The sequence below is a fragment of the Scatophagus argus genome, chromosome 14 (genome assembly GCF_020382885.2).
Source record: "Scatophagus argus isolate fScaArg1 chromosome 14, fScaArg1.pri, whole genome shotgun sequence".
NCBI classification, from domain to species: domain Eukaryota; kingdom Metazoa; phylum Chordata; class Actinopteri; family Scatophagidae; genus Scatophagus; species Scatophagus argus.
The window spans coordinates 18,346,474-18,418,562 of record NC_058506.1 but is presented as its reverse complement, the minus strand read 5'-3'; the positions used below and the strand labels follow the sequence as shown (position 1 = coordinate 18,418,562).

General features: G+C 42.0%; 2 protein-coding genes across 2 annotated transcripts; both read left to right on the top strand.

The window, feature by feature from the left end:
* The first annotated feature begins 14,288 nt into the window (after window positions 1-14,288).
* Window positions 14,289-32,568, top strand: galnt10 (UDP-N-acetyl-alpha-D-galactosamine:polypeptide N-acetylgalactosaminyltransferase 10 (GalNAc-T10)). The gene is made up of 4 exons (XM_046411513.1): window positions 14,289-14,545; window positions 27,966-28,068; window positions 30,579-30,717; window positions 32,340-32,568. The coding sequence occupies exons 1-4, from the start codon at window positions 14,387-14,389 to the stop codon at window positions 32,566-32,568; spliced, it is 630 nt and encodes a 209-aa protein (XP_046267469.1). The 5' UTR covers window positions 14,289-14,386.
* A 13,304-nt stretch (window positions 32,569-45,872) lies between these two features.
* On the top strand, window positions 45,873-61,515 carry LOC124071152 (polypeptide N-acetylgalactosaminyltransferase 10-like). The gene is made up of 11 exons (XM_046411621.1): window positions 45,873-45,966; window positions 46,586-46,771; window positions 48,752-48,935; window positions 51,696-51,813; window positions 55,059-55,166; window positions 57,084-57,305; window positions 58,509-58,625; window positions 58,889-59,038; window positions 60,266-60,500; window positions 60,678-60,840; window positions 60,932-61,515. The coding sequence occupies exons 2-9, from the start codon at window positions 46,615-46,617 to the stop codon at window positions 60,428-60,430; spliced, it is 1,221 nt and encodes a 406-aa protein (XP_046267577.1). The 5' UTR covers window positions 45,873-45,966; window positions 46,586-46,614; the 3' UTR covers window positions 60,431-60,500; window positions 60,678-60,840; window positions 60,932-61,515.
* Window positions 61,516-72,089: the final 10,574 nt, after the last annotated feature.

The following is a 72,089-nucleotide window of genomic DNA, read 5'->3' as shown; positions in this document are numbered from 1 at the left end:
TATTGATCAGTCCAGTCCATAGACTTATATAAAGATGGACAATGTGTCTCTCCTTCCTAAATGTATGGGTTATGAGCGCTGCCAAAAATTAATTATCTTGAAATATTTGATCATTGTGAGTTTCACGGTGTGACATTTTGAGTCTGGGATCATGTGATTAGCTGAAGAGCTGTCTTCACATCCTCTTGTAAATACCAGCAGGCCGACGTGAATGTTTCCTCCAAGGAGTCGCCTCGTATTTACAATCAATCTACTCGTGAATCTGTGTGATGGATGGGAGAGAAGCAGAATTTCCTGCAGTCTAATGCATTACCAATTACTTGACTTCTGTCTGTTCTCAGTCACATGCACTGATACAGTGTGGGCTGACAGTGAAGGCTGCATTGTCCAGACAATAGAGCTCAGCCAGAGGCCAAGCTGGCATCAGTAGTCTGTGTAATGCATGTGGTGGGTTAGGACAGAAGATACACTGCATGAGGGCAGCTCATTAATCAGATGCAATAATCTATTGCATCATCAATAAGTTGATTAGCGACTGGCCTGAGTCGACACAGCAGAGAGTGTGTTCTCTATTGAACGGGTTCTGTGTGTGTGTAGCATATTCACTGCTCTGAATTCACGTTGAAGGCAATCAGAAGACATTTTCCTTCTTTCCGTTCCCGTTTCTTATTTCTAAAAAAGCACACTGGTGTCAGCGCATTTAATGTTGCATTAATTGACTTTGGCTACTTGGGGACCTTATAAAGTTGCTCAAGCAAGTGAACTGTGGACACCACGGATGATTAGGAGTTCTGTTTATACGCCATCTTGCCGTCTTAAGACTGAGAGAAAGGCTTTAAAAGATGATGTAGCCTCACAGTTGGAACAACCTGCAAACACTGACCCCATTTAGTGAATTCAAATCTTTTTTTTTAAACAGACGTGAAGTGGTGGGAGAAGTTTTATTCGTTACCTCTACTACTTTTAATTTATTGTAATTTTGTTTTATTGCTTCATAAGCATTATAATTTGTTTTCATCATGGCATCTTTGCAAACGAGAGCGTCCTCTCAATGGCCTTCCCTGTTTAAGTAAAGGTAATGATGATGATTTTATATTTAGACTAACTGCATTCATTATGCAGGCTGTAATGTTTTGTCACTTGAGACATTTGAACAGAGATCTTCATTGTTCAAAGCACTGGTTTCCACCTTACATGCCAGTAACTCACTTTAATATGCACATGCAAATGTATGCACAAGGAGATTCACATCTTTTGCTGTTACACAAACATATGCATTCACATTTACATCAGAGGTAAATACTGGATATTACAAATGCAAGAGGCATTGTGGAAATGCTTTCGCTGATGGTATCACTGAGGATTCTCATATCTGCAGAATGAAATGCATAAACTATCATTTCAACCGATTCTCCGCTTGCAGCATGAAAGCTGCTGGAATAAGCAGTCAAAGCAGTGATCTGCGTATGAAAATGATCACTTTGCTCAGCTTTCATGAAGAAGAATCACACGGGAAAGAAAGGCAAAAAATGGCTGAAAAAAAATCTCTTGTTCATGAATTCATGACCATATCTCCCTGAGTGGTTCATGTCCCTGTTTAACGTGGTTACATGCAGACGAGGATCTGAAGCTGCGAAATTCAGAAGAACTCCCAGTATTGATCAGGACTATGAGGAGGAAATAAAAAGACAAAGGAGAAATGGTGTAAAATTTTACTTAAGTGAACTAATTTATGTCTGAGGAATTTAATGGATGCCCGTCTAAAATCACCACCCTTTAGTTCAGCTGCTAATTATTCAGAAAATCTATTTGTTAAGCAAATAAAGGTGCAGTCCGGACATTTTATTAGGTTATTGTAAAGTTTTTATCGAGTTTTATTACATTTTCAATCAACTCAAAGTGGACAATTCATTTTATTTTCAGGAAGTTATTACATTGTTGGATGATACATACCTTTACTGTAGCTGCAGAAATCTCAAATGTTATTTCGCTATCTAAAAATGTCATCTCATCTGTTTTCTCTCTGAGCCCGAGAGCTGGGGCTGTGAGCTGTCATTTTCATCCGTCCGGCGAGGGTTCACATCATATATACAACCGCCTGTCGTTTAAAAGCACTGTTGCCCAACGTCCCAGTTGTTTTGTCAAAAATGTTGACAGTGGGAGAACAAACATGGCCACGCACCAAACACAGCGCAAATCAAATTCACTTCGGGTTTTAAAAATGGAAACTTGGAAAAGTGTGACAACGTGAAAAACTTCCTGAAGAGCAGAAGAAGGATCGACCGATCTGCTATAGAATAAAACATGAGATATTCCAGACTCGCTGAGGGACAAAAAGGTCTGTTTGACAGTTTCAAAACCACGTTGGGCTCCAGCTCTGCACCATCACCATCTGTTACCGAAGCAAATGTGCATGTTGTAACAATGTGTTGATTATAAAAAATTACTTTGCATTAATAAGAATTAATTGATTAAGACTTAACTAGCCTGAAAAAGTCTCCAGTTTTCCAACTTCATTTACTTCCTAAGTCAACAATGAGACAGTGAAGTGTTTTTTCTCCAGAAAAGCAGTTACTTTAATTCAGAGCCAATCACAAATACACATTTCATTAGCATCTCTTCAGTTTTATGCTTGACACCTTTTCTAAAGTTGTTGTTATCTGGATGAAAATGTAGCTGCTGTCCCAGCATTCAACCCCACAGGCATCCTTAGTTTTGGACGAGGTCCTGCATGATTTGACTTGAATGAATTATAGATAGAAGCTCAAGCTGAATACACACGTTCTCTTTGACTTTAAATATCTAGTATGATTACAAAGGCGCTAGTAGAGCTTGAGCAAAAAGGCGCCGAAGTGTGTCAGGACAGTATGATCTTATTTCTCATCTTTTTATTCCCTTCTTCTGTTCTGTCTCTTACATTCAGACTTAATAAGTCAGCACACTCTTGTTTCTTCTCTTTGACTCCTGGCCAGGAGCCTCCAGACTGATGTTCACATATTCTCAGGTTAAAAGTCATATTTGCTGCCTCACTACAGGAAAATAACAGGGTTTTGAAATTATTTCTTTTATTTGAAAAGCTACCAAGTAGCATTTCAGCATTTAGCTGATGTTTGATGAGGTTACAGGTTAGGTAAAATAAATAAAGTTAATGACAGCATTTCCACTGTGGGAAGATGGAGCCACACTAATTAAAAGAGAGTGCCTCACAAGGTGTCCATTTTCAAGAATTAATAAACGACATGGAGGCCAGAGCCATCTGACAAGCATCAGAGTCTAATAATTCCTGATAATGAACACCTCATTCTGCACTATCCCACAACAGTCATTTACCAAAGAAATAAATATTAAAACCATTAATTTATATTTTTATGTGTTTTTCAATCAAAATTTTAATTCTGTTTTCCTGGTAACACCTAAGGTTTTGACTAATACCCAGAACAATCATTCCCATGCCATAAAGTTCCTGACCACCAGATGTAACTTGGCGATATTTGGGAGATCTTTCCAGTATGCCCATGGGAAAGTTCATGCTACTTACTGCTCCTGTTTGTCCACAGCATTACAGGAAGCTCATCGACCAGAAAGGAGGGGCTAACATGTGGACAACTATAAATGGGTGCTTTGGAAAATGGCTGGCAAAACAAAATGCACTATATCCAGTTAGGAATGGTCCTTTAAACACAGCATTCATCATCTTTCATCTTTGAATGTCAGTTTGCTAAAATATAATATTCCTACTTTCATCTCTCCGTCTCAGAGAAACACTACCTGCCTGACTCACGGCGGCTGCTGTATGTTTCGAGGCTGATAAAGTTAGAAAGAGAGCAGTTTGCAGAAAATAAGTCAGAAAATGAGGGGGAAAATGAATGGGCTGGCTATGTTTATGGAAGAGCGGGAGGATTTATGAAGGTATTTGGATTGCAGGGAAATGAATATATGTGGCTGGCTCCGTCTGATCACCACTCAGAGTGGCTGATGAAGCAGCAGGAAGCGGCAAACAGTGGAAACAGAGATGGCCAAACAGTGGCAGAGAGAGAGAGAGAGCCCAAAAGACGGGGAAAGATCAAAGTATTATGGTTGCAGGGTAGAAAATACTGTATTTCTTTTTTTAATGGTTGTAATTTTGAAAATGGAGCTGGAAGGCTGGAGGCCGATCAGCATTTAGAGAATAAACAGCAGAGAAAAACAGAGACTCAAAGTGACTGAAGAGCCATGTCGCTGGATGTGGACGCTCTCACTTTTGCTCCTAATGGAGGCAAATGAAGCCATTCACATCAAACTCAACATGTGCTATTGTCAGCGGTGACAGTCAGGGCCTCATAATGACAAGAATACTTACACAGCAGGGCCTTATATTAGGGAGTTAAAAGCAGGAAAAGCTCTCAGTAACAGAAGCTCTCAGTGAAAAGCTCTAAGACGCCTCTGCAAGAGAAGCACTGACTTGATGGCTGATACAGGAAGACTCTGATTCCCCCTCACATTTACTACTGTGAGGTATGGAGCACATCCAACTAAAGTGGAAGGAATGCCTGTCTACCCGTGTGTTTGTCTGTCGTCTGATTTTTTTCCACAGACTTTTTTTTTCCCTCCCATTGACTTCGCACCTTGCGGATGTTTTACTGAGGATCCCAGGAAGTGTCTTTCTCGAAGAAAGCTGCAAGTTAAAAACATTGCCTTGCAGTAGGAAAGCCCCTGCAGATTCAGAAGAATTTGACGTTAACCCAGAGCCATGTAGAGCCAGAGGATTAACCTTTTCTCTCAGCAGCCTTGGTTATGCCTAACAAGCCATTGGCTTATTTGAGTTTTGATAACACTACATGTATTCTGACATTTATAAGGCATGAAATGTGTGCAGTGTGTCCTTGGCTGACATTCAGTCATAAATGTAACAAGGAAGCCAAAATAAAAATAACTACTGTTATTATCAATAATTCATGTCACCGTAACTATGAAATTGTGTTGTTTGGTCTGAAATTAAATAGGTTAAAAAGTTATAGGCAACAGTGGTTTCCACAATCAAGCAAGTTAGACAGTGAAACACTTATTGCATGTATGTTCAATATGTTCATAAAGTACACAGTACATACAGTACATAAATATCTACTACATTATAAGGGTGTGTAAAATTCAGAGAGTAGAATCCAGCACACATCATTAACTCAGACAGAGCAGAGGCGATCAATCATAACATCAGGAAACAGGTTGGATATGAAACCACCTGCACAAACACATGCTGACATCCCTGAACAAGTGCAACGTGCTCGCCCAGAGGGGGAGGCTGTGCAATTACTGTTGCCTTGTTTAAGGTTGTTGTTCCCACTTTCCATTTCTGTCTTTCGCTCATCACTTTCCTCACAGTCCCCATTAGCAACCAGGATGGGCTGGGAGGAAGTAAACGAGGAAAATCTCTTGCTTCCATTTAAAAAAATAAAGAGAGTTTTAGAAAAAAATGAAAGAATGATCTCTAAGATAGACAAACTTTAAGTGAATGCAGGCTCCTCTATTGGTTGGTTTCTTCTGTTTTAGATCTCTTGTACAAAAGAAAACAATTTTCTACAGTATGCAGAAAACGCTCCAGTTTTACTTTTTCCACTTTTCTGAGCTTATTGGCTAAAAACGAAAATTGACAGGAACCTGCACAGTCTCTCTTGGATGAAGGAAGCTAGAAAATATTGAGTGTCATGAAAAAAACACCAAAGCCCAATGAAATGTGACATCAAACTTGTATATCCTTGGGACAAAACTCATTTTATGCCAATCTTGTGCAATAGAACGTGCATCAGAGAGACAGGCTGAGCCTTTGGTGCAAAGAAAAGAGACATAAAATAGAGCAAACTTTTGAAACACACACTCACGGAGGCAAACATCAGGTCTGCCAAAAACCTGAGGTCGGCAATTTCACATCACACCAAGGGAGAGAGAAGCGCAAACTACTGACACATCGGAGAGCAACAAAAACCTACGACGGGCAGGAGAAGTCAGACGACTGACACAGTGCAGTGACAGTAAACTGGGACGATGGGGCCTTTCTGTTGTCCCACTGCTGAGACTTGGTCTGAGACAATCTCCTAGGCAGCAATAGAAGTTACTCTGGGAGGTTTGCAACCACCTAGCAGCACCTGCGATGTTTCTCAGAAAGCTAAAACTATGCAGCCAAAGCTGTCAGGATGAAGAAACATGTACACAGAGAGTTAATACAAGGGACAGTGTGGGACCAGAGAGACAGATTCACCAAAGGCACGAGTCCAGGAACAGCTCTGGGAATGTAACAGCCTAATCTTTCTTTCTGTGCCAGTTACACCACGAGTCTGACGGAATACTGATGGAGCATAATTAATTCATACACAAAGAGAGCAGACTCCATTATTGTCAACACAGAAGGATCCTTGTGTGCAAAATGTTTGATTTGGCTGGTGCACGCCACAAAACAGTGCCATGATGTTTTCATAATAAAGCCAAGCTGCAAGACTTTCAGTTCGTGAAATGAATGAATTCAAGTGATAAGTGTGGGTTTTAAACATTCAGTGCCTGCCAGGAGTTATTACATGATATATTGCTGTCTTGTCTACTGATCTCCTGCAGACAACCTTCAGAGAAGAGGAGTGAAATTTCTATTAGTTCAACCAGTAACATTCATTCCAAACCCCCAGTCCATCAGCTGGTAAATAACTCATTACTGAAAAACATTCAGGAGACTCTGGAAACCTTTAATTTGAAGCTCAGTGGAGGAGAAATGGGTACAAGCAAGTGAGAACACGGTGTTCTGAAGGACACTCCCTGAACTGAAAGTATTTCACCCCTAAGAGACCCACAAACTTATCTAAATTCGTCTAAGTCAGGTTGTGTGATCCTCGGGTCACATTAGAACAGCAGACGGTCTGTCTGTCTCAAAGAGTCTCAAGCCGAGTACATCAAGCTGTTGGCCTTGGTTGCCCTGGGAGACGACCCGATCAGATGCCTTATCCATTCATCCTTAGCAGACATAAAGCTGACGCACTGCTCTGCAGGTGACAGATGATGATGGGCTCGTTGTAGGTTTGATCAGGGAGTGACTGTCATACCATGCACAGAAGGAAAATTCAGATTTATAAATGTTCATAATTAGATTATTAATCAGGTTTATAAATCATCAGTTGTACCAGGAGTTATAACACAATTCTCATACATCAGTGCAGGCTATTCGGCAAGTTACTGTTTACTACTCGTTAATCAGACTAATGAGTTACCTTTAGAACTGCTCAAAGGGTGCCTCACCGTGAAGTGCAACACACATGAAGTAAAATATATCACCAGACCAGATTCAGTGCTTGAATCTGATCAGTGAAGTTGATGTTAGTATTGTAAATGTTAAATTAAAATGTTTGACTATTGTAGAAACGTAGATGGCAGCGGTGGAATGTAACTCCCAGTCTATTTACTCAAGTGCTATACTTGAGTACACATTTGAGGTATTTGTACTTTACTCGCTACATTCACAGAGGAAAATATTGTACTTCTGAAGAAAATATTCAACAGATGAATCAAGAATAAAAACTCAAAAATCATTCAACTGCAGTCCTGTTCAAAATAGTTAAAAATGAGCTGCAGCTTAGCCAACTCAAGGGTAAAATCCTGCTGTTACCTGCATGCAGGAGTCAAAGTCAGCTGATCAGAGGTCAGATATAACAGGATGATAGTCAGAGGGGGCATTTTTTGCATTGTGTACTTTTAATTCTTTTAGTACATTTTTCCTAAGTATAATCACATTCTTGTACTGGAGTTACATTATTAATGCAGGACTTTTACATGTTACAAAGTATTCCTACAGTGTGGTATTATTACTTTAATTTAAGTAAAGGATCTGTGTACTTCCTCCACCACTGGCTGATGGTGGTCAAATGCCACTAGCTTGTTAACAGATATCTGATGAAGATGTCAGGCATAAATATTGACAATTCCTGCAAAGTAGAGTTCATGTGAACTATACTTTGGTTCCTTGTCAAGTAAATTCCAAATACAACACCGAAAGCTGCTCATGAAAATGTCATTTTTTTGGCTGACTTTCAGCTTTTGCCGGTGCGGAAAACGAACGAACGGAGAGCCGATTTCCCTAAGCGGTCTCTGTAGAGGTTTTATGGCTTCCTCTTTGGGGGTGATTCAACTTCCTAAAGTCCTGTGCTTGCCTACATGAAAAATTGCTCTGCCACAGATTTAGCCAGAAAAGCTGAGCAATTACACAGAAAGCATCAGACAAGAAGTGGAACCATAAAACAATTCTGCTTCAGCTCTCCTCTTCCACTCAGCACACCAGTCACGCCTGATATTGTTCGGCTCAGCGTTGCCACGTGCAATGGTAATTTCTCTGGTGAATTACCACTTCTTGACCTTTCAAGACATTAAGAAAGGGCACTTTCACACATAAATTGTGCATGGAGTAGTTCCTCCAGCTTCTTTATCACCAGCAGAAAGAAAAGCAAAGGCTGCGAGGGAGTCTCATTATGGGAGGGTTTGTTTCAGCCATATGGGCTATATTCATGATTAAATGCCTTGAATGTGCTTATCACCAACAATAATGCAGTATTTGAATAGCATCACTGGCATTCCACAAACACACCAGTGTGTGACGGAAGACATGCACAAAGCCCAGGCTTCAAGCCAGTATTAACCTGTAATACATCCACCTGACTCTGATGATGTTGTTGCCCATGAAGTTCTGCCCATGTGAAGAAAAACAGTAAACAACAGTAAAAAATTTAACATGCGGTTCTTAACTTAAGTGCCTACAGATTTGTTGACTTTACTGCCATTGCATGCGGGATTTGGAAAGTTCAACAGGCCAGAAATGTTGTAAAGTGTAGACATACATCAGTTATCTTACACACATCGTAAAAGCAACACATTTCAGAGACATATGTGGCTTGTTCGCCAGCCAAAATGTCTGTGAATATTATTACTGCTTTCAGGGCTGTCAGGACTGTCATGTCAAGGACAAGAGGGAGGGGGCAGATGGAGGAAATTTCAGCGAATAATTAACAGTTTTTCTTCCTCCTCCTCTTCGTCTTCTTCTCATCATGATAATTATTATTATTAATTTCTTGGTCTTTGAAATAATGAAAATAACAATTTCCTAAAGTCCAAAGTAAGGTATGGGGCTTTAGAAAGCGTGATGTGCATTTTTCATTATTTGGTTGACATTTTATAAAATGAATATTTAATACTTAACAAATACAATCATTTGATGCAGCCCTTCCTCAAACAGCTGACAACAGGACACAATTTCCAGGTTGAGCAGTGAGAACGGAGAGCAGGTGACTCATCACCTGGAGCAGTTTTTTTAGTCATTCGTTCGATCAACACCCTTATCAAGTCCCCACAGATAGTGCACATTGTGGTCATTTTATGCTGCAAGGCAGGCAGAATTATCCCTAATTCTCCACAGGGAAAATTTCAGTTTCTTATTTACAGAAAGGTGAGATGGTAGCTTGGCTAAAGCTGCTGGAGCAAAAATAATTGCACACATTCATCTGTTTTGTCTCCAGGAAAACAATGCCAGCAGTCATGTTCAACTAATCACAGTTCAGCTCAATTAAAAAACCAGCATCGTCACCGTTAAGCACAAACAGGAATAGTATGGCACAGGTTTATGGGCGATATTTAGACTTTGACACTGTACCTTTAATTACAATGACCTCACAAACATAGCTGTCACACAAAAATGTGTTTATGGGCCTGTTCTGATGATATAAACAGGATATAAATCTATTTTTGCTCTTTTAAAAAGGAGCTTCTAATCTACACAATCTCATTACAAATCAGCTTTCAATCTCAGACAGGCCAAACAGAGAGAAAGAACAATAAGGTGTACATATATAGTCTCTCTAGTAATTAGCCTGGCTGCAGAACATCTGTATCTCCCCAGCATTACATCGTACACTCACGTCAATCTGTAATCCTTTGATGCCACAATCACATTGTAATCTAATGAGGTGTGTGAACTGCAAAAAATGCTCAAGACAAATGCAGCAGATTTCAACACATTTCTAAATTTAGTGACAATTGCATTTTATTTCCATTCAGATAGATTTCCTTCCATGCTGATTTGCCAATTAGAGCTGTCTATCTAATGTGGGGAGGGCTTGATTGAGGGTTAGTCTGCTCTGATTGGTTGTGGGTCAATCCAGTCGCGTCCAGGCTCATGAAACTCCAATCAAATTGTCATATCAGCATAAAAGTAAGCAGTGCTGATCAAACATGAATAAAGATTCTGTTGCTGCATTGCCTGTTGCTTCCAGTGTTTCCAGGAACAAATTTTAGTGTACTAGTTAGGTATAACTTGAATAAGGTTGTAACCATTTTCATCCTGCTTGAAAACAGACCAAGCACCACCACAACTTGCATGTGTCCCTCACATATTGCTAATGCTCCTTGAAAATTGAAAATGAACTGACAGGGGCCATGTTGGCCTAAATTCGCAGAAATGAAACTAATATAGCTAATATTTCAGTTTGAAATATGTGTACCTCCTGTTGTTTTTCAAAGCTCAAGAGTCGGGTTATGACAGCTTTAATGTATTAAGCTTTCCTTTTCAGTCGACACAAATAAAATTCTGTAAAAGCAATTTCCACTTGTGTGGCTGCATAATCTGTCTGTCATTTTTAGCAAAGAAGATGCTGACCTTCTGCTCTTGACACCAAACTGACCCATGACTCATTATTGTTTCAAGTGTCAGCTCATTTGTCGCTTCCCTACAACCTCTGACCCTAGAAGAACAAATCCAACTCTTCTAAACCAGCCAAGCATCTCCCTAATCTCATCTAACCCTCTGACAGGCATACATATACAGAGAAAGAACGAGTGTGGGTTAACTGAAGATTAACCATACTGTTCAGGAGTGGACTTTAACCCAGGATGCATTGGAGTCACTAATCCTGCTCTTTCTATTCCTGCTCTGGACGCTCACGGAGAGGGAGAACAGCTCATTCCTCTCTCGTTCTCTCCATTTGTCCCAGCCTGGGTTGTGACAATTCAATCTGTTCAGCGTCGTCCCGCATGAATTATGGATGAACCCTGCAACCTCTGAATGTGGTGGGGATTTAAGCTTTATAACTGCTCCTGCTCATGTCACAGGCTCAGTGTGGATTTGAAAGAGGTTGGAAAAGAAATCAAGGTAATTCACAGAGCATCAAAATGGAAGAAATGCCAGTATTAATATCCTCTGATGGCAGACCACTGATTCACTCCTCTGCACTGAAGGCCATTAGCAGAGCTCATTCAGAACAGCCCCGGTCATGACTTCTCCGAAAAGCAATTACTGAAGCATCATTTTGTCCCAGTGAACTACTCCTATAGGTCAAATAAACAGAAGGCTTCCAGCAGGACTCTTCACATATTCATGTACATATAAAGAAACAAAGAGAACAAGTTTTGTAAAGATACATGTTATAAACTAATGCTGACAAATGGGTGGCAACAGTTCAAATTTATTGAAAAATTGCAAAGATAGAGAATGGAAGAGCTGGTCCAGGACAATGGTGGAGAGATGACTGAGAAGTTGACTGGAAGGAATCCCATATGAAGGGAGAATGAACTTGAGGCACAGGAAAACAAAGAGTGGAGTAAAGAGCCGGGGTGTATATATACTGCTGGGCCCTGATTAGTGGACAGGAAGCAGGTGTGCAGGCTGACTGGCAGCAGGAGGCAGGTGGTCGATGGCTGGAGGGAGCACAACACCCAGACAGAAAGACAGACAGATAGAATGAGTGAATGGCATTTATGATGGTGTGAGTACAAGAGAGTTTTGCCTTGAGTAAATGTAACGTTCTTTATTAATGAAATCTCAAAATGTTGCACTTTTGGTAAATTCTACATTAATTAATAAGAAATCTGACAAAGGTTTTGTAAAATAGTGCAACAGAAACAAAGATAGTAGATAGTAACACATAATGTTATGAAATCAATTACACCTGAGATCTCCAAAAAGATTTCACAAACACTGGGGTTGCTTCTGACTCAAACAAGTCTTAACTGCCTACAATTTATTCTCTACATGGTCAGTGTAAGTGCAAAGGACAAACCTGCAAACCTGGCCCTCAAGAAGCAGTGAATTTAAAATTCTCTTTCCTCCAAATGCAGTTATTATTGTTAGATCAGTCAATAGTTTGACTATTTTTTGAGTCTAAAACATAACTGGCCTCGGTTGTATTTTGCAGGGGCTTTCCCTCTGTAGGATATAAATATTTGCTTCCTACATGGTTTTCAGCTGGCATAATGCTTGGTGAAAACATTGGTGGTGCTGTTGAATAAAAAGTGAGGATGACAGTGACAATGCACTTCATAAGGCAGTAATTATATTTGCTGTCTCTGTGTTCAAGTGTAGCATTGAGAAAAAAATGCATAAAAGAGGGAGAAGCGAGGCAAAAGAGGAGGGCTGACAGAAAATGATCAAGATGGTCCACATGGAGGCGTGAAAAAGATATCTGAGAATGTGTGTTTAAGTCCCAAAAGGAAGACGTGAATGCAAAGAGACTCCGAGATGAGAGCAGTGACACGTACTGGAAAGCAGCAGCAGCAAAATGACAAAGAAGACCTTTAAATGTAACACCACTATGGTGTTACATGTGTTACAAGTGTTGTTGCACTGTCTTCTTGGGTCAAAAGTCTCCAGCTTGTTTGACCTCTGCTGGGCATGGTCAGACAGGTGCACTGCTGCACCTGTAACCACACCAGACAGTGATGTCACGGGGTCCTGGGGTACACATATGCATCACTGTAGACTTAAACCACGCAAAATTAACAACAACAAGGCGTTCAACTGCAGTTAATTTGCAGGTTTTACTGATGATCACAGACATAAAACTGTTTCAGACGTTTTTTTGTGACTTGTGGTTTAGGTTCATTTCAAAACTTTGTGTTACCTTAGTTAACCATCATGGAGAGTATCATTATGTGGTATGCAGTAAAGTTGAACTGTCTCTCATCATCTGTGTTAGTCTCAATGTCTAATGACTTAGCAATGATAATTAATAAATTTATAGATCCTTTGTTGTCAGATTATGTTGATCACGAGTATTTTAGAGCCTAATTTTGAGATCATGTTAATATTTATACAGAAAGACAAAAGTCACTTTTTGGACTTTCTTCACTTGAAGTAAGCAATAAATTTTGAGAAGTCTCTGAATCCAGTTTGATAAAGAGAATCAGACAACATCAGGAAGTAAGGGTATGTGTTCTTCAAAACAAAAGCACCAATAAATTTATTTGCAGTAGAGGAGGAACCAGGCGTGGGTGTGCTGCATACACACAAGACATAAATCGAAGTACACTGACAATGTAGTGATTAAGTTCAAAAACACACCAGTAAATGGGTGAAATCTAAAAACGTATATAGTGACATACAAACAAACAGAGAAGAATGTCTTTAAAAAGTGGCAAAAAATGATAAATTGCCACAGAATGGAGGCTATCCAGAGCCTCATCTAACAGCATGGGTCCCTCCAAATTGTAAAGTAGACATCTTCTTTGTGACTTCCCACAGCCTAATTACACATGCTGCACAGGCTGTGTGCAAATCGTATCATTTGGTGGATTGTTTTGACACCAGCTGAGCTCCCATTTCACAGCATTTAGGAACAATTGCCTTAACTACAGCTGGGTTTAAAAAGACAGTGTGAAGGCAGCAGATTCTCACGCTGCCTGCTGTGTGCTCTTCAACTCTGTAGCTGAAGATGTGTGACATCTTACAGAAACCTACATGAATAGAGACATCTTTTGATCTGTTTAACTTTATTCATATATTGCTGGGAGGATGGCGGTGGTGATGTGTGTATGTCACACATCATTTTTATTCTGCTGTCTCCCTGTCTGCCTCTTGCAATAAAAGGTAGCTGATATGACACAGTTTACCAGCCTCTGTTTTTTCTTTTTTAAGTCAGTTTCTGAATGCTTGTCTTATTGTTTGTTTTCATATTGTGTTAGGCCTATTAACTTCCATGTGACTTTTGCATGTAAAGGAGAAAACCCTAACTTTTGAGGACATATAAGCCCATGCAATTTTAGGAGCATGTTGTGACATGCAAGGTGCAAATGTGTCTTCAGTTCTAAAAATAGAATAAACATATTTAGGTGTGGTCTGTGGTCTTTGTATGATCCACATCAGTTAAAGGCGCTCTCTTTTACAATTACCATAAAAATACTTTTTTTTTTAAAGAAAAAACAAAGCATTTTATGAATCGTGGACTTTTGTTTTGAAAGTCCTGACCGGATGTCGCATCTGTTATAGACTTTATCAACCAGCTTGAAAGCAGTCCGTCTCCGCAGTCAGAGCGAAACTTATCCCCGCTCGGAGAAGCAGGGAGTCTGGACTCGCTGGTTACCACCGCCGCTGCTTCACTCGCTTTCTCCCGGAGAGATGAGGCGGAAGGAGAAGAGGCTGCTGCAGTTCGCCGGGCTGCTCATAGCGGCTCTTCTTTTCCTCCCCAACGTCGGCCTGTGGTCTTTGTACCGGGACCGAGTGTTCGACAACTCACCCGACACCGTGGACGGACCGGGCGGCATCTCCCTCCTACAGGTAATAAAAACTCGGTTTTAACAGTCCCGGTCTATCGGTTCTCAACCTGACTCCCTGCGCCGTAGTTGTCCTCCAGTTTTATTTTGAATTCAGGAATCACTTGCTCGGTTCCGAAAACTCGAAACAAAGAAGACATTCACGCAGGCGACTTCACAAGTGGCGGATACGATAGACGTCGGTTCAGAGCGCTGGAGGGGGTCTACAAGGCGGAATCAGGTTCAGCACCACGGAGAGCGCAGAGCGAGGCTTCAGACGCGGAGACGACCAGTCAGTCCACTCAGTTTGTTTGCTTTCTGGAGCTTGTACTGTTTTTCTGGGAAGCATTGAAACAGTGCTTGTGAGATTTCCAGCAGCCCCTGAAAGCAGCTGCGGTTACAGAGTTGCATCTGTCTCCTGTAAAGTAATCTGATGCTGTTAGTTTTGTTTGCTCATTGCTTTAAGACTTCTCATGTTTAAAGTGGTCATGTCAGACTCTAAGGCTGCCTGCGGTTCTTAATGAGAAGAATAAGGAGAAGCAGCCACCTCACTAAGTGATGTCTTCAAACTGCACATTCAAGTAAAACAGTACATTCCCCTGTAGCTGCAATCAGCAAACATTTTGTTAGTAACGCCAACGTATTATAATATCTGTGCTGAATGGTTGCTCTCTCGCACACGCTCATCTAGATGAAATGACGTTGAAATAATTGAAGTAGATAAACGCTCTGATTAAACCATTGGCTGTGGCATTTATTCTTCATCATCATTATCATCAAGTTGTGGCCAGGTGTCTGTTTATATGTGAGAAGAAACGCCACCAAATTGTACTCCCAAAGTGTGAAACAGTCACTTCTCCACCCTCAGAATGAGAGAGAGCTGAGCACAGATTCATCAGCCTACAATTAAAGGCAGGTCATTTAGCGTCATGCAACAGTCAGTATGTGATCTTACACAAAAGGTTCACCACCACTGGTTTTCTCTTATTGATGCTGGCTTCGATTTCTCCGCTGCCTTTCCTCCGAGATGAGGGAAGATGAGAGAAATTGATTGGAATCCATTCTGAGATCTGCTGAATGACTGGCTGACTTAATTTACTGGATACTGAAGTGCTGGTCTTGTTATGGTTCTGTGGTTCAGCTGATGTAACGAGTGTGTTGGTTGTGTGTTTTGTTTTTTTGTTTTTTTTTGTAACGAAACGTCTCACTGTTGTAGTAAAATTCATCGTGGATTTGTTTTAGCCTTTCAGCTGATTCGTATTAATTTTCGCAGCGTGAGAGTCCTCCGTCGTTTCTCCCTCAGGATGCCTTCATGGCACGTTGCCGTGTGTTATAAAAGTCAAAATGTATTGCTGTTTGTAACTTTGTGAGGTGGAACAAATTTCATTTCATCCCGAGACGATATTTACATGGATTGCCTTCAGTATCCCTCAGCATTTCAGCAACATTAAGAAACATTATTATAAAAATTCATTCTCGTGTCTGAGCTGGATCGTTTCATAATGAATATTCCAGGTGTCCTGGCATGTCAGGATGAGGCGTGCTGGGCTTTAATGTACGTTCAATGCCAGCACACCGTCATCAGTATCAAAGAAATACGACTTCACCTAGTAAGTTATCATGCAGTTTGTGCCTAACTCAGCCACAGATAGCAGAGGGAAACCTGCCCATGACGACTTCAGATGTGATGGGGGACCAGAGCACAAAATAATTTATGTGTAGCTCCAGAGGGCAAGCGTATTTAATGTTTTTTAATGTGTAAAATATACGCTCATCACTTTACCCACTCGCCTTCTCATCCTGCCGTTCTCTATATTCACTTTATGTGTCAGTGAAGGCATAAGACCGCCTGAATTCTATTGAAAAATGAAAAATACGTTTTGTATGCTTATGCTTTAGATGATAAATATCTCATCTCACGATCAGTTCATATGAATATTTCGCTCAGATTTACAACTTAGGATTGGCTCCACACAGATTTGTTTAAGCACTGCCCACGCACAGCTGAAGCCATACCCATTCTGAGAGCAAGAGCTACTGCTGAGTGACAGCACGGCATCTATTTACTTAGCTTTTAATGACCTTTGGCTGACGTGAAGCATCTGTTTTTGCCTTGTCAGGAACGTAGCCATTTTTTGGCACTGGGTTCTGAAGTTTGTCATCCTGCAGTTAGAAGAAACATTTGAGCTGTAAGACCTGGATGTTGTTCTGAAGTAGAGAACTGTTTTAACAGTCTGTCACCAGGCAGCGCTGACATTTGTCTTTCTTTAGCTTCTAATACACCCTCTTTTACACAGCTGGAAACGGGCTTATTTTTCTTTGTGACGTTTTAATAGCAAAAGACAAACGTAACAAAGGACAAATGAGGGAAAAGGAAGAAACAATATGTGTGTTTGTGCTCGGTGTTTGAGTGCTCCCTGTGGGCTGTTATGGCTTCACTGAAGTAGATAAAATCAATACCCTCATCCCATTCTGCCTTTTCCCACATAAGTCTTGTTAGACACGTTTGTGGTGGATATTTTGTTCTCCTTGTTGGTTTCTGTCTACTTCACTTGTAGGAGATGCAGAGTTTAAACCATCAGAATAAAATCAGAGCAAATTGAATACAAACAGAATGAGCTGCAGTCTCATTCATACACAATCTCCCTCACTGATGTGTTAGATACAATAAAATATAAATGAACAGCATTGGTACGCTTGTTTTTAAAAGATTTATTTTAGCTGGGTAGGCGGGAAGGAGGCTTCTCTTCAGCAGTGTCCTCGTTTACATTTATTTGGTTGCACTTTTCTGCCCTGGAGCGCTTCTATCATTATTTAATCAGAGTTTCTGTCATCCAGTAATTTCCTTTTTTTTGGTTGGTAAAGTCTGACGCATTTAAACTTGGATATTTTTTTGTGGATTATTCCCTTTAGGCAAATGTCGCAGCAGCAGCATTTAAGGTTGGGAAGAGCGTGACTGCCTGACAGGAAACTGTTCTGTGGGGACTGAAACTGCAGTCGTGTCTCTCTGTGAACAGGTTGCATTGGAACCTCTGGTGGTGGATCAGTGGTGGACAATACATTGCTGGACGAAGGAGAACAAATATTTTTTTCTGCATTCATGAGTTTCCAAAACACTACATAATTGAAAAAATATACCTTTACAGTCCTCAAGTAGATGTACTTCCCTACTGTCCACCCCAGTTCGGGGCTTCCACTCTTCTTCTCTTCTGCATTCATGGGATTTGTGGGTCGGCCTGGAGGACTGAAGAGCGAAAATGGGTGGAAGAATAATTAGCTGAGTGAACGAATCTGCCTTATGAAACCGTCCACTGACTGAGCCATGGCCAGAAGTATGAAACTGTGTCTTCTGTTTGAGAGTTGGAGGTAGATTATAAATATTAGATTTTCCCATTTTTTGAATTTTTGCTATGAAAAGTGAAGGAACAAAAGGCTGCTCTTGCTCTCTTGTTATTTAAAGAAAAATGGCCTTGGGGTAACTCGCCCTACATTGCGCACAGCGGTGTGGATAAATGCCTTTCAGTAGCACACTGACAGCTCTTAGTGTTAAACCAATTTATTTGCTCCTCTTAACCATACTGAGCATTGATCGCTGTAGCAGAAGGAGGGAGCAACGTGCCTTTGGCTGCAGGGCTCAAAACAACACAGCACCACTCTGGTCCAGCAGAGCAGATCGAGTCTGCTTTGGATGGGGAGGTGTACAGTATGTAGGGATGCTGGGGAGGAGGACGTGAGCCACATCGGTCCTGTTGAAGCCCCGAGCTCAGCAGAGACGAGACGCTGGTCTGGAGGCTGAATTATGCTGACGGAGAGACACTCAAACACAGGAAGAGAGAAGACTGCAGGGCTCTAAAAACACAGCACTGACAGAGAGATTCACTCTGTCGTGGCCTTCATCACTACAACAGAGCTCTGCCTCTTGACTCGTAAGTAAATCTGTCCAGTGGCAAAAGCATGCTGGTGTGTACCTAAGCTGCTAATTTACTTTCAAAGCGCAGAAATGCTGCATAATGTGAGGTCTGTCAAGCTCCAGTTTAGTCATAAAATACTTGAACTTGTAATTCATTATATGTCACATCCATAATGTTTTTTTGACTGTTGATATCGTGCTTCAGAGAGCATTATGTGTGTTTATGTAGTGTAGTGTAGAAAGTGTCACCATGGACTTTAAGGGAATGATATGTGTTTTGCTGGTACACATCAAATGAGTCAAAACTCAAAATGATTCTATTAAAGTCTGTTTAATGCAACACTGACTTATTGTCCTGTTCTGCATGTGGCGTGAAAAACATGAACTCCTTTTGGACTGCTTCATCTTCATGTTTCTGCAGAAGTTTTTATTAAGACTGTCATTTCTTAGCAGCATCTCAACAAGCCTGGCACTGCACTGTCCGCATGAGGAGGTGAAACCACAAATATCTCCCACGTGGAGTTAAAAGGGCTCATCTAAAAGCTAGGAGTATTACTGAAGCCTCCTCAGAGCTGGGAAGGGATGTGACAGGAAGCGGCACTTTGAGCTGGCAGCACGATGGCTCAGCACTTAATGGCCACCATGCTGCATGTCTGTGCCGTTATTGACTTTGGAGCTTATTTGAGCAGCTCGGATGGGATTGGACAGGAGCCAGTAGGGGCTGTGATCCCAGCAGCACAAACACAGCTGTAAATTGCAACCGAACCCTGTGTAGCTCCATCACAACATGCTTTTAGCCTGTGATGTGCTCTTTTTTTATGTTTCCTTTGTTGGGAAAGCAAAATCCCGTGTGAGTGTGCTGACATTTTTTCTCTCCTGGAGATTTGTCTTAAAGGGTTTGTGCTCAGCTTGGTGGCTGCAATTCATGACGGGATTTTACCCATCCATCCATTTTCTATACTGCTTATCCGTGAGGGTCGCGGGGGAACTGGAGCCTATCCCAGCTGACTATGGGCAAGTGGCGGGGTACACCCTGGACTGGTCGCCAGTCAATCTCAGGGCTGACACACACAAAGACAGACAACTACACATGCACACACTCACACCTGGGGGCAATGTAGAGTAGCCAATTAACCTAACATGCATGTCTTTGGTATTGTGGGAGGAAGCTGGAGTACCTGGAGAAAACCCAGACAGGCACAGGGAGAACATGCAAACCCCACACGGAAGGGCCCAGACCAGGATTTGAGCTTGGAACCTTCTAGCTATGAGGTCACAGTGCTAACCAGTGCACCACCGTGCCACCCAGGATATTAACCCTTCTTCATATTGAATGGGAGGCATATTTGCCGTGACTGCAGTCTTTTGCAGACCCACTCATCAGATTAAGTGTATTTCTGCAAACAAAGGATATTTATAGAATATATTGTGGTGACAACGCCCTGCTGAAGAGCTGGTCAGGTTTTGGCCCAATACATGGTTGAAGGCTGTATCTTTCAGTTTTGGTGTATCCAAGTACCCAATTTCCCCAGGGGATCAATCAAGTATTCTGATTCTGATTCAAAATGAACACCACAAAGACGACTACTACAGAAGTTCCAGTTTGTTGGTTGAAGAGGTCTTAAACTGTGATCTCTCTTGCTTGGCAGTCATCTCACCCAGGTGTCACAGCTCCGCCATCCCCTCCACCTCCCGATGAGAAAATCAGATCATGTACTCGCAATCTGAACGCCACATGACACGCATTGTATAAATGATGATGTGAAGACTAACGTTTGTGGTTTGCAGAAATGTGCAGGGCCAACATTGTGCTGAAATCCCTCTGTGAGAGCCTTGTAAACAAATAACAAGCTGCTGCAGCATTGAGTTTGATGTTTGAGTTTTATGGCTATTACAAGGTCAAGGAAGGACGCTTTGAAGCAGACAGATCAGCCTTGTGGTCCGTACTTCACAGGCTTTTAAACACCAAACAAACCGTCTGCTAGCAATAGAGTCTGTGTATAAGTGTATAAGTACTGAGTAGCAGTAATTTCAGCTTAAATTCAGATATCTGCATGTTTCCTAGCTGTAGCCGCCAACACATTTTATTAATAACCTTTAAGCTGTTTGGGCTCTGTGCAGTCTGTTTGAAGGTGATAGGAGGACTGCTTTTAGCTGGAGGTGTGTTTGTGTACAGTTCGCCCTGCTTACTGTGTGTTCGTCCTCTTTATTTGTGCTCATCTACCACAGATTGTGTACATGTCCTGCTAGTATGTAGCTCCTGGTGTGTGCTTCCTTGATAGTTTTGTTGTTGTTGTTGTTTGTTTGTTTATTATGTGTACCCATGGATTTGCAAGATAAGAAGAAAAGCTAAGTGCTTCGCAAAGAGATACAGAGTACACTGTACCATCAAAAATAAACTATATAGACAAAATTACTGGAATGGGCCTGTTCTTCAGTGGTTGGGCTCGGCCCCTGACCAGGACAATGCTATGCGTCCAGGCATGACTGAGCCCCAGTGCACAAAGCAAAGCTCCATAAAGACATGGTTGGATGAGTTTGGTGTGGAAGAACTTGACTGACCCACGCAGAGTCCTGACCTCAACCCCATCCAACACCTTTGGAATGAACTGGAACGGAGATTGTGAGTAATGCTATTCAGTCCACTAGTTTTATGTACAGCAGTTTGCTTTTTCCTTGCATCTTGTATGCTTTACAACACAAAGCAGTATAGATTTCATTGTTTACACATTGTGTATTTGAATGCACCGTGACGTTTGTGCATTACACTCAGACATAGGCAGACGTCAGAGGACAGAAGCAGAGAGACTGTAAATGACAAACATTTAGCCACCAGTGTGACTGATAGCCCACTAAGACTTATTCACCAAACACAGAGTCTGCCTGAAGGTAGTGTTGGATCCATGGTGTTAATGTTTCAGGAAATGAAGTAAAACAATTGACTGAACCAACCAGAATTTTCTGTCTTTGTCCTTCACTTTCTGTTTCATGGGGCTGTTTCACAGGCAATTCACTTTATATATCACCACTACAAATGGTGATATAGTGTAGTGTCTGTAAGTGAAGTCATGGTGTTGAAACGGCTTATTGTGTGTATTTAACCCCCTGTGGCTACCATCCAACTCTATATAAACATTGACGTGTTCTAATAGTCAGTTTCTCTCCATTTGTCCCGGTTTGTATTTGTTGCAGAAAAAAAATAAACCACCTTCTCCTGTCTCATGATTGACGGGCTCGTAAAACAGTGCTTCATGTGACATTTTCTGGAAAGTTAAACCTTTTCCTAGAAGTGCTGCACTTTGCACTGCCAGGTGCCTTTCTTCACTCCCTGTGCAGCTACACAAAAACAGTGACAAAGACAACAACAAAACCCTCGTAAGCACAATCCATCCCAGAACCTACTTGTGCGTTCCATACTTTGATTTAAAAGTTAAACTCAAAAGGAAGCAAGTGCGTTTGTGTCGACGCCTGCCGAGTGAGGGTCTTGTGTGCTGCGCACATGGTAGATCCCTTTGAGCCAAACTGTGATTTGTGATTCTGAGCTACATAAGTAAAACTGACATGACTTGATGTCTCAGTTCATCTCTGGCCATTTCATGGAAACAGCAGGTGGACAAACCATTTTGTAAGACCAGTGTCACATGACATCACAATCCATCTGACAGCAGGAGGCAGAGGATTCCATGAGTCCTGGCCTCTTTCTGGTCCTCTGCCTGCTCTCTCCCTCTCAGTATGACTCTGTATAATGACTCCTTTTGGGAGATAATGGACTCTGCAGTGGCCTCACTGAGCTCCCCTTTAAGGGGTGGCGGGTGGAGGGGAGGGGGGAGGTTGGACTGCTTCTCTGCAGGACCCTCCTCTTTGAGGTTCTCTGCCTCAAACTCACGTGTTGTTCAGAAAGGACGAAGAACAAGTGCCTGGAGGGATTTGCATATATATCACAACAGGACTTTTTAGCCCAGAATACTGTTTCAATGTGCTGCCCTGAAGGCGTACTTGAAACAGACACACCTTATCTGTTTTTGATGGTATCACTCCTGACTCGAGTGGGATGGTAATGCTGCTCTGCCTGCTGAAAGTGTCCGTGGGGAATTGTTTACTAACATGTTTACCATTGCAACTTTGAAAACAGGAAATTTGTCATTGTGTGTTAGCTTTTGAATGAAATAAAACTCACAAAAACCATCCTGGATCTGTTTTTCCACAGTCACCTCTGATTTGGTCCAAATATATCCTCAGTTTACAGAATAAGATGTGAAAATATTCCTGTTCCTGTTTTCACTTGCTGCTGATGTTCGACTCTCTCTGTCCTCTCTGTCTTCCTGCCTGCTGTCTCTTCTTGTCCCCGGAGTTGTAGGCTTTGTCTGTGCCGCTGTACATCACCTTCATACTGTATCCCCTATTTGTTCAGTCCCAGTCTGCATCCAGCTATGCTCACTGAGAGGCTGCTGAACCTGGTTGAGATGGGTTCTGGACAGCTTTAGGGCCTCTGGCTGTACAGCTCCCTGAGCTAAAGGTAGCTATAGCTACAGCCTAAGATAACTGCGGCACATCAAACAGCAGTTGGCAGTTACTCTGTTCACATGCTGCCCTCCATATTTTTCGAGCAACTTTCAAATCCTGGCCATATTTTATGACTTTCTCTTTTAACATGTTTTCTTCACAGCAACAAAACATTTTTAGCCAAGGATGTGACTTGTGAATGGACAGTCCTGAAACTTATTCATCGATCAACTAGCCTGTCCTCTCACTGAACTGAGGCAGGAGTAGGTCAGTTGGTGCACACTCAAGTTTCTCATTCTTAGAGGAGGTAACGGGGGATTGGTGAGCCTCTAGCACAGATTGACTTGTCTGTGAAGGGGCTGAAGGTGGAGGAGGAGTAGAGGGATGAGGTGGAATAGAAAAGACAGGTAATTGTGTCTCTGGGGTTTGAGTTGGATCTGTGGATCTGTCTGTAATCTGACAAAACAGGAAGGAAAAAAAAATAACAGAAAAGCTTCCTTTTTTTCTCTCCACAGGAGAAGAGGAAACAGAAAAGGGAGGTATTGACCCAAGGTGGTCTGGTTCGTCCTCCTCAGAGAATGAATTGGCAGCTCTGTTCTTATCAGATTTACCGCATTGCTGTTAATACCGGCTTCTCCTCTACAGCAAACAAAGGCAGTCCACGTCGTCTGCCACCCCATGTTGAGCTGTCATCTTTCAGCATAACAGGCCTGAAAGCAACTGAAAGCACGCAAAGGCACCCTCAGCCAGCTTTGGATGTACAGCCGGAAGACGACCTGAGGAGCCTGATGAGGTTATGAACAGTGCGCAAGTCAGGGATGTATTGAGGAGTCAAAGCGTTAAGGGCTTTATGGACTACTAACAATATTTTGAAGGTGATTCTGTATTGTACCAGAAGCCAGTGAAGTGATTTCAGTATGTTCAGATGTTTGTGTACGTGTGAACAGTTAAGCTGCTGCAGTGTGAATGAGCTGGAGCTGTCCTTTCCCCCCATGGCCGTAATCATAGACTCAACCTCAAAATTTGTTTAGATGTCATTTGTAAGTCGTTGTCCTGGCACTTTGGTTATACCTTTGTCCCTTCAGCTTAACTCTGTGAAATACATAGTAATATGATAAGTAACAAACAGTATCCCTGTGGTATTTGATCAGAACTCATCTTTGGTTGTGGGGTCTTAATTTTTGTCAGCAAAGTTTTCCATTGTGCTTTGATAGAAAATTTAGAAGGTACAGGTGAGATCACGCGGGTCACTGGCATTTTGTTCTGGCTTTTCTGTCATTTATTTCTCAGGAGAAAAGTTTCTTTTGTTGGCCCATAATACATCGGCTGAAAAATAAAGCCGCTGCCACAGAGCACGATGAGGTAACTCTTTTTAGAGCAGGCGATGCCTCAGAGGTTAGCGTGGCATTTCCATTCATTGTGACTTTCATTGGTTTTTGAAGTATTGGAGACCTTTTCGAGTCTGCTCAGGCGCGACATGTAAGACATTTTCAGAAACCAGAAGGAGATGGTTAGCAGACATGCCAAGAATAAGAAGTGTGAAGAAGAGTTGGAAAACATGCAGCAGGGAAGATCTTTCACATCCCCGAAGTGCAACTTCCTGTTCATGTAGCCCCACTCACCTCACGGTTGCTTCCCCTGTCGATCTTTTCTTTCCTGAATGTCAAAGATGTTTATATCGACTGGCTCATTTCTTGACAACATAGGCTAAAATGAGCAGTATGCTTCTTGTATTTTATGATAGCTGGTCAGTACTGATATTACGTGCATGTACAGCGTTTTTCAACATAACTCCATTTGAAAGCTTGCTGTCTGTCCATGGCAGTCAAAGGCAGTCTCTTTATTTGCAAAATGGCAATATGCCATTTTCCTTTTATCACTCACACACACACAGACACACACACAAATCCATAAAAACACTTCAAAGTGGAGCTCATAATGTTTATCCCCACTCAGGGACAGATACTTTGTTAGCAGCAAACATTAGATGAATTGATGAATAGTCCCTAACACATGAAAGTTAATTAGCGATCACTCATGCAGGTGAAATTGGCCACTTCGCCCGCACTCTCTGCTGCAAGCTGAATGTTTTTGTCGATAAAATGAGTGAGTTTGCATCAAGGCCTGTCACTTATTTGACTCCGTGCTTTGTAATTAATGATTGATCAGTTGATGGAGATAAAACATGGGCTGCGTGGCTCCGGGTGTAGCTCCCGTCATGCCCTATTAACTAGTTTATGCTGCACCTTGAATATTGATGGCATAGAAAAGTGCCCAGAGCAGGAATTTGTTTGTGGCAACGTGAAGCCCCGTCTCTGTGATGATAGCTGATAGGAAGGAGGCAGCAGAGCACAGCAGGGAGGCAGAGGAAAGAACACAAACTGCAGTCCGGAGGTGGATGTGTTTACTGTTTTTCCTTTTTCTACAATGTGAATGCCACTTCAGACAGCTTTTATGAAGTTGGTGATGTGGCCGATAGTACACAGTGCAGGTCTGCTGCAGTGTAGATTCACTGTTTATTTGAAGTGCCACCCCACCTGCCCAGCCAGATAATTTGGATCTGTTTCAGGTGTCGGCATGTTTGACGAAGGGTCAGGAAACTCTGGAGTGTTTGTTTGGCGAGGCATGTGAGTCAGAGGAGAAATGATGATTTGGTTTGCTTGTATCTTTTCAACAACAGGTTGACTGATTGCTGTCTGACTGATTTCTGTATCTTTGGGATGAAATTCCAGAGGGTTAGCGAGGTATCTTGAATCTCAAGCCATAAAAGTGTCTCTCTCTTGGTTACATCACTCATATGTTCCTCATAGCTCTCCATTATAACAACCTGTTCCTTTTGACTGAAATTGGTGGCACATAATTGGTCCATTGTCTAAATGATGCACCACTCTTACTCCCCTGGTGTAAGAGTTGATTTGGTCAGTTACTCAGTCAGTCGGGGTTGAATGGAGGTCAGATGGTGCCCAGCTTTGGTGAAGAGATGTTTTTATCAGTGAAGGGAATTTATCTTAATGTAACTGAGGTGTAAAGCTGCAGTAACAGATAGTTATGTACCTTTTCATCAAGGTTTCTGGCTGCTGCTGAAAGACAAATAAAGAGCAGGATTGATGAAGTTCAGCTGACCAAATCTAGGAATCTCTGTTCACTTGCCTGGATTACATTCGGCCACACTGTGGGAGTCAATATTCATCTTTGCATCTTTGGAAAAATCTGCTCACACTTTGAATTCTGATGGACTGACACCAAAACTTAATTTTGCAGAAACATTTCATGCTGTGATAACATCACACAACTGTAATTCTTGTATTACAGTTTTTTCTGTCTGGATTTCTTCATTTTCTTGTTATTCATCAGCTTTGGTTTGGTTTCTACTGTAACCTCAGGAGAGAAACTCCCTTTAGTTGTGCACTGGTGTGATGCAGAATGACAGTAATTTTAAACTGAATTCAGTTGAAGTGGAATGAATTGAATGAAAATGAATGTGCCTCTGTGGTGGGGAGGAAATGGATGTTCCACCGGAATGCTGGGTTAATGTGGTGTCCAGTCTCATTTTGTGCTTATTAGTGTTGAGTGATTACGACAGCTTTTCTGGGAGTTAAATTCCCCTGGCTGTTTGTTCCCTGCAAGGTCCTTCACATCTGCTGGCACAGTCGCTTCCTTTTAGTTGGAAACGTACAGATGGACTCTCGCCTCATGTCAGGTCCCGGTGTGACACACACTCAGAGGAAATATGAAGCAAAAAGAGGAGCGAAGAGACTGCCATTATACTCGGTAAAAGCAAAACTAAAGAGATTAAACAGAAACATAAGCGATGCATTCTACAGACCTGCTCCCGTTCTACAGACGCTAACTGGTGCCGATTTTACCTCTCTGCAGCCTTCAGTTCAGTTTACGGGAGGCTCCTCACACAAATCCATCATAATTGACTGCATCGCTCACACCACCAATCAGAATAATTAGTCGCTGCTACTTTTTAAAAGAGGCGGCACAGAACAATCAGGATGCTGCTTTTCCACAGTTAATTAAAGTGAATTGATCATGTTATTGAAGCTTTGTGTTTCAAATGGCTGCTTGTCAAATCCATCCAGTCTGCATTTTTGGGAATATGACTTTTGTTCAGGCTTACAGATAGAGGAATGAACAGTTTTTATTGAGTTTAAACCTGGGTCCTATATGTACATATTTTGGCGTGTGAATGATTCATACTGTACATACCAAATGTTTTGGAATCGATCCAGTGGATCACTGCAGTTATCATCCATGTTACCATATCAATACTGCATACAGCTTTACTGTTTGCATACAGAAAAATGCATAATTCAGATGTTTTCTTCTTGTTTTATTTGGGCCCTATCGCCCCCTTAAATGAACACACGCTCCCATTCCTCGCCGTGGTGGTTTCTTTGACTGTGCTGTGGTATCACTAACAGCCTGCTTAATAGTATTCCACGCAATCAGACGTGTCATTTGTATTAACAACATTTCACTAATTGCATTCTCCCATGGAGCTAATTAATTTACCATTGTGCTATGATGCTATAATATCTTGAGTCGCTGAAAGTCATTTCTAAAGCGGAGAGAATTTCATAAATGGCTGCTCTTGCATTTTAATGCTGGAATGGAGAATAGCTTATGGTGATGAGGGCATGTGGATGTGTGTAACAACAGTGAAGTTTAATGATATTTTTGAGGTGAAATACAAATTAAAAACTTTTTTTGTTTTTCTTTGTGTAAACCTGCAGCTGTCATACAAAAAAGATTTTTCTGCTGTTGTTTGAAAGTTTATATCACCCAGGTTTCTCATCTCTGTTATTTTACTATTTAATATCAGAGACAATACTGTCAGAGCTGTCTGTTTTTCAAGGAAACGTCTCTAGATAACTCATATCAGAAAAGCATAACATTCTTAATGGCCATAACTGGTGCTAATGTTCTCTTAAGTTGCAGGTAATGAGCTTGGTTGGTGTATTTCCACAAACTGACAGTCTACACACAGTGGAATTGTTCTGCATTTATCTGTGGGCTCTTGCAGGGTTTGAACCAGATGAGGAGGGTCGTCCAGGTGGGTCTCGATGGTGTGCGACGGACAGACTGGCACGACTATGAGGCGATGAGGAGAGACGCTGTTCGCTCAGGTAGGTCCAAACTCTTTGCTGATGCTGCTGTTTCATTTAGGCTTCTGCTCTGCCTTACACACACACACACATACGCTGCAACACTCTAGTTCAACTGTTTTTTCGTCTCCTAATTCCTTCAGTGGATTTCTCTCTCTCAGAAGCAGTGTGAATCAATTCTGCGACTACAGTGCTGAGTTCATAATTAAACACAGTTAATCTTCTACAATAAGAATTGATTCAGTCCAAGGCCTTGAATGGGAAACGAACCTTTGCCTTTCTATTACAGATGTAAGCGATTTGACTGGGCTCTTTATGGAATTAGGTGGTATTTAGAATGGATTTGTAGAAAAATAGCAAAGGGATTTTAGACTCCAAAAGATCATACAGTAGATTTTCTGGACAAATCAATTGCTTTAAATGCCATGGAGGGACGCACATTGAAAAGTCTCATTTATTTTGTCTATGAAATGATGAGTCACAGTTAAAGCAGCTCCACAGTGTGGAAAGGCCTGGGCTGTCTTTGATAAAAAGCTAAAAGTACAAGAATTTCCCTTTGGGGATAAATAAAGGAATTCTGATTCTGACATTAAAATGAAGATTGAGACTCCCAAGGTGTGTTTGGGCAACAAACATTCAATAACAGATCTTAAAATTCTGCTACAGCACCTCTAACAGCAGGTGAAGGCTAAAGAAGACTGAAAAACAGTTTCAGCAGCTTTAATAAATTTTCTTTTGGTTCTGGGCTCAGTAACAACGGGGACAGGTTTTGTTCCTGACTACAATAAGGATGTGCTTTGGTTTGCTGCGGTTCTGATTCGCAGCAACATCTTAAAAGGTGTACCTGAATACATCATAAAGTGCATGTGTGTGCATCAAACTCAGACTCAGACACATAACAAAAGACAGAAGCAGTGTGACTACCGACCACTGTAGCTGATAGCCTTCAGAGACGTACTCACCAAACAGAAAATGTAATTATGTTAATTCTGGACCTGTGGCGCTAATGCTGATTTAGGAAATAGAGGGAAATAATTGATTCACAGCATAACAAAGCGACAAATTTTGGGTGAAGAGTATCCAAGTTGCAAGTCTTTGCAAAGTCAAGTCAAAGTCATCAAATTTGTGACTTGAGTCCACACCTGTGACCCTCACACACTCCTGTGTTTCTGTGCTATGAGACACTGACAATAGTATTAAAAGGAAAATACTGAAGTGGTAATTCAGACAAGAAGAAATTCCATTTGGCACCAGTTCCCACTTGGCAACTCTACAGCTGTATTTCATTTTATTCTAATGGGAAATGACGTTAACAATGAAATTAATCACAAAACACCTACATACACTTTATGCTCAACACCTGCTGAGAAGTATGAAGTGTAAATTTGCGACACAGCTTGTGTCTCAGCAGTCTGAAGAGATGCTGAGTCTGGATGTTTTAGCTGCATATACAGACTAGTGTATGTTTTAGTGCTGAAAACACCCAGAATTTAAATTTGCATGAAATGCATGCGCATAGTCCTAAATTATGAGATGAAATTATACAGCTATTCAGAAAATGTGTTTTTTCAGCGAGAGAATACAGATATCGGTTAAATTGTGAAAAAATCTGTAACTTGGTCACAAAAAGAAAAACCTTTTAAATGTGTTTGTGAGGGTTCAGATTGGAGGACTAGAAAACAATTTAAATGATCTATGCAACACGTGTATTATACTGAGAAAAGAACAACATTAAGTAGAAGAGTTTATCTCTGCAATGAGCCATTAAAGTGAGGTGTTATTTTCCCCAGTTATTACCTTCAGGAGTGTAGACGGATCATTTCTGCCTAATGGAACAAGGCAGCTCACTTTAATTTGATGCTCTCCTCCGACTATAGATCAGCCTCCATGCATGCATCTTTGTGTGTTTTTGTTTGGAGTGCATTGATGAGTGGCTAATGAAATGTGCAGCACAGTGTAATTTGATGCACTCCTTTGATGAGCTCAGTTTTTGTAGTGCTTGTGTGTGGAAAAGAGTTGTTAGAGAGTGATTAATGTGTTAACTGCCACTGGGATATACTGTATGTCCCACAAATTCATTAAACTTTATGCATGACTAAAGATCAGACAGGAAGTCCGACAAAGGGATGACACAGTTACAATAGATATCTTAATTAGTCATAATGACGTGGGAACAAACTGGTGGGTATGGAGAACGCAGACAGGAAACCAACTAACAGTGAAAGAGGGAACACACATGGACTAAATACGCAGGGGGATAAACAGGGACAGGTGAAAAACAGAGAAACAGATAACAGTGCAACAAAATAAAGCATGACACATGATGAGAGTGAAACCTTCAAATAGAGCACGAAACAACGAAACCAAAAACCCCAAAACTGTTGAGCAGACACAGCAAGATTGGCATTCATTTGAAATTGTGTTTGACTCCAGATGCATGTGTCTCGGTGTCTGGGACGCACACACTGCATCACGGGTACTGATGAAGAGTTTGTTTTTATCACAGACCTGCATGTGTGTGTTTGATGCAGGCAATGGTGAACAGGGAAAGCCGTTCCCTCTGACAGAAAGTGACCGGATCGACCAGGCTTACCGGGAGAACGGCTTTAACATTTATGTCAGCGACCGGATTTCCCTCAACCGCTCCCTCCCCGACATCCGCCATCCAAAGTGAGTCCTGTGTGTTTGTACCTTCAGGTAAACGTATGAAAGCACTTGTTAAATGAGCTCAGAAACTCAAGCAACTTCAAAATCTTTTTAAAGTTTGAGAACATCTCTGTAAGAAAACAGAACCTGTCCAGGCTCCTCTGGACCGTGTGCACCCTTCCAATCTCACAATGGCTTTGTGGAAGGCCTTTAATCACTGCTTCTCTGTTGCCTGACGAGAGCTCTTCTCTGACACTTGACCTTCCCTTCTCTTTCATGTGGAAAGCAGCTTTGAACGCTACCTGTCTGCTGGTTTCCCAGGAGAACTGAGTCTTTTTATCAGTGTTTATATAAGCAGGCCCTCCTTGACCTTACACAAGTCTTACTGTGGCTTGTCTGCACTCAAAGGTACAGACACAAATTTACCCATAGATTTAAGACCGTAGCCATGGAATTAACATTGAAAAACAAGTAGTTTAGCGTTTTGCAGCCCTGATTTGGGCTTATTACACAGAAACTAATACAAAATGGCCAGACACATGCTCTAATCACAGCAGTGCTTGATTGTAATTGAATTATTAGCATGTAAATAGGCTGAATGAACCAATGGTGTTGAGGATTGGTGTAGCCCCCATTACTGCCAGACACTTGTCACTCTCCTGTGACCAATCAGATGGACACACCTGGTCTCCCTGCTGACCCCGCTCACTTCCCTTCCACACACACACACATACTCACGTCTGGCCAGTGATTGGCATGTTGTCTGTGCCTGAGAGGCAACCACTCCCAGGCCTGCGACTGACACATTCGATTTCTGCACGCTGACAACATTTAATTGAAGCACACACACACACACACCTCCATCCCCCGTGGAATTGGACAGAGTTTGTTAAGAGTCACCAGCCGCCTGCCTTGCTGATCACTCAGCCTGCCCGTCTCACACTGTTCATATTTGAATGAATAACACAGACGCTGATTGACTGACACAGTTCACCGCACACTTTCTCTCCACCAGCGAGGGAACGTAGCTCTCTTCCCATGATTAGCTCCTCGGCAAGGCTCCCGCCGCTTGCTGCGATCATCATGTACAAGGTGATCGCTGTAACACGACGTCGGAGCACGTGTTGGCAGCCGGTAACAGCTGTGTGTGCTGAAAATAATCAAATTTAAGCTGTCCCTGGCACAGGAGGAACATGTCAGTGCCACTCGGCTGCACTCAGGTTCCATTCAGCGGCTGGGGGAGGGGTTATTAAAAGTTGCTGCATCCTTTTGTCCAGATAAAATCTGTAGAATTTGAGTTTCAGCATTAGCTCTTCGGGCACTGTCACTGGTTTTAATGGACTTGTCTATGGATTCGTCTGCAAATAGACTAATTTGTTTGAATATTACAGCTCCCCTATGTCACTGTGATACTGTGGGTTTTTTACCTAATGGATCATTTTAAATGTCTTCTGTGCTGATTTGTTTTTTTTTTATGCAGGATCCCTGCTCTGAAAAGGACTTTGAGCTACCTTACGATTTACTGTTAGCTCTAGTTTCAGCTTGGCTCAGTGAGGTGGATGCAGCAAAAGAAGGACAGAGTGGTGAAATTGTCACCCCACCCCTGTTAAATGCTCTATCTCTGTGTTTATCTGTCCTGTGTGTAGCTGTAAACAGAAGCTGTACGCAGAGAAGCTGCCCAACACCAGCATCATCATCCCTTTCCATAACGAGGGCTGGTCGTCGCTGCTGAGGACCGTTCACAGCGTCCTCAACCGCTCGCCTCCACAGCTCATAGCAGAGGTCATCCTGGTCGACGACTTTAGCGATAAAGGTACCGAGGACGCGGACACACACACTGATCGGAACACACACATGCACAGTAACACACATTAACTGTCCTGTGTAAGAGAAAGAGTGTTTGGGTCATGTGGTCATGGTTATTAGCTCTACATTTGGTTTTCTATTGGGCAACTTTGCTTTATTTGTACATTTTTGGTACTACTTTTCTTTCATATCCTCAGATTTATGCCATAAAAAAATGACGAATATGAACACCATTTCAAGATAATTTCAGACATTTTCTTTCTGGTGATTATCAATATTTTCTAGAAAGGGAGGAATTTGTATGTAATCCTGACAGTGCTGACGTCCTCCACCCATCGGGGACAGAAAAATGAAGTTATTCATTAGCACCAAGGCCTCTCATCTCCTGAACTCCTTTTCAAGGAGGGCTTTAAACAATGCTTGGTCTGTCTTGGACCACCTTACACTCATATAATAACCTGGATAACCTTCAAAAAAAGCAGACCAAACCCAACAGATGGAAACCAAGCCAGTCAGTGGACTCTTTGGGAGTTTTCCAGATGCTAACTTGACACACTGTGTGTCTCTCTCTGTCAGTGTGTGAAAATTTATTTAAACTACTTATTATAAAGATTAGATATAAAATTAAGCCTCTCTCTGAAACCTCAGTTTCTTCCCTCTTTAATTCAAATCCGGCTTTGATGGTTAATTTAGGAAAATATTGGCGTATTATCAGAACTCTAAAACTAGACTAATCCAAAGAATGGCACAATAAGTGAGACATTTCCAGAAAGCAGAAAGGCAAATGGTAAATGTGGTATCGTTTCAGCGTTTTCCCTCACAGTGCATATATATTGCTGTGTACCTTAAACAACACCTGTGTTAACATTCCTGTGGAAGTGCAGTATGTTAAATGATGGTTTGATGTATTTGGCCCTCTGACAGGTGACCTTCCTCTAATCCTGACCTAAAGAGCCTTTAAACTGCCTTTATGTCTTTCTTTCACCCGAGTAAAGAGCAGACACTCGTCCGTCTTCGGCTGACTGTCAAATGTCCACACAGTTGTTGAACCACCGTCACTGCTTACTGAGAGCCATTAGTTAGCACACTTTTCATGATTTGTGACCCTTTACTTAGTCTGAATCAATGGACGTACATAAAGACAAACGACAAGAGCTCCCCAGAAGTGGCTGTTTATTAACTCCTCCATGTTAGCACATGAGACATGGACCAAACTAAAGACTACATGTCAAATAAGTGTTTCAGAAAGGCAAAACCAGGATGGATGGATGGATGGATGGAGACACAGATGCCTTTGATGTCTTTGGTTGAGCAGCATGAGGACTGCAGTAATTGGTCATTTAATGTTGCACGCACACACACACACACACACACACACACACACACACACCTGTCAGTGTGTTGTTTTCTCTTTCACTCTCCCTTCGCCAGCCCTCTTAAGCAAGTGTTTAATTCCATGTTAATTAGCGCTCTCTGTCACAGTCCCTCGTTGAAGGATGTGTTTACCTCTCGTCTCCACGGTAATGAGATGTTTTGCTGCCTCAGACTCATTTAGAGGTTAACACCCGTAAGAGCTCAGAGACCAGACCCTCCCACTGCTGCAGTTGGGTGGATGGGGCGTCAAACAAATCCTGAAAGTAGTGCTACAATCCGGATTTTAAAAACTACAAGACACTTAATTAGTGTTTGTACGGGTAATATAAAAGTTGGGTTTGTAAATCTTACACAGGATGTCACAAAATTGTTAAAAATCACCATTAGTCATTAAGATTGCTTTCATTACCGTGGAAAAAAAATCAACATTCCCTTGTGAATAATCCCATGCACATGTTTGAGGTTGCTACAGTGTTTGGAAAAGCCAGAGGAGCTGAAGAGAAGTCAGAAAACTGAGTCTCTACATGTGCAGATCAACAACTAAATTTATTTGAATTACTAAGTACATGAAAGCATATTACACCGAAAAACATCCAACAGGAACTTAGTGGAATCAATTTTTGTCATTAAGCTATTTCATTAATTTCATTAATTAATTTTGTTTTTTTAAGACTTTTATTTATTAACTGTTATTTTAGACCAAGTACAGGTCCAAATACAGGATTTCCTCAGGGAAATCCTCATTTTGCATGAATGAGGACTACGTATGGTAAAATGACCAGTGATCTCATCTAATCACATTCAAGTGTCTACATACATCATTCATTATTAACACATATAGACGTACAGACACAACACAATGGAGTTCTGTATTTCTTTAGCACTCTTATTCCAAATGAATCCCTAACAAAACATTTTAGCGTTCAGACAAAGAAAACTGGAAATCTTCCTTTCATCACCCCCTCCCCTCCACCCTCACACGTCCCTGTGGGTGGGAAGTAAAGAAGAAGTCAGCTGTGTGAAAACAGCCTGGAACTCGGGGTGGGTCTGAGCCCTCCGTCGTCAGGATGGATGGGAGAACATTACACCGCCGCAGGGACGGGATTTAACCTCTGCGGGCTCCAACGCTCCTCTCACTGCCGCCATCCTTTGATAAGAAATGAATCGGGGCATAATTAAGACCTAAGAGACACAAGGACAAAGTGAACTTCATTCACTTCCTGCTCTCTGGTTGAGTAGCTGTTGCTACAGTGTCAGAGGGAATAGTTTCCGGACAGAAAACCACAAATCAATTTTTCCCTGCTTAGAGAAAGAACCAACAAAAATTAGGATTCAGTCCTTTAAGTTTTTTCCCCCCAGGTTAATTTAAAAATAATCATTAAATGGACTTAACCTCTTTAAAATCCTAAGTGAATGAATATTTAACCTAAAAATTCTAAGTATTCGACCTAAACTTCCTCTTTTCATAACACACACACACACACACTCACACATACACTCTCACACACACGGGGGAGGTAAAACCAATTCTGCTGACGCTGAGTTACCTCACTGTGCTGAACACCTACAGTCAGACTAATGCCTGGTTATATTTATAACACTTCATTATGCATCAGAACTGCTTGTAACTGTTGTCCTGGGGCAGATTAACTCACGATCAGACATTGTGAAGTTTGCCTTCAAGGTGAGTAGCTTTATGTGTTGTAATTATAGAAATGACCTCCAGTTTTATTAACGTGGTTAAAGGATCCCGCCAATTACGGTGAAAGTCAGCATAATTTTTCCATAACAGCCTCTCTGTCATCACTCGGCTGTGCGTGTTTGAAGCTGTTTGGTTACCTAACAGGAAACAGCTGTTCCCCTCAGTCCCAGTCATGTCATTCATTCTTTCACTCACGTCTCTCACAGTTTAAATATGTGTCAAAATGTTATTTAGAGAAGAAAGATGGAAGGAGAGCTACATATCCTGAAACAACAAGTGGATGAAGTGATCAGCCAGTTGACTAAAAATGTTTCATCAACTTTTTTCATAATCGATTACAATAAATTCATCGGGCAAAAAAGCTTTGCCGACTCCAGAATCTTGGATGGGAGTATTTGCTGCTTTTCTGTTTCACGACCCTATAAATTAAGTATGTTTTGCGTTTGGATTGTTGCAACATGAAAAGGGAGGATCAGAACATGACTTCTAAAAATCCTGTCTGATGAGCAAGCAAACGTTTGCTGGCAGCCAACGCTGACTCGCGAATCATGTTGGCCTTTTGGCGACATCTCACTGTGTTAGGGTCAGTCTACTTTGCTCCTCCGAACTAATAATGGGGGTGCTCAATTGCTCAGTTGATCAGGCACCTATAATTGCATCAGAACAAATTATTAAAATTTAATGATCGGGCGTTTTGTTTTTGAGTAACGTTTACCATCACCTGGTGAATCCCTGAATCATTAAATAATGCAAAAGAGGTTGATGACGAAAAAAACTGCTTTTTACTAAAATACCTGCCTTCAGTGGCTGACTTGAGGCTTAGCTGCCATCTGTTTCACAGCAAGCTGCAGATGACAAATGCTGTTTGTGGAGTGGCAGTGATGTCGGAGAGGTTTCATAGCAACTGGAACCCTGCCTGGAGGTATGGTGGGAGAAGTGGCTGTGGGAGTAACCTCTTGTCCTTTCATTCATCGAACCATCCATTTGTCTATTCACACCTGTGGCTCTTTTTGTTGTTATTGTTGTTATTTTATTTATTTATTTTATTTTTTTTTTTTTTTAGTCTGAAAAAGTTTGCATTTAATGGTTTTCCATAGTAGGGGGGTTAGTCGCTCTGAGCCAAGCCACAGTCGTCAGAGCCGGTCGAGCTGGGTGTTTTTCCACTGCACAGCACAACGAGGTAAAGTTACTTACCTTGATGATGCGTTGGAGGTGTTCTGGTTGCAGATGGCGTGAGATTGTGTTGCCAGCTCGCCTTGTTTCCGTTTCTGCTTGTGCTTCTCCTCCCTCTAATATTTAAAACTCATTCACTGAAAGGGCACACAATAGATCCATATAGGACCTTTAGAAGATCTAATGAAGCTTCAATAACTTGGTAACAGACACATTGTAGTTCCTTTAAGGTCTTCACAATAAAAGCATCCTGTTGGTTCACCAGTGGAGGCTTTTAATGTGAGGTAGCAACAGCAGAAAACATTTTGGTTTGCATTTAGGTCTGCCGTGTTCAGTTGTTGAGGCAATAATTGTCTTCACATTGTACAACCAACAGTCCAAAACCCAAAACCCAAAGACTGACTGAAAAGCAGCAAATCCTGACATTTGAGTAGATGGAACCAGCAAATGTTTGACATTTCTGCCCCAAAAATGGCTAATATTAATAATCAATTATCAATAGTTACAATATACAACTAATTTTTGTCTTTGTTTGACTAACTGACTTGTTATAGATAATGAGATTCTCACAGCAGTTTTCTTTTGTTTTTGTTAGATGGGGAATGGCACTTGTTGGGTATGATCCGAACTGGAACCTTTTCAAATTCTCAAAACGGTTCTCTCCTAAAAAGACGTTTTCCATGAAATTGCCCCTTGCTGTCAAATAAGAGTGGAAATCAGGAGGTGGCGCTTTCATTTTGTTTTTATTTTCTTCATTTTCACCATGTGGCAGATGGCAGATTTTGCACTAAAGCGTCTGTCCTCTCCCTCCTCCCATGCCTCGACCCTTCGGTATCGTTAGAGAGTAAATAATAAGACCAGCCCAGTTCTTCGGCACATGTCTCTTTCCTCCAGGTTTTTTTTCCACTCTCTTCATATTTCTTTAATTACAGGTTTCAGCTGATGTCAATTCACATGTAAGGGGGAGATCGCCTCCCGCCGTCCAGTATCTGCCTCTCTGTTTGCCTCTCACTCTGCCTCTCTCACAGTCACTCTGTTCCCACATCTGACCGGCAGGCAGCTCTGATTTACAGCCAGCAGCTCAAGCGTGACACTGAGCTACACACAGTGAGCGAGTGTTGCTATCAGAGCTGACAAACGGCTCTTTTATTTGTCCTCTCTGCTACGCGCAGTACGAGAGCTGTGAAATAACTAAATTTAAAACCCCACTTGTTAAATAGATTCTCAGATTTGATTTCGCAGCGTGATGGCTGTGGAAAATGAGAATATTGGTTTATTTGAAAAAGTGTCTAAATTCCACTGTGCTGCGGAGACGAAAATAGCACCCCCCTCACAGTATTTCTGTGGATTTACTCTGCCTTCATTTCTCTTGTGTTTCTCTGCTGAAACATAAAAAACTGACTTCATGTGGTGTTTAATACTCCTGTGCTCTGTCGGCTCTGAACGCGATTCTGTCCTTCACAAGCAACAGCTTCATCCCGGGCGTTGTTGTGGAGATACAGAAGGTCCCTGTAAACATGTGGGCATTTTCCATTTTCCATTGTGAGTCCCATTTTATCCGACTCAACATTAGCCAAGAGCAGCCTTAAGTCGACACTGAGCCAACATGTCTCCCGTCCCGAATCTTTTTCCATGACATGGATGGTCTGGTCAAACAGTTGAAAGGCAGCGAAGGCCACCTACCAGCCACCCCTGCCGCCAGCCCTTATGCAGGTTTAAGATCACACTGGATTTGCCAATATTTAAGATACATTTCTGCATTCTTTAATTAGAACTTGAGCTGCTAATAAAATAAAATAATTAATTTTTGATGAACTAGTCCTCACCTTCATCACATAATCAGGTGAAAATGATAATCATTGCTGATGTGATTATACCAACAGAGCGATTCCCATGGCTTCCCCTCTGCCCTGTAAAGATGGTCATGCTGGGTAAATGGTTGCATGTGTCTGGATGAGCATGAGCAATGAATTCTGCTGGTGGAGCTCAAGTCATTTCACGGATTTATGGCCAGACGGGGCAGTGAAAGAAGCTCTTATTTGTAGAGAAACAGAAAGAGAAGAGAAAGCCGCCTCCTTCTTCTTCACATCAGGGAGGAAAAAATAGTGCAGGGGGGGTGGGAAGAGGGGAACGCCGTTTGTGCGTTACAGTATGTGCATCCTGGAGCCTCATATGCTCCATAATGTCATCCTTTCCTGGGATCAGATCAAAGCCTCTAAATCTGACTCTCGCAGATCCAGAGTCAGTTCAGTCACTGCGGGGACTCATGGTGTCAAACCCAGGCTGCAGAAAGAAAGAGAAGGGGAAAATTTATCAGAAATCACACATATCTATACACGCTAGTTCTTGCAGCTGTCATGAAAGTCATTTTGGAATAATTATGAACTTTAATAAAACAGTTTCAGAATCTGAACTTGAGGACAGCATTGGCAGGATTATTTTAATCTTTTTTTTATTTAATTCATCAAGTGAAAATGATTGAATGAGAAAATGATTTTTTTTTTAATTTTAGTGCTGCAGCAGACATAGAGCACTCAATAATTTAATTCATTCTGCAGTGAAAAATCAAAATATGTGAAAATCGGTGAATGTCACAAATTCTCTAAAATCACTTCTCTGTACAGCAGATGTATTTGTACAAGATGATTCTTACAGACTACCAAATGAAAACAAACTGGGGACCGTTTCTCATGAACTGATATTTCCTTTTTTTCCCATGGAGATTACGAATCATAATGCTGAGAGCAGCTCATCTTCTCTTCCTTTATTAATGTAACAGTGATATATGCTGATCAAACAGCTGCTTCAGCGGTCACAGTGGTCACAGTGCCGAGCGCTCAATGAGGTCATCCCTTAACAACGATGAAGTGTTAAATTTAGACAAAAAACTCTCCATTATTTTGTTCAGCTCTTGTGTAAATACTTTAGTTGCATTTGTCAATAACATTGATTTTTATTCAGAAAGGGAAAGACTCGTGTCGTTTAATCACAGCCAGTAGCAGCAGGTTATATTTACTCAATGGGAAGGCGGTGGCACGCTGCACTATCAGCTACTCTATGATGGAGACTTGCCATTGGCAGATTGATCGTCCAATTACTTCCCTGCTTTCCGTTCCCCGATGGGATCATTTGAACGAATGGCTGCTATACTTCATTTCAAACAAAGAGCGGCCTGCTCTTATGCAGAGTGACTTTTGATGTATTCAGTCAGATGTAGAGGCGGTTTGGCGGACAGCACGGCTCTCAGCAGGCGTCAGCACAGCCTCCAACCTGGAGCCCCCCACAGAGATGAGCACAAAAAGTCTGCAACTAATTGTGCAGAGATGTGTCATCGTGTTCAAAAGAGAAATGACTGTAACCTCTGCCAGCGTCGGTGCACAGTGCTGCCAACGTCAGTGTGGACGGAAGCCATTTTTGTACCAGTTCTTGTTTGCTCATTCTTTTCCTGTACTGGAGGTGCACTCCATCCTTACATCCTCAGTCTAAGAGGACATAAGGATGAGACACCGAGTGGGGAAATCAAGGCAAAAGTGGAAATGTAATGTTATGCACAGTGGGCATAGTATTTACAACAAATGAACAAATCTCACCTTCAGGGTGAACCAAAGCGTAACTTCTAGTAAACTTTTTGTCTTGTAAAATGGAAAGCATGTCTGTTCTGGGGTTGACCACTAAAATTTAATTTTCCAGATATTCAATTGGAAATCTTGATGATGGTCTTAGGGAAAGGTAACCAAACAACCAAAACCATCATAATGCATCTCAAAACCAAGACTATCCATTCAAGGTTCATCTTGCTTTCTTGTCAAAGGCAAAACATTTGTTTGACCAAAGAGAGATGCTGACCTGGCGTTAGATAAAAGGCAGGGGGTCATTTTGTCAAGAGTCATCCTCTGTGGAGCATGAAAATTCATCACAAATTAACATAGCCATCCGGACAGTAGTTTCTCAAGAGTGTTTGTAATGGATGGACAGATTGACTGACATCACTGTCCCTTGGTCAGGCATATTAGCAGGTCTGCACAGAAGTAAACATGAGCACTATAAACACAGTAGGTTTCCAATCAGTAGTTAATGGACTGATTTAATTTCAGTTTAATAATGACTTTGTTACTTTGGCTGCCTGACAAAGCTGCTGTCAGCAGTTTAGAGTTACTTTGAACAGTCTAATCCACACAAGCAGCCCAGCCGTCAGCATGACGAAGAGGTGGGGGGAGAGAGAGCGGCGGTGATGGAGAGATAGGAGACGGTGTGGAGGACGGGCAGTGATGGAGGCGAGTAAGAAGGCAGAGAGGCTGCAACGCAGAAAGACTGAAGACAGTTCAGCATGTTTATTCATTCATGTCAGTGTGTGTGTTGTGTGTGACTCGGGGTGTAGGGAGATAATGAGGTAATGGTGCTCAGTGAAGTGTGATGGAGAGACGAGGGAGAGAGTGATATGAAGAGGGAGGTTGAGAGGGAAACACACGATGGAGGACAAAAGCAGCTAATTAAGTGTTGCTGTTTAGAGATGTTGAGCCTTCAGTGGGAACTGATCGATCCAAATGTCTTTCTGTAGAGGAGAGAACCAGATGAGTCACGTATAATGTGTGAGGACAAAGTGAAGACTGACTGCTACAGCTCTGGTGATGTATTTATTGGCCTCTGCATTAAGTTATGAACATCTGAAGCTTCATTTAAAAGCAGCTTTGTTTCTGACCCAAACTTCAGCTGCTGATGACCCCACAGGAAATTCACCATGGTTGTGGGACCGAACTGTACCGCTCGGATTCCTTTTTATACAGAAAACCATCCCTGGCTCAAGATGCAGCACACATACAGTCCTCGGTGGACAAAGTCACACAATGGTGTTTTCATCAGGTGGCCTAAGGTGTAGAAGTATTTATTTCTCTGCAGTTTATTGTTTGTTAAGTTTTGTGCTCATGCATATTTATTTGATATTCACTTTTAGAAAGAGCTTATATTTAGTAAATCAGCAAACAGTAGGGATCTAATTATCTCTACCGGTCTGAACTCTGGAGTATTATGCACACTCAAATTTAGCATAACTAAAGTCTTCACAGAGCTAAAATTGTGAGATATTTAGGGGCAGCAGCTGAGTGGTACAACACATTTGTTCATCCCACATGAGAAGAGCTCAGCGGAGAACATAATGTGACGTTCTGCCAGTGTAGGCCAGCAGGGTCTGGAGCTGAACAGGCATACTGACTGCAACCTCCCTCTGCAGTAAGTGTGATGCATGCAGAACTCCTTTAAAACAGATCTGAAACCTTTGTTTTAAATTCGCTCCCATTAACAATGAGAAATGTCTTCTCTTCTCGCTGTGCACCGTCGCACGGCAGTCGTTTCATATACAGGATCTTTGATTAGGAGCAAGAGCTCTGGTGGGCTGCATTGTACTGCGAAATAATGCAGTGACTTGCCCACTTTAGGAATGAGTTTAAATATCTTGGGTTGGTGTTCTTGACAAAGGGTAAGATGCATTAACAACGCAGCAAACACTGACCAGCAACATGCTCAGTCTGTCCCTTGAGAGTCCCTTTTAAATGGCAAACAACAAATATTTGAGTTGGTGCAGGAAGAAATTTGATGACGTGTGATTTAGTTCACAGTGGAATATTTTGCTCAGGGACTGAACAAGCAGCTCCAGTATTTGATGGTGTGCCAGAGCATGGTGGGATTAATCCAGCACCTTGGAAACAGAGCTCCGCATGCCATGTTGGCTCCCATGTGTCTCAAGACTAATTGAATTTTTCTAAAAATGCATTAGGGAGGATGATGCTGGTGGCATTTGTGGTGGAAACGTGTGTGTGTTTCTCTGTGTGTGCGTATGGTATGATTGTGGGTGATGTTTATGTTCATCTCATGCAGGAAGTGCCACTCATCACATTTGACATTAGTTAATATGACTTAAAGCCTTTATTAAATTAAAAGGCCCAGTTTGTTTGTTTTTGTTGTTGTTGTTGTTGTTGTTGTTGTTTTTTGTTGAAATATATAAGTACACTTCAACACAGTTGACGTTACACCCAATAAACATCTCCCAAACTGAAAATTCTTGAAATAGTTGAAACTGTGCTGGGAACAAATCAAGTCTAACCAACATGCTAAGCGGGACATTGGACAGTGGTTGTGGCTTCGTTTCAACGGACCATCCAGACAAACGTAAGCTACAAACACATGCTCATTTTCTTAATGACATTTTGAATGCACACAGACACTTTGACAGGAGCCTGAGGCTAACCACCAGTTCATGCCTGAGTTTGTCCCCATTGTGAGAGTCTGCTAGAACAATATCTGAAGAGATAAAATAACTGAAGAGTTTGAGTGGAGTCTAGTTGGTGTTGGTGAAATGGCCTGGATTTTTCACCAAACTGGTGTGTGATGATGAGAGATTCAGCCCTCCATGCTGTGAAATGACCCCCACATCCATGAAGCCTTAGCCTTCCAGTCTCTTCCGCTTCACATTCTAATAAAGACTAATGTGTTTGCCGACATCAGCTCACTCTCATTAGCGTGATTAATTGCCTCCTTGCTTTCGGTAAACACTATGAGCTGTATTCCAATTTATTCAGGGAAAATGAACCAATCGTAATTAAAAGCTCTGATCTTTCTCCCCCCACCTCTCCTCATACAAGCTCTCTTCACACACGGGGCGAATGTTCGTTGATTAATTTGCCTCGCTTCCTGTCATTAGTGGGATGATGTAAGCGTCACTTTGTGCAGGGTGAGCGTTTATAAAGAGCCAGAGTCAGGCTCTTAATTGTCAGTTTTTAATGAGTTAATTTATTGCAGGGTCACATGGGGAGGAGAGCGCGTCGCTTCCTCGCAGTTTGACGGCTGACCTCACTGAGCCCTCTCGCCCTTGGTGCAATGTCACACTTTACAGCGTGTAGGTCAGCTGCCGTGCAACACAATATACACAACAACATTAAATAAGCATGGCCGACCTTCACTGGAGTCAAGGGAATCTGGGAGGGAGAGAAGTCGCATAAATCTGAAAATCTGGAGGAGAGAGAAGAGCGTCACAAACACACAGCTTGAAGAGATGAGGTTGAGTTGTATTAAGACCCTGTTTCTGTGTCCAAACCTGCGTCCTCATGCAGTGCAGCGGACAATGGGATTGCAAACAGAGGGTGTGCAGCATAAGAAATTCAGCAGGTACCTCTACAGGGAATCATGCTCTGGTTTGTCAGCACTCCACTCATGTATTTTCCTTCAAAAATCACTCCCCCTCTTCGCAGAGTTGTTTTGATCAGTGCTTCTTTGATGCCCGTCAAGGCTAAACATCCGTAAATTTGTTTGGACATCACTTTGACTTTTACTTTAGGATCAGAAGTCATCAAGTTGATAGCTGTTCTGTCACGAGCTGATGCAGCTTTTCACGGTACAAACCATTGACGTTTATGAAGACGGACGAAGCATCTCTGCTTCCTCTCACTGTACAAAAACAAACCCAAATATCCTGGATACGAGGGCTGGTGAAGCCACTTGGAGCCAAATTAACTCTCAGAGTGTAAGCTGCAAGGCTACAAGTATGTTTCCATGATAAACATATACATTGTTGCATATCAGCTCTGTGTAAACTTAATTTCTAGAAGAGGGTTGCATAAGCAGAGAAAAACAGGTCAAAAGGATTCCAGTCACATCCTCCATGTTGCTCCTGTACTTGTGATTCTTCAGTGTTCCTAAAGGTGTTTTTCTCTGTGACAGTTTTCAGAGTCAGTCAGGATAAAAGGAACAGAAAGAACAGAGGGGGTTGAGGAAGGATGGATGGAAGGATGGAAACAAGACAGTCTGGCCTGTGGAGTTTGGAGACACTCATTTTTCAGTTTCTCCTTTTCATCCCTGTCTATTCCCTGTAATTTTGAACATTGTTCAGCCCCCCCCAAAAAAATATCGTAAAAATAAAGCAACCCTTCTTTTTCTCTTGCTGTAGGTCAACTACATCTGTATTCAAAAGATAGCCTTTCAGAGCGCTTTCTGTTTCTCGCTGTCAACTGTTCAGTTAGACCTGCAATTGGCATGAAAGTAAGTAAAGTTTCCGGAGGATGAAGTTAAAAGGTCAACTCTTCAACTCCTCACAGCCTCTCTTTCTTTCTGCTGCTGTCAACAGGCAGCACTGTGGCTGTCAAAGTTGTATTTCATGTTTTGACTGCTTCAGGAATGATTTCTATTCGAAGCACTGAGAGCACTCAGGGCTCGAGCCCTTAGCCTCAAGAATAAGATGAGGCGGGCTACAACACCCTCCTTAAGTGAGACACGATAGGCTGGGCCCATTTTCATAAAAGTATCGAGTTTAGATACCCGACTCTGTCAAACTCTACACAAGCTTTGAAGATATACACCAAAAATACTGCGGGGGAAACAACACTCGACAGGAGGTAATTTCTGATATAAAACGCCTCATCTGCAAACAGAAAGCGTGTATGAAGGCCTTTGTGATAGTTTAAAACTGTGCTTTTCCTCTTGTTCATACAATCAAATGTTTAACAGAATGTGATGATAAAAGCTGCTGAGCATTAAAAAGTTCAGCACGTCCTGAGAATCCTGTTTGTAAATGTAATCTATAAATCATGAATCAACTTAAACTGCAGCATGTGGCAGGTTAGTCAGGAAAAGCCACTGACCAAAAGAGAAACTTTTTGGAAGACAAGATCGTGGTGATGTAGAAGAAACTGAAGCCAATCAACAAATAGTCCTCAGTGGACTAAATTGTGGGTTGAAACTGCATTACTTCTACATAACCAGCAGAAGACTTACTTAGATAGATAAGATAAACTCATTTCCACTTCAAATGAATAATTTATGAAAAAATATTTGTGATATGGACAAACATGGACATGGAGAATGGACTTTACAGTGAAGGAGGAGAGTCTTTATTAGATGTTGTTTTAAGGATTTTAATGTAGTAATTATACTTGTTTGACTGCATCAACAGTCAGCCGAGTTCGTTGCCCACATTGTTTGATGTCTGTAACGTCTGAACTGAATGTGTGATCCCAGAGACAGAAAACTGAAGTTATTTTCTGCTTTGTCTGTATGGCAGAGGTTGGTTCTGAGGGTAAAGTACAGCTATTTAACTCAGGTGCGTCCTGAGTCTGTCCTTCACTCTTACTGCAGTACCCAGCCAGGGGTGGCAGGGAGCTGGAGCCCATCCCAGTTGCCAGCTTGCACTGGGCAAGAAGCAACGTGCACCCTGGACACCACAGGACACTGCAGTAAGCACTGCACTACAACCTCTGTGCTTTAAATACAACAAGAAAAGTCAAAGGAAAAGTCCATCCTAAATTCTCTGAACACAGTTTTGTTGGTCATGTCCCCTGAATGCTGGATCAACACCCATTTTTCTTTGCTGATGATAGATGTCCAAACTAACATAAAAAGAAGCACAGAGGGAAAAAAATTACAGTAAAACAGCACAAAGTCTGCAGCATTCACATTCAGGCAGCCACTGCATGTGCACTAAGCTGCCATAATTCAGTATTTGGTTTTGAGACTGACTTCTGGTCCTCAGACCAGACCTTTGAAGCTCCATCCTTCACTCCACAGTGGTACTGTGGTCCAACAGAAAATGCAAAGCAGACAGAGATGTGAGTGGTTCGTGAAATCAAAGTTTCTTTGCTGACCACATTTTGTCTCCATGTGACTGAAAGAAGATTCATTCAGTGTTTCTGTTGGCTTGCTTAAGGACAACAAGGAAACATAGAGAAATTAAATGATGTGTCACACTGAGGGAAAACAAACACAACGACAAAGCCAAATAACAAAATTACACAAAATAACTAACATGGTACAGATGGTCGCACCTTCCTGTCTCCTTCCTCCTCCTGTATTCAGAGCACCTGAGGACGGCGCTGGAGGAGTACATGGTGCGGATGCCGAAGGTTCGCATCCTGAGGACCAAGAAGAGGGAGGGGCTGATCAGGACCCGTCTGCTGGGAGCCGCCGCCGCTAAAGGGGAAGTCATCACCTTCCTGGACTCGCACTGTGAGGCCAACGTCAACTGGCTGCCTCCACTGCTGGGTGAGCAACACACACACACATTTTTGGTTGTCTGTTCTTGTGTGGGGCGTTGCTAACATAATCCATTTCCTCCCCCACAGCCCTAACCATAAGCCTAACAGTTTGTCTTAACCATCAAACTGCATTTTGAAGTTGAAGTTTACTTAAATGCCCTCAATTTCCATTTTGCACTGTTATCAAAACACTTGTTTTTTCTCAAAAATATCCTCACTGTCCAAAATTGCACATTTTCCAAAATATCCTTATTTTGACCTTATTTTCCAAAACCAGAGTCCCTTTCATAACATGTCCTCAGTTACTGAATGTAGAAGAGAAGCAACCAGCAGACAAAATGCTACAGTGGTCATCCATAGACCAGACGTCACAACACACCAGTGGTTAGGGGTGGATGCTTTTCACTTTTCACCGACTCCCTCCACCCAGCACTGCATGCTGCCTGCACCACTCCATTGTTTTACAGGTGTGAAGAAAGCAAACACTGCAGCAGCCATTCACTGTCACCAGTGATGTCTTCTGCTTTGCCTTTTTCTTACACAATCATTGTCTGACAAAAACTTTGATCATGTCCTACTTCCACCTGTTTCTGCTAAGTAATTTCCCGAATAGAAAACAAGTTTATCATCGTGTTTCATCTGCTGCTAGGATTTTTTCCAAAGCATTGCAGTCTTCCAAAATGTCCTCCATCTCCACAATGAGCACTCTCAGCTTCTCCTAACACAGAACACACACACACACACACACACAGCACCCCTACTGTGCGACTGAGCACCTCATCTTCTGGCTGATGGACTTGCACACAAACAGTCTCACTTTCTCAATTACCCTTTTTCCATTAAGGGCCTGTGTTCAGCTCTGTCTCCCAGCAGGGCGCCGTCCCACACCGATCCATTTCCCACCAAACTTCATGACCCACGTTACCTCAATGTCAGCGTGCTCACACAGCGCCTGGAAATGGAATGTGTGTTTGCCAGTGCAGAACATAAACAGGCAGTGGTTGTGTTCACGTTGTGATGCTTGTTGTAATAATGGGACACTTTTGTTAATAACAGAAGGGTGTGACGAAAAAATCTGAGGTGCCTGTACTTCACTTGTACTTCCGCTCCACTGCATTTCAGATGCACATATCATTCTTTGTGCTCCACTGCATTTATTTGACGTTAAGATTTTACACAGTGGATCACAACACAAGCTTTAAAGCACAACAGATTATTAAAGTTTAAGCACAAGTCTAACGTGTGAATGAGATGCCGAGGCACAAGTAAAACAGGCAGAATTTGGGAAGGAGCCCAGACTCACAGTACACGACTAAAGCCTTTAATTTATAATTCATTTTGAAAATTTCCAAGCTCAAATTTGTTTAATTTGTTTTTTTCATATTGGTCATAGTATGAGGCTACAGCATGTCGGTGGGATCACTGGAACCTCTATGTTTATGTGGAGTTAATGAGTGAAAGAACATCCACAGAACCGAAGGTTTCACCGCACAACATTGCATTGTAAACAGATGATTAACGTTTTTCGCTTCACCTGTCAGTGGTGTTAATTTTGTGGCTGAGAGGTGTAATCATTAGTGGGTTCATGTGAATACCATTTAGCTAAATCAACACCTGCAAGTCTGCTCCCTCGCTCACACATTATCTCGAAAATGTCTAAACTTTGTGTTCCAGCCCTCGCCATAAGAAATGGTGCGCACAGCTAAAGAGCAGTATTTTCACAGAATATACTGAGAGTGGGGGCACTCTGGTTGAGAAAAAGATTTGTTGCAAAAGCCAAAATGAATAAATGCTGTTCCAAAGTTTGACTGAAGAACCACGGTGGAAAGGCTTTTTTTTAACATTAGCAGTTACAGCAGTTTCTTCTCTAACTGTTTTGACCCATGTCAACAAGCTGGCAACCCTTCTACAGTGAAGTACACACACATACACACACTCATAAATATAAACCAAACACCAACCATCTGCCTTCCTCTGTGTCTCTCAGACCGAATCGCCCAGAACAGGAAGACCATCGTGTGTCCGATGATCGACGTGATCGACCACGACAACTTCGGCTACGACACTCAGGCGGGGGACGCCATGCGAGGGGCGTTTGATTGGGAGATGTACTACAAAAGGATCCCCATCCCTCCGGAGCTGCAGGGGGACGACCCCAGTGAACCCTTTCAGTGAGTGACTCTACAGACGTTTTTCCATTCATGCTGGTTCTTTCCAAAGTTTTTCTTAAACTGGGAGATGAGTGACTCATCGCCGTAACAGCAGCTTCTTTGTTTTGGATGAAACAGAAGGACGGCTGCTGAAGCCTGAGTTTACTGATCTCCTCCAACAGGCTTTGATTTAACACCATCTCAAACACACTTTGTCTTGATGTTTCTGTCATTATGTTTTTATGGTAAAATGCTCAGTTAACCAAAATAGTTACGACCGTCTTGGCCTGACATGACAGCTTTTCTTGGAGGTGTTCCTAACTAATGCAACAAACTGACAACAGCGTATGGTGTGAAGCATGTCAGCTGATGTGTGGAGCATTTTCTACTTATTGATTTATCTACTTATGTGACTTATGTAATGTAAATAAACTTATTTTTTAAACATTTTTTATTTTCCCTAAACCTAACCAAGTAGTTGTAGTGCCTAAAACCAAATAACTGCAACCAACTGCACGTGATGAAAGTCCCCTGATTCATCCTTTCCTGCTCTTAGCTCAAAATGAAATAGAAACATGCCTTAAATTGGCTCTTTTTGTACTCCATCCCATGAGATCATGTTGTCAGAGATGAGGGCTCACTGACAGATGACAGTGCATTCAGGTAAGTGCTGCGTATTTTTGTGACTCATGTGGACAATTACTACATTATTATACAGACTGTAACAGACGGATGAGCAAGAGGATCAGATATTATGAAGAAGTCATATGTCCTGTCCCTTATAAGAGCAGAAAAAAAGTGATTTGGAACACAGCACATGAACATCTGTACAGGATTTGTGCCAAACGGTCAAATAAATATTTCACAACATCAGTGAAAACTTTAACCAGCTGGTAGCGCCAGAGGAGAAGTCGTTGAAATCATTTGGTTTCATCATCTGGCCACCATGGATATCTGCAACCAATCATATTTGAACTTGTCTGCTGAGAGCTCAGCAGGGGGGGATCCATGTGCTAGTACACCAGGCGGTACAGTGGAAGTGAAGCCCCTTTGAGCAGCCACTTCACTGCTGCACTGCAGAGCTCTTCCAACTGTAGAGTCTGTCAACACATGAATTAAACATTGAGCTCACCAGTGCTTTTCCTCTCAGCCACACTGTAACACATAGAAACAGGTGACAAAGGCTCCTTTCTGATTTCTGTCACTTTATCAGCAACAGCAGAATTTTTGTGACAGCAAATTACATGTCCTTCAGTTGTCCCTCGTTGCTACAAGGAGTTACCCATCAAACTGTGAAGTTCTATTTTCAACATGTACACTGGACTAAAATCTCATTTCCAAGGGTAATTGGAGCTGTACACTTTGAACTTTCTCAATTAGCACATCACACAAAAGGCATTGTATTTGTAAAGCTGCTCCTTTGCTTCATTTTGTCTCAGCAGTAATTAAGTCCATTCTTCTGTACTGTGCTCAGATTTACTCTAACATGCAGCTAGGGCAGCAGGGTTTGGAGTGATGTTTAGTGTCCACATACTTTTGTCCGTGTAGCATCAATCTTTTGTTAACCGATTGTCACCTGAGAAGGTAAACCTCACTCCAAAGCAGACCCTATCCTGTCATTGAGCTGCATGAGTGTTCAAGTCAAGAAGCTTGTTGGAGAGAAGCACAGGGTTTGTTGTAGTCACTGCGAGTTCCATTTGATCCTTTTCACCCTTGGAGAAGGAAAACTGCAGAAACCTGGCAGTTATCACCACGGGATTCGTATCTGTGCTTGCTGCTCATGAGCCGTGGGAAGCCCCCGAGTGCTCCTCACTGCTGACTGTACAGGAGCTGCCCTGTTTGCCCTTAATTGATCCTCCTCAGGGACGAATCGGGCGAGAGCAGACTACCTGCTGGCAGCCTGCCTCCGTCTTCCACATGATGAAAAGACCGTAACTATGACAACCTGTAAGTGTGTATTGTGATATGTCTGTGGTGAATTGGGCTGCATTTCTTTTAGGGGGTGAAAAGATGAGAAAAATCCAGTTGCTAAGATCGGTGTTACATTATTCGGGTTAAAGTGGAGAAATGTGGCTTCTGTACAACAAATCAAATAGAAATGTGAGTGTGTGTGTGTGTGTGTGCGTGCGCGCGTGTGCACCTGCTGCTCCTGTTTATGTGCCCCAGGTGTGCTGCAGCTCCAATCAGGTACAGCAGCAATACGACAGCTACAGCAGAGCTTGTCACAGCAGACAGAAGCCACAGTGTTCTGTGGTGGGTTAATTGGTTCTGCATTGTTCAGAGCGTCTTCATTATCTGCCCAGAAATAGCATCACCACAAATACATGAACTTCGCCCGATGGTCCGGGTCTCTGGGTGCAGTTTTCTGGCTCTTATTCTGACTTTTTTTTTCTTTTCTTTTTTTTATTCCTGCGGACCTAAAAAGGCGACTCTGAGGTTTGTTGCTCAGTGTGACAGTGAAGAACAAAAATTCATGCTTAAAAGCTGGGGATGCACAATATTCAACAGCTAACAGATAAAATGATAATCATTGTCCCGAAGTCCTGATCACACACCGGCACATCTGGCACCTTCTCTTCTTGCACCCTCTTATTGGTATGAATACCAATAAGAAAGCACAGATGGAACAACAATCCTTTTTAATTTCACAACAGGTGTGCTGCTTTGATTTACTCCACACTTCATTTTATCAGGTTTCAAGGTGTTTGTTTGACACAAACTAGTTTGGCGTTCTGTTGACCGAAAGTAGTGAGTTTGTGTTGTATTTTGTGTGTCGTGCAGGTCCCCAGTGATGGCAGGCGGACTGTTTGCTGTGGACAGGAAGTGGTTCTGGGAGCTGGGAGGATATGACACGGGGCTGGAGATCTGGGGAGGAGAACAGTACGAGATCTCATTCAAGGTAAAACAGATCAAATGACTGGACAGAGCGATAGCGACAGGAGCCGGTTTCCATAATTGTGAAATAATTTTCAGTTATGTTTATAAACCACTGGCTACTTTGATGCTCTTTAGTCTTACAAAGTCATTTATTTCTGGAATTCAATGTATTTACATCCTCTAAAAATTTAAAGAGAGTCTTTCACAGGAACCTTCTTTTTTTTCCTCACATTTTGTCGACCAGCCAGAATCGGTTACACAGCTGGAAGCAAGACGAACGCTTGCTGACAAAGTTACAGCAGGCAGAAGTTAGTTTTCGTATTTATGAGATGTGTTTTGTTCCCATCGCACGCCGACTTGAAACCAGCAGCTCCTTTAAGCATGTTGCGCAGCTGACCTTCGACTTCAGCGTTTCGTAGAAGCTTAAACTCCTTTAAACTGGTTTGACATTTTTATCGTGATAAGATGATTGATGATTCGCATTTCATTTCCAGTTTCCAGTCTGTGTTGTTTTGTTTCAACCATGACCACAATCTTTGAACCAAAGTTCAGCTCAAAAGACGATTGATTGATTTATATTCTAACAGTTTGTGATAGCCGTTGGAAGACAGCGACAAGCCTGCCGACCCAAACATTAGATCAAAAAACGTTCACACCTGTCCTTTAGCAAGGCAACTGGCAACATATTGTGTGTTTGTTGATGGTATACAGAGAACAGCAATCTCTTTTACTGATATGATCTGTTGCCTGACCAGGTTAAAAATTCATCTTCACCCCTTTCAACTTGTGGAAAAAAAAGATGAATAAACTGTATGAATGAGCTGTAATTTCCGTGTGAAAATGTTCATGTGAAATTTAAAAATTATTGCGTCATACTTTGTTTCCACATGAGATAAAAAGTCGGTCACACATGAATGAATCGAATTCGACTCTTGTTTCTTTTCACTTGTTTAAAAAGCCCTCTTCACACGTGACAGTATTTTCATACATCCACCACATGTCCACTTCCTGTCAGTGAAAGCTGTTCCTTTTCTTCTCACTTTGTCCCTGACAGATAAACTTAGAAACAAATAAATGCTGAGCTCTAAGTCTGGATCTGATGCAGAAGAATGATTCCACCTTAACCCCACAGTGTAAAGGAAAACCTCTCACTTGGGCAAAAGGTGATTTCTTACCTTAAGGCTGTGAACGTGAAATGAATAACAGCTAAAACACCGGCCGTGACCCAGGACTGAACCTGGCTCAAAAACCTCTTATGTTTTAATACCGTTTTGAAGCTTTTCATCTTATTTAAGTAATTACTGAGATAATATCCCATACCAAGGTTATTATTTTGGCCAAGATTATCATGCTATTAAAATTTTGCTATCAGCACATGCCTAGCTGTGCCTCTTAAGTCTACTTTATGCCCTCAGATATTCAATTTGGTTTCCTTTTTATTAAGATCCCCATTAGCTGATAGAGCGCAGACAGCCAGTCTCCTGAGGTGAGGAGATTAACAAGCTCTCATACTAATCCTTACAACCAAACTGCTGCTCCCACAGACAGTCAGGGCCCTGCTCGCATGTGAAACACAATCACTTCATTCACTGGTACAGTTAATCTGAAGCTTCATCCTGGTCTTGCTGCTATGAGAACGCAGGGCTTTTCCAGCTCACACAGTGAAATAATGTCAGCACATACAGGGGCTCAGAGCGCAGGGGCGATATGACCCCACACGCCGAGCCAGAGGACAACACAAACGACAGATTTTTTTTTTATATCACTCCGGCAGATTGGGGTTTGGGTTATGCAAACATTTCTTAGAGACAGAGCTGCTCTGGAGGCAGAAATAATTAAACCTCCATGGATGGAGCCAGAGAAAGGAGTTCAGAGTAAAAGTTAGCTAACTGGCTGGAACAGGAAAACTTCTCTGAAAGCATAGTTTTTTGGGTTTTTTCATTCACTCATGACCGTAGAGTTCAGCATATTGCTGGTGTTGTTGCACCGGCTTTCTGACGTCTGTACTCGCGGCTTCCATCCAGCCAGAACACAAACATGACGGTCTGAACCAGCTGGTGTTTGAAAGACCAGCTTCAGTCCATTTGGAGTGATGTGTCAGCCAGTGCTCACACTGAAGCCTTTGGTTAGATGCTTATTATTCATATAGAGGCGAACACTTGACCGGGGCCACTGATAGCTCATACTGAACCGTGTGTGCTTAGACTTTATTTATTGACACCTACAGAAACAAGTCAGGTTTTGGTGTTGGTTTTAGTGCTGGATTTTGTGTTGTAGTTGTGCTTTGTTCGTGCACTCAGAGTGAATTCTACTGTTCTGTAGTTTCTCGCAGTGTGATCTAGGACGGTTCGCTGGTAGTGGAACTTCATCTTTACATCCCTGTTGAAGTCTGTGATGTCAGTATTTACAACTTGGAGTCATGTAAAACGGGTAGATTTCCACTGGTCCTGTCCCTTCAATTAGCAAAACTCTTAATTACATATGAGGACTTTGCAGGAACAGTTTGGAGGCCCTACTCGTCTTTCTACCTATTCTTTGTTTAAATCCAGCTTTTCATTTCCCTATTGTCTTAAAAACAAAGGCCCTTTTCCAGCTCGCCTGCTGCCTCTAAGTCTTTCTTTCTTCCCCGTCCTCTTCATTCCCTCCCATTCTTTCCCGAGATTTAGTTTCAACATTGCGAGCCAAGAATGAGAATCATCTCTGTTGTCTTCGTTATAGTTGGGGGATTAAAAGGAGGAGCTGCTGCTGGATGTCTCTGTGAGATAGACAAGGGGAAGGAAAGAAAGCAGATAAAGCTGTTATAAAGGAAGGTTTGCTTTTTCTTCATCAGGGTGCTCAAAAAATATTAAAATCACATTGCATAATTTCAATATTTTAAAGAGACAGCGTTCCCAGAAAGTTACTGCTGTTTCTCCAACACCAGCAGAGTTTAAACTCCCAGCAGCTCAGTCATTCTCCAGTCTGACCCTGCTGCTTTTTGGTTTCTTCCTCCTCTATATTGACATTTCAGCTTTTATTAATGCTTCCCCCTCTGAATTCACTCGTCTCTCCTCTTCATCTCACAGGATTTATAAGCCTGTCAGAACCGCTGCTCTTCATGGCTCTTTCTTCCTCGCCATCGGCCTCCTGCTCGACTCCTTGATCGTTTCCTTACTTCACCTTCCCACAACTTTGAGCCTCTGAATGTGAAGGTGGACAAAGCTTCTGAGCACAACAAAGATTCATCTGATGAAATATCTTCCTCTCTTTCTGGTTGTGTTCCTGCAGGTGTGGATGTGCGGTGGTCGCATGGAGGACATCCCTTGCTCCAGGGTAGGACACATCTATAGGAAGTACGTCCCCTACAAGGTCCCTGGTGGGATCAGCTTGGCAAAGGTAATCCTTCACCCCATGTTCCACTGCACTTCATGACAAAACACAATACAGCAGATCAGTCACAGGTTTTCTGAAAGAAAAGCTACATTCTAAACTGGGGGATATCAAGACAAAAGAGTTTTAATATATAAATCATCTTAATATTTTCATTAAATCTAAATGCTATGAGTCCATTGTCAGGCGTTGTGTGGCTTTCAAACAGAACAGACTGCATAGCTTGTCCACAGCAGCAGTACATCTCCAATGTTTAGAATGGTTCATTTATCTGGAAGTTCATAGTTTCTCTTCATAGTATCTCCAGTTTTTTGCCTGCTCTCCTCAAAAAGCTCTTATCTGCGAGCTTTCTTGATTAAACAAACAATAAATGAAGAAAAATTAAATTATGCTGTTGCAAAATTTAAAAACAAAACATGACATCTTATCAGCAAAAGGTCATTGATTTTCCATCCATCCATTTTCTACGCCGCTTATCCATCAGGGTCGCGGGGGAGCTGGAGCCTATCCCAGCTGACTACGGGCGAGAGGCGGGGTTCACCCTGGACTGGTCGCCAGTCAATCGCAGGGCTGACACACAAAGACAAACAACCACACACACTCACACCTAGGGGCAATGTAGAGTAGCCAAATAACCTAATGTGCATGTTTTTGGTATTGTGGGAGGAAGCCGGAGTACCCGGAGAAAACCCACACAGGCACAGGGAGAACATGCAAACTCCACACAGAAGGGCCCAGACCGGGACTCGAACCTGGAACCCTCTTGCTGTGAGGCGACAGTGCTAGTCATTGATTTTTAACTCGATTAATATCCTGCAGTATTCACACACAGGGCTCTTCAGTATTTAAATTACAGTTACAAACACAGCATGTGTGGCTTGATGCTGTGCTGACGTGTGGTTATTATATAAAACAAAACACATTTCAGCTCAGGAAACATTTAGTCCATAGAGGTTTCCTGCATACGCATACACAATGAAAAAGCTCTCCTACATCAAACACAAGCACTGCACACATGCAAACATATATAGTGCTCACTTGAACTCATCATCTTAATGCGAGATAGTCTTTAAGTTGTGCAGTATAACAAAAGGCAGCATTTTTATGTACTCTCCTGTTCCTCCTGTATGCACAAGAACACTTTGCAGTCAGCTCAGCACCCACTAACAAAAGACCACCAGACGAGAGGCAGCAGCGTGCAGTCTGCTCGCTATCTACGACATATAACCCTTACAGGTGTTACTGTGAGGAATGAGCTTAAGTTTCTTTGTTCCTTGTGTGCTTCAGAGTACCTACACAGAATGAGAAATTGTCTAAAAGCAGTAAATCATCTGGGGGGTGCAGCCGAGCATCATTCATTATGTATGCCTCTGTCGCAGCCTGGAACTTGGCTCTGTTTGGCTCAGAAAGGCGCTGGCCTTTGTTTTGATTTTTTATTCCTACCGGCAGTCTTTAAACAGAGCATCAGTGGAATGCTGATGGCTCTGAATCGACCGGACCCTGCAGATAAAGCTGAACATTTACATAAGCGTACTTGTTCTCTGCACAAAAGTGAAATTGCTGTTTCATTGTAATGGTTGTAGTTTATAGTGTTATTTTTACTGAAGGGCTACAGTGCTCTAACCAAAACCACATTCCAGCAGATGAGGTCAGCTTGAATTCAGGAGGCACCAAATGGATTTCGATGCAACAAAGTGATGCTGTTATGTTGGGTTATTTTGAGTCAGGAAGTGGATGCTGTTGTCGGAGCAGAATTCCCCAAACCAGTGGTGCTAACAGCATACGATATAAACACTTATATTGGTTCCACGGGATTATCCAGGACTGTAGGATTTTGTTTATTTGTGGGAGGCTCACAGAGCAGAGCGGAGAAAAATTGGCTGTTTGCTGATTCTTTCTGCCTGGCTCTCTCTTTGATTTCAGAATCTGAAGCGTGTAGCCGAGGTGTGGATGGACGAATACGCTGAATATGTCTACCAGCGCCGGCCGGAGTACCGTCACCTGTCGGCAGGAGACATGACGGCCCAGAAGGAGCTGAGAAACCACCTCAACTGCAAGAGCTTCAAGTGGTTCATGAGCGAGGTGGCCTGGGATCTGCCCAAACACTACCCACCGGTGGAGCCTCCTGCTGCAGCCTGGGGGGAGGTAAGGATGAAAAGTCTTTGATAAGTGTGGAGAAAATAGGTCCAAGAAGGAAACGAGCATTAAAAAAACAGACTTTGCTGAAACCAAAGTTTAAGCAGTGTTTTCATCCTTTGTTTGAAAATGTCAGCGGTTTCTACTTCCCCAGAAGTTCTTTGGAAAACTTTTTTAATGCCTGAAGGCCCCAACATTGGTTCTCGGAACAGAAATTAGCCAATCAACCATGACCACACTTTGTGATCTTATCATTAATACATTCAGAATTAAGTCACAGAAATGCAGTATTTACAAATCTATGAACCGCTTCCTTTACTAAATGCCAAAAGCTGCGTATGGGCACAGAGAAGAACCTCATGTATGTACACTGTTAAAAGTATTATGTCTTCAGATCAGAGTTGGTCTGAGTTGGCAAATAATAATAATCATAATACTACTACTACTAATAATAACAACTTTATTTATATAGCACCTTATGGTGCTACACTGAATAGAACGAAAAGACAAAATATAAATCGATAAATGGTGAAGATTTGACATTTAAAATATATATATATATATATATATATATACATTGATATGAAGAGAGCTAACAGTTTTTCTACTGGTGATACTGTAGCAGTTTATTGTTTGGTGATTGGATTGAGCTGATGTGTAGCACAAACACCGTGTGCTGCTTTGAAGTGCACTGGACACAAGGGTGGCCATCAGAAAGCACATATCACGCTCAATTCAGCAAAGGATTTTTGTGTTATTAAAAATTAAACACTTCTGGGAGTTTTCCGAGTTGAAAGCAGAGGATTGTGCATCGAGCTGGAGTTAGTGAATCCCAGCGGTAACAACAGACAGGAAATGGTGATGAAACATGTTTGCAATAAAACACAAGGTTTTTGGCTTCTCCTCCTGCATGCTGCAACTGGCATCATGACATCGTGGGTTCTCAGCCAGGGGCCAAACCAAAAACACTGTGAGCGCAAAGAGCAAACCAACAGCAGAGTCCTCTGGAATACATGTTGAGCTGAAAAGAGGTGTGAGAGTCAATACTGAAATGGGATTATTTCAAGCAGAGCCAAACTCATTATTAAACACAATATTTTAAGTTTCTGCAGGGCCACAACACTTTGATCTGTAGTAACAATATATGACTGAGCTTAACTAGAGAACGAACGCTCTGTTGATTAACCGCCCATGTGTTTGTATGATCTGTAGATTCGTAACGTGGGCAGCGGGATGTGCATGGAGATCAAACATTTTGTGTCGGGGAGCCCCATCCGCCTGGAGAGCTGTGTGAAAGGTCGCGGCGAGGTGGGCTGGAGCCACGGACAGGTGAGGGTCCTTCACTACACTCCCTCTTAAAAAGGTCTCATGAGGTTCTGAATTTCCTGACCCGCGACCCTCCTTTCATACTGTATGGTTGTCTATGTTGTATCTGAAAGGATGGTGACAGGTGAGCACGCTGAAGAAGGTGTTAATGGTTACGTTTGCCCATTGAACAGCCGATGACTCACTGTCAACAGATGACAGAAACCTCAGGGAGAGTCGGGGGAGGGACACTGATGTGTGTCACAGTTTAGACATGTTCTCTTCAGGTGTTAACATTCGGTTGGAGGGAGGATATCCGGGTGGGTGACCCCATGCACACAAGGAAGGTCTGCTTTGACGCCGTCTCCCACAACAGCCCCGTCACCCTTTACGACTGTCACGGCATGAAGGGCAACCAGCTGTGGCGCTACAGAAAGGTACGACACAGGAAAGTGGAGACTGGGAGGTCAAACTTGTGTTTACTGTCCTTCTCCTGCTGTCATGCTGCTGCAATCACAGCCAAGAGTCACTTAATCCAATGAATGCATAATTCCAACATGCCGGTGGCCTTCTATTAAATATCTCATTAAAAGAATGTGAGGGGGAATTGATGTATTCATAAACAGGCGATGTTAGGAGTCCCCACCTTATATTACTTTAAAATGACAGTTCACCCCAAAATAAAACAACAACTGGTTAACATGATAGCTTAATGAGGTGATGATATCTTAACTTTAAAGGTTAAAGGTGATCAAGAACAATTTTCAATAGCAAAAATGACAGAAAAAGCGAAACAGTTGGTTTCTGCTTGTTAATAAAAAAAGAACATGAAAGAATTAATCATAAACCCAGAGAGAAGCTGCAGGAGAGTAATGAGATTTTTAGACTTTAAGCTATCAGCAAGGTTGTACTGTGCACCATAATAAATAATGTGAAAAAGAAAAAAATTTTAATGAGGTCATGACTGAAAACATGTGATGTGATGGAGCCAGCAGTTCATCCAACAAACATCCAAAACATCCAAACATCCAGCCTGTTTATACAAGGACATTACATCCCTCGTCCCATCCCGGTCCAAAGAAAGAACTTCAGGCTGAACACCATGCTTCTTATACCACAGTAAAGACCCCTTTAGGACGGATCTGATTAATTCAAAAATGTTATGTACAAACCCAAAACATGAAGGACGCGGCAAGTTAATAAACAGCACTTCACGAAAAGATGTTACTGACCAGAACTAATATTAATTCGGTCCTCCTCCAGCCAAAACCGTGTTTTTCTTCTTGTTCCTTGAAAACCCAACTTTTGTAGAAGCGAGGCCTATGAGCAGCAGCCAATCCCGGTCCAGTATTCAGCGTGCACAAACAGAAACTGGACTCTACATTTTGTGACCAGCAGTTAAAGTTTAAATATTGACATTTTCGTATATGTTCAGGATATATTCATATATCCTCAATTCTTTAAGAGGGAGAAGGAGTAACTGCAATTTTAAAGATTTTTATGTGGTAATTAATGTTGTCAAAAGTACCCAAGAGTCATACTTGAGTAAAAGATGTTGTGCTAAAATATTTACAAAATCATATCTAGAGCGTAATGACTGCCGTGAGAAAAAATGTTGACGGTTCATGTATGACCAGCGCTGCCCTCTTTATGTTTTCCTCCAGGATAAGAGCCTGTACCACCCCGTCAGTAACAGCTGTATCGACAGCAGCCCGAGCGAGCGGCGGGTCTTCATGAACACGTGCGACCCCTCCTCTCTGAGCCAGCAGTGGCTGTTTGAGAGGACAAACGCCACCGTGCTGGAGCGCTTCAACCAGGGCACCAACTGAGGCCTCTGGACGGTGAGACGAGGCGTCTTCCAAAGAAAGAGATCACGAAACAGCGATCGTCTTTGATTAGGTGAATAATATACTAGAAGGTATTGAGAGATGAGACACACTGTTCATAATAATAAAATAAACAGAATTACGCCAGCCTCATTCTTAAACTTTGTTAAATATCAGCTTGTCTAACTGAACAACGTGTTGTTTGAGCTGCTGTCAAGCTGTCTGTTAATTTTGCTTCCCTGTTGTCCAGATAAGAAGCTACAAGTGAACAACGTGCTGCTTCAGAAACATTCCCCGTGGGACAGCAGTGATCCAAGCGCTCTGGCTGAGAGCTGAAGAGCTGGTCAGACCAAAACAACAACAACAATATCCAGAATTCAATCATACAGCGGGAGCTTGTGACGAGGACGGAGGTAAAAGAATGACTCGCACCAGCAGTCAGCCAGCATACAGTGAGCTGAAGTTTATTATGATACCAACACTTTCTGTTCTGTCCTTCCACAGGGTGGGGGGACCTCGGTGAAACAAAGAGCTCTTACAGACTGAAGCTTGGACCCTTCCAAGAGTCAAACTTTTGCTAAGATGCTGCTGTCTTTGACTGTCTATTTAAACCTCTGCTGGATTCAATCTGTTTTCCTCTCTTCACCTTGTCTTTTTCAACTGTTGCCTTAATTACAACAATAGGAAAAACCTGCTCCCTGTGTTTCCATCCAAGGCACCACAGCAACATTATGGAGACACAGGCAGGACTTTTCTGCAAGTTATAACTGGAAAAAGGTCCAGACATCTGCACAGTGTGCATATGGATTGCAAGAATATGCCTTTCATTCATGAATAAAACATTGTACATATTCATCTTGAAAGTGCAAATATATTTTCCTACTGAAAAATAAAGGGGCAAAGTTCATCATCCAATTTCTGTCTCAAGATGCGAACGTCTGTCATCTTGCATCATTTCACAGGCAACCTTATGATTTGAGTCCTGGTTGATTCAATCAGGACCCAGAATCACCTCTCATACATGCTACACCCGCAGCGTGTCCACTCCAGCTCAGTATAGCTGACCACTCAGGTTCTTGACTCCACCTGTCTATGAGCAGACTTCTTATTGGAAAACTGATAAAGCCGAGGTCAAACAAACTCATCATCTCTGTTCTGTCTCGGGCTGCACAGCGAGCCAGCTGCTCAGGTCCAGACATCATTTGCCACTTTCACTTTTTTTATTGACAGAGTGACTCATCAACCTGACCAACAAATCCAATACCCCGAGTAGGAGAGGGAGGACATTATTGGCTTTTGAATGTCACCAAGTGTCAAACAAACAAACAAACAGTGGAAGTCAATGCAGAAATGGCTTTCTTTTTGCATGTAGTTGCACTCAAGTACAAGACAAAGGGACATCTTAAAGATGATGATATGGACTGATGTTTTTTACTTTGCACTGATTGGGTTAAACAGCTGACAGCAACACAGCAGATGAGGCATAATCCCTTGACAGAAAGTCCTCAGTCAGTTGAGAGGGATTGTAAATAGAGTACACATGAAGATAACCTTCCCTATTGAAGATTTTGATGCTTTGAGTCAGTACAAGTCTTATTGCTCCTTTAATCATCATGCCTTCTGTTTGGCCTGGGATTGAATCCCATCAGAGCCTCCTCTGCTCTTGTAATTTGCAGCTAAAAAAGTACAAGAACGATCAGACATGGAGTTTTAAGAAAAAATAAAGTTAAACACAAAGGCAAACTGTCACTTGCCCTTGTTCTTTTTCTTGTTTTATAAATCATGCAAGCCTTTTGATGATCACTGAAATCTACAACAGCGGGCCCTTCCACACAATTAAGTCAGGCTTTAAGAAATGATGGCAGACAAGCCCGCCGTGCTGCTCTGAAGCGGAAGTGACAGGCAGACACACGTTTTGAGTAAATAGAATACTTTCATTCGCTGTCGGCTCTTTATCGTGAGTGCTGTTTGAAAAGAAGTGTGATTGAAGCTTTGACATCTCGAGCTCTAAACAGATGCAGAGACAATCAGAAGTGAATGGCGGGTAATCTTCACAATTACTGAGACTCTGGAGCTGTGTGTGTAATGCGCTGTGGCGAGTCAATTTTACAAAGGGGGGGGGCCCACTGTCATTTAAATTCCATTTCTAACACATCAAGCTCCACATTCACCTCCATCATATTATGACCCTGCAAATTGCACCCACTCCTTTCTGATGATGTGCGATGTGAACAGCAGGCAGCATGAAATGGAAAGATGCGAGCTGGAGACAGAGACTTACTGCAAAAAACATGCCCTGACTGAAAAATTAAACCATTTTCCTTCTTTAGCGCCAACTATATCCTTCATATCTAGAAAATGTATGCAGAAATAAGTCAGGACGAAAAGCAGCTTATTTGCATGTGCGTTCAGCAGGCTGATGGATGTATTGTTGGAGACCGACAGAGTCCTCAAACAGAACAGGAAATGCCTCCACTGCTGAAAGTGCAATTTGTCTCTCTGGGGAGACGCTTGCTGCCGGTCGGACTCCTCCTGGCCTCCTTCGGTTCAGGGAGCCAGGAGAGGTGTGACAGGCCTGCTCTGCTCATAACCTTTCAGCTGAATAATTACAGCTAACCTGCTTCTCCACAGGGCTTCGCTGCTATTAACAGCCGCGCTGTCACTCGCTAATGGAAAATTGCAGCTGCGGCAGCGTCGCAGCGGCAGGCTCGGGTCGCCGGGGAACTGGGTGGACGTATTCGGGTCAAACCCTTTAACATGCCTTGCTATTTAAAAAGGCAGATCGGAGCTGTTCCACCAGGGTGTTTTTAGGTAACACATCCACATTCAGTTGAAATCTAAGTGCCTGTGTATTACACGTCCCATGTGCTCCTTTAAGGAATAAAAAAATAACTAAATAGCACCCAGAATGTTTCATTATTTGAAGGTGATCCTCAAGTCAAAGACTGAGGCGCCAACTCCTCCTGCACTCCTCCCAAGTAGATTCTAAAATGGAAAAATACCTTTATAATTAACTTTTGTCTAACAAGCTCGTTGACAGTTTTCATTAACCCTATGAACATGACATAATGTTTAATTTGGTAATGGGCAAGGTTTTCCCAGAGGAAATAAAGCTCATAAAACATGAGCAGATTGTTTCAAGGCCTGACAAAGAAGGCCTGAAGTGTGCTGTGCGAGACAGAAAGGTTATTATTGCTAGTTATCAGTCTAACATTTAGCTCAACTGATTTATTCAGGCGACTCAATACAGGCAGTAATGGAAAACATTGTTAAAGGGCAGTGCAGTGAAATTCTAACTTCAAATTCAGGCGGCGTGTCTTTTCGCTTATCTAGGCTACTTCCAGAATGTCTGAGCGCTTCTCTTCTAACAGCACCAGTTTGTTTTGGTGTTGGTGGCACCAGATGTAAAGGTCGCGATGGCAGAGAAAGTGCTAAAGAGCTCGAGTGCTGTGGAACCTGAAGTGCTTTCCCTTCCCTGCTCTTTACATCTGCTCTCCATGCATCAATAATTCAACATTTTAGTCAATGTGTGCTTCACTGCTCTTTCTTATTTAACTACTACTACTCATTTACTTCTACTATAGCACATTTTCACATGAGTATTTTTCCACTGTGGAGTCACTGTTTCCTCTTACTGTTGACTGTCTGTCTGCTGTTGAGGCTGAAAAGATAAAAAGCCCCTTTTTATCATTTAAGAACATTGTCTAATAAGCTGTATGCTTTTCGTTTGTTGTAGAATTTAAAATTGCAGCAGTTTCTGTCAGTCACTCTGTCACAATCAGATGACCCAAAATGCAGACAGAGGACACAAGGGCAGGTGTAACAAATAAAGGGAAACCAACAGGGAAGCGCAGAAGGCAGGGCACCAAGAAGAGCTAAAATAAAATTTAAAAAAACAGTCCAAATAAAGAATAATCTGAAACCAAGAATACAGAGAAACACGAAAGGCAGGACTGGAGAACAGACACAGAAAACACAAAGGCAAACTGAGGAGGAGGGAGCACAAAGCCTAAATACAGGAGGGAGGGAAGACTAACGAGGGGCAGGTGAGACTAATCAGGATTATACAAGAGGAAGGAAAAAGACAAAGAGAGGAAATGTAAAGGAAAACAACACAGATGGGGAAAAAACTAGAAAATTAAACAGGAAGAGTTTGTTGTAGACCTCCTGTAATTGGAAAGTGTCATAAGATAACTTTTGTTGTGATTTGGCACTACATAAATAATTGAATTGAACTGAAGTGACTAAACTAAAAACACCAAATCATGACTCCCCTGTGCACAAGGTGTTTTATATCAGGAGATTCTGCTGTGGGAGTGCATATGTTCTATGGTGGACCGTTATGTATGATGCAGTGGCTGGTGATTGTAAACCAAAAAACTAATCAGTGCTGATAGCGGAGGCAGACATGACGTGCACCAAACGACTGAATGCTCGTTACAACCCTTACAGGCCAGAGACTTGACTTGGACTAACAAACAAAATGACTAGTGAGCATCTCTGATGACAAACTGGACCAAATTAAGAATTCAAGACATTTCCTGTTTATTTTCATTTTAAAAGTTAGTTTTAAAGGTACATGACATTTTTTATCATGTCTAGTTTTTACATTTATTTTAGTTATCTAATAACCCTGGTCAAAATCATCATCCTCCTGCTGTTTTCCCTCTTTCAGCATAACAGCTTGTCCCTCACTCTTTCTCTTTTTCATCATCATCTTCAAGGCTGTGAGATGAATGATTTTTTTTTTCCCACTCCACAGTCATTCTGAGGCTCAGTGACTTGCTTAAATACCTGTTGTTATATTTACATAAACCCATTTGGCCTGGCAGACTAAATCACAGACTGGAGCTGCAGAATAACAACAGTGTTTTGACACTGCAGCTCATTGTATTGCAGTCAGTCACTCGCTGGCGCTTGGCGACACACACATGCTGCTGTCACCTCCGCCTTTGAACAGATTTATACAGCGTGCTATATATTCTGTTCAGGTTGCCTCCACCAGGCACACATCCAAAAGCAGCTCGTGTACACGAGCCAAACTGCTCTTCACCAACTCTTCAGCTGAGAGAAATCCATGAAGAACATCAGCTGAAAATTACAGTTTACATTACATAACAGGGTCCATACTAGCATTTTTGCATTTTTAGTCCATTTAATACAAATCAGATATTTAATGCTGTAATTTAGTTTTGAGTGTCGTTTACCTTCAGGCAGTCATTCTTTTCTTCTTTTCATTCCTTTCACCGCAGTATGAAAATCCACTCATAAACATAAAATTTATTTAAGTTCAATATTCAGTCACAGTGAGCATCGTGTCTGCACGAGCGTTAACCAGAACTTCAGCAGTCTTTAGTGAGTTCATGTTAAATTTAGGTTACTTTTTGATCTGGCATGCTGTAAGACTACATCCAAGTTAGCCAAATCTGAAAAGCTTGGGTCCTGCGTAAAAATGAAGTGCAGCCACATGCAGCAAAAAATGCCCTGCGATAACACGCCAAAGGATTTGAGACCCTGGCACTGGTTATTTAGATGCCATTTGTTCAGACCGTTCCAGACTGGAGGAACACGTTCAGCCTGTTTAAGCTCCATCCTGGATTCAAGTGAATTTAGTTTTTCTACTTAATTCTTTCAGGTTTTGCCTCGCTGTCAATGGCATGAGTTTGTTCTTATGAAGGCAGCTGGCCCAGTTTCATTTCTTTTCTCCTGGCAAATTACAGGATGGGAAGGTTTAAACCAGAGAGCTTGTGGATCCTGTTAATGCTTGTCTTTGTATATGGTTGAAATTTGGACATGTGACCATGTCTCAGTGCTCCACTTTTGCTGCACCTCTGATTGTCCCAGGAAAAACATCACAAAGATCATGTGACTGAAGAGCTGAAAAGCTTTTCCTGTTCTGGTGCCTTGTGAGTAAACCTGTGAGGTACATTCACATCACTGGTTTGACATTTCATGAACCTACTCCACGAGGAGTCATATGTAGTCAAGAGGGGAACAAAAGCAAGTCAGCTACACCCTGCCAGAAAGAATCAGAGAGCCTTGAGAAGAGATCCAGTGTGAAAGCATCTGACAGATAATGGAGAATCAAAGCCTGTTCCCATTTCCAGTTCCTCTGCACAGCGGCACAAATTGAATGAAGACAACAGAACGAACCGGGAAAAAGATAACAACATCCCAGCTGTGTGAGCAGACAGTCTGTTGGATTCTTAAAGACACACTATGGGAGAAACAAGTAAGCATCTTCATCATTTAACAAAAGAGAGGATCTGTTGAGGATGGCGACATCAGTTAGCCTTTCAGTCTGCGTGTTCAATCTCTTAGCTGCTGTTGTGGAAATCTTACTCTGTAATTAATCTTGGAAATTCGTGATCTGCAGAGGACAAAGTTCTCCGATAGTGCAGCTAGGCAAGCTCTTGGCACCTCGATAATGCTAACCTCTGCACACGTATATTTCATCATCGTGAAAAGTGGAATTGATCTTTGTGAGGATATTCATGCTATCCAAAGGGTGAAGCCTCTTGATTTGAATGACCAAATAGCATTTCCTAAAGCACCACCCTCAGGACACAATTTTTTAGGTTTACCTTAAACACCAGAATTGTTAGATGTGGTTCCTTTGGTTCAATGCTTTTATGTTGTGGCATCTGAATGACATTACATCTTCAGGGCCTGCTTGTGATATTTTAGACTTTTAGTCTTGCTTTGCCATACCTACAATCATGAGTATTTCACAGTTCTTATAATCTTGTGTTATTGCTTAAAATGTCAGGCATTAAAATCTATACATGCTGTAGAGAGTTTGAGACTCTTACTTTTAATGGGAGGCTCTGAATCCTCTCATTGTGGAGTGACATCTGCAAAATCAGGCCGATTCCGCAGAATAAAGCTGCACCATTTCTTACCTAAGTGTCAGATTTGTGCAGGGAGGGCGGAGCTCAGACGGATGTGAAGCCGGGATTTCTAAGATCTCACAGAAGTGCTCACTTGAAAGCCGGGAAGCTGAAAAGGAAACATTTCCGTCTGCACTCCTGAGATGGCCTATCATTTTAATTCCATTTCATCTTGTTTAAACTTACATCTCATGGCATGCAGTGTCCTCAATCCTAAATTCGAAGCATTTATCTGAATGCTCAAGGGCTTTCTCTGATAGGATGTTGACAACTGAAGAAAAATACACCATCTTAGCAGCGCTTCGCAATGTTCACTACACTCCAGGTAGTATTTTTGTGATCAAGTAGTGTAATTTGTTGTCTGTGTAGCCATTTATACTCAACTTACTTTCAGCAACACAAGTCGCCACATGAACACCAAACGTCGAATCATTTATTACTGACTCCTCCCACTGGAGGCTACCCGCGACATGGTGTTGACACTGTGTATATGATAATAAACCTCTTTGAACTCTGAGCTTGAATCAGTCAAAGAGCTGATTTTCTCAGGCCACAGTCACCCTTGAGCTCCTCTCTGGCTCTCTGCAGGCCTGTCACACCTGGCCCATAACCTCGTTTTCATCCTCTCATCCGTCCAGTGAAGGTAATTACTTATTTCATATCAGGCCTTCAAAGCACAGAGGTGCTCATTTCCCCAACAATGGAATCAATCACAGGTGGGGAAAAAAGACTAGAATATAGTAAAATATGGTAATTCATTCTTTCAAAAAAGGCCATCACACACAATCTATAATGAAATGCTCAGAAAGCCCTTGCAGCCCACAGAACAGAAAAAAAGCATGTGGTCCTCATTTCCTTTCACTATATGCTTGGGTATATGCTGAGTTCTACTGAAACAAGAATGAAAGCTTGCTAATCAAATGAGAGAAACTGAAACATTGCACAGGACTCTGAAAGCTAAACGTTTGGGCAATCAGAGCAAGGCTATTAACATGAAACACTAGCCATTTGGAAATGAGGTAGAAAAACTAGTCTGAGGCCTGACCGTACACTGCAACTATCAGTGCACCACATCAGTGTGTTCAACAGGACAAACGTGAAGGTTATTTGTGAAACCACACCAGGAAAGACACAACATTAAATCCACATTTTCTCTGTGCGGAGTAGACACATGTGAATGTCTTGTTGGTGTTGAATGAGGACGACACGCTCTGTAATTTCAAGTGCATTTTGGCAAAGACCAACTTACTGTTTCATCTGTCATTAAGGCATGCAGTATGTTGCTTTCTCTTTGAGTTAAATGCAACAGTCTGTTGTAGGAAATCTCTCTGAGAGAAAACCAAACGCCCCACCTGGAAGTGTCTCGCAGAGGTTGACCACATCACGTTAATGATGACAAACTGAGTCAGTGGAGGAAAAAAATCAGTGCTAACATTAGTATAATAGGACTACAAGTTTGAAAATAAGAATCTCAGGGTGTGGAGCCAGCCAGACCTTAGACCCCTGTAGTCCACTCCTTATCTCTGCTTCAGGCTAGCAGCTCAAGGCTATATTAGCAGCAAGACGCATAACAGCCCCAAATCTCAAACTGAGCTGTCAGCATTCAAGTTGCATTGTGAATATGAGGGAAAATATTAGATCAGTCCTACCAAATGGTGTGCTTATTCTTAGGCCCACAATAGCAGCAGTATATGATGAAAATGAGTATTCACGGCATCTGGGTCCAGTTTGGCTTACTAAACTAAAAACATCTATGAATATATCAGACTATTATGGACTGTTCACAGAAGCTGATGAATCATGACGCTGAGAATCTCAACCATCTGAAGATTTTTTTACCACAAGTATGATAAATAACTTGCTGGTTGCACTGCAGCGATTTTCATCGCTTTTTAATGTCCAGTGGGAGTCGGACAATGTTGTAGGAGTGAAACCTGGTGGAACTTTTGGGCTCTATGGACGTATTTTACATTTAGGTTACCAAAAACATGTTAAGAATAAATGTTTAATGTATACATTTCCTCATTAATATTTGAAGGGTTAATATCAAAAATATTAATACATGCAGTTTTAACACATCAGTATTGTGTTGGCCCTTTGTGTAGTGTAACGTAGCACCTGATCCCTGGAGGAATGCACTGATCGCTGTACTATTGTAAACAGCTGAAATGACAATATAGAACCGCTTGACTTGACTTAAATCTCCCAAATTGAACCAAAACTTCTGTCCATTATCTCTGCATGCGGAAATGTTGGCTGGGTGTTCATCTTCAGACTTTATACTGTAAACATGACCTACTTAGTTCACTTTCATCCAGCCCATAAATTTCATTAATCCTTCATGGAGCAATTTTGCAGCAATTTCTGCAGACATTAAACACACACACACACACAGAGTAACCTTCAGAAGCTTCCTCTATGTTCAGACGCATGAATCTGTCACATAAAGAAGCGTGAAGAGTGAAGAGCCTCTCTAATGTGCCCGCCTCGCCTCCTTTCAATGTCCCAAAAACCGTCCGACTTGTCAGAGTAATTTTCTTCACTTGAAATTAGCTGCTTCTAATAAAATTTTAATTCAGTTATTACAAGCACAGTAACGCCTCAAGTGCTGCCCCTAAGCCCTGTCTGGCTTATGGAAATGTATCCGCCAGATGCCCTTAAGCCTCATGCAAATGAATTTTAATTTGGTGAAAATTGGTTCTGTTCATTAACACCACATCACCCGAGCTAGAAATGGAATCTGACCATTTGTCTCCACGCATTGACACCAGTTCAATTTGGCTGAAGGAGGCTCCTGAAGGACGACGGGGGTCACTCCACTTGACAATACTCATGGGGTCCTGTGATGTCAATAACTGCATTCACACCAAATGACTTTCTGCAAAAAAAAAAAAACTTGGTGCAATTTTCTCTGTTGCAGCTGCTCCAGTAATAGCCTGATATCTATTTCAGGAAGAAGAGAAACTGTGACTGATGAAAGATAAATTTCCCAGGAGCAACCACAACAACACGTGATCTTTTGTTAGGATGCTTTGTTGTGGAGAAAACATTTTGGAGTGTTTGATGATTCTTTTTGGGATGAAAAATAGATGCCCAAATAGGTGCAAGTCGACGTACGTCACAGTAAGTGTTTACAGATCTACAAACAGCTCACAGCACAAGCTGTCTTCTGTTTTTCACTCTGAAATATTAAATATTAGCACTAATCCTCATGAATTTAAGATCAGTGTTGCTTTCTCAAAAACTGTCGGCATGTTTAGTGAAGAAGGGACTCAGCGGCCCAGTGAGACATCATTACTGTACCCTGATGGTACCCGATTCAGTCGATGTGTGTGTGTGTGTGTGTGTCCCGTTTGAGTGTACTTCAGCAAGTCGCTAACCCCATGAATTTATTAATTGTCATTATGGAAATCACAGTGTAACAGGGTGTTTCATAGCCACACAGTCAAACCTCTGTGCCAGCCTCACGTATCTGTGAATCACTGGAACTTTACGCTATGTGAAAACACTTGACACACAAGGTACTTCATGTTCCTTTTCACAGTAATGTTTGGTCTGACAGCAAAGATGACTCTGTGCATGTAAACCAGAAACCTCTTCATTTGCTTCATGTCTAAATGGCGGCAGCAAACTCAAGCCACAATTCATTAATTTATCAGAAATGGAAAAAAAAAAAACCTGATGAACTGATTTATCAGTGAAATGTACTTTAATCACATGTAAATCCATACACGACTGCCTTTATGAATCAGCAGACCACAACACCAACACGTACACTATAATAAGCTCACACTGTTGTGGAGTGCTGCACTTCACCTGGAATCCTGTGGAGGTGGATTATTTTATCAAGCTGTGATGTATGATGTATGGTGGTCAGAAGAGGCTTCCACACCAGCTAATAAATTTTGTCTTGATGTGATGAATTGACCCATGGAGAACAGAGGCTCCAAGGGCTTACTGAAACTCACACAAAACTATTTGCAAGTCTTCCAGCTCCATCAGTTGATACCCCATCTGAGACTCCCGCACAGCAGCTATGAGGACATGCATTAGTGGATGACCAGCAGGGGTGGAGGATGGTGCACAAGTCCTTGGACAGTCGCTGTGATTCGCTGTGGTTCCCCCAGCCACCTGAACATCCCCTCTGAGTACTTGAAATAGCACATTGTGTGTCCATCCATGAACTGAAACAATGCTGCAGTGTCTCATCTGAGAACAGATGAGCTAAAGCTCATTTGAAATTCTTCATTCTGTTCACTCGAGTTTCACATTCAGTAAATTCTTATCTTTCTTATCTCAAGTTTTTTGGTGTTAAAAACCGGCTTGTGCATGTGGGAATTTATAAAATATGAAAGTGCATATGAAATTTAATTAGATGATGTCGTGGGATGCATACAGGTCCACAAGGCACTACAAAAGTTCTGCAACCTGGACAATCAGGTTTTATTATATTTTTTATTTATATATATGTAATCAATTTGAAAAAGTATAAATACATTTTTTGTATATATAATGTTTGTTTTTGTGTGAACAAAAAAAAAAAAAAACAACCTCAAAATCTCACAGTGAACACATATGATTTATCTGTACACATTCCCTCCCTAAAGGCATTAGACGATTGTGATGAAATGTCTTCAGTTTTCTCTTCTCGTGAGCAGGATTAGGGAAGTTTATTCATTACCATATTGTGGAGGAGTTTTGGGAAACCTACTAAAATTCCCCTGGAAGACAAAAAAGTTACAGATACACCCGCCTTCAGGCTCCAGACTTAA

Excerpts from the sequence above, each read along its gene's own strand:
- galnt10 (XM_046411513.1), top strand. The coding sequence starts at position 14,387 with ATGAGGCGGAAGGAGAAGAGGCTGCTGCAGTTCGCCGGGCTGCTCATA. Across the intron at positions 28,069-30,578 it reads GAGAGACGCTGTTCGCTCAG|GCAATGGTGAACAGGGAAAG; the intron begins GTAGGTCCAAAC and ends TGTTTGATGCAG. Across the intron at positions 30,718-32,339 it reads CCCGACATCCGCCATCCAAA|CTGTAAACAGAAGCTGTACG; the intron begins GTGAGTCCTGTG and ends TCCTGTGTGTAG.
- LOC124071152 (XM_046411621.1), top strand. The coding sequence starts at position 46,615 with ATGGTGCGGATGCCGAAGGTTCGCATCCTGAGGACCAAGAAGAGGGAG. Across the intron at positions 48,936-51,695 it reads GACCCCAGTGAACCCTTTCA|GTCCCCAGTGATGGCAGGCG; the intron begins GTGAGTGACTCT and ends TGTGTCGTGCAG. Across the intron at positions 58,626-58,888 it reads TGGGCTGGAGCCACGGACAG|GTGTTAACATTCGGTTGGAG; the intron begins GTGAGGGTCCTT and ends TGTTCTCTTCAG.